Genomic DNA, 72,089 nt, shown 5'->3' with positions numbered 1-72,089 from the left:
CCTCCAGACTCTCTATTAGCCCAAAACTAAAAAAAAAAAACTAGAAGCCAACCCTTCAGACAAAGATTAGACTGGACAATGGGACATAAAATGATACTCGTGAAGAGTGTGCTTCTTAACTCAAGCAGATACATGAGACTAAATGAGCAGCTTCTGTCCGGAGGTGAGAAGAGAAGGCAGAAACGGACAGCAGCTGGTTGAACGGACACGGGAAATCCAGGGTGGAAAGGAGGAGTGTGCTGTCACAGAACAGGGAGAGCAACTACGGTCACATAGCAGTGTGTGTATAAATTTTTGTTTGAGAATCTAACTTGAACTGCGTACTTTCATTTAAAGCACAATTAAAAAAAGAACACGGGCAATGAAGTCAGAATGCCGGGATGTTCAAATTCTGGCTCTGCCTCCAAACAGTTGTGTGATTCTAGGCAGGGAGCTTATCTTCCTTCTGCTTTAGTTGTCTCACTCTTGAGGTTATAATGATGAAATGAGTTAAACTCATGAAGCACTTAAAATGTAGAAAACACTCCCGAAATGGTAGCAGTTATTATTATTATCATCATTATTGCTGCGGCTGTTGTTTTCCCAGGTCACATAGCCGGTTTCAGGGTAAGACTACAATGCATTCACTGAACAAGTATTTATTTGGTACCTTCTATGTGCCAAGCAAAGTCCCTGGGTGGTACAAGTGGTTAAGTGCTTGGTTACCAACCAAAACGTTGGCAGTTCGAACCCACCCAGAGATGACTTGGAAGAAAGACATGGCGATCTGCTTCTGAAAAGTCACAGCCATGAAAACCCTATGGAGTGCAGTTCTACTCTGCACACAGGGGATCATCATGGGTGAGAATCAACTCTATGACAACTGCTTTTTTTTGTTGTTGTTGTTCTTGTTTTTAAATGTATTAAAACACTCTTCTAGATGCTGGGGATACATCAATAAACAAAACAAAAATTTCTGACCTCATGGAGCTTACATTTTTAGTAAGGAGGTATAGGCAATAAACGGTAAACCTGATAAATAAGACAATAGAGGAGGGTAAGTGTTACAGACAAAAGAATAAAGGAGGATCCAGAATGTTGGGGAGAAGAAGAGGGATGGAGCTGGTAGTAATATTAAATCAAGTGCTTAGGGTAGAATTCACTGACAGAGTGATACTTAAGACTTGAAGAAAGTGAGGAAGGGAGGCACGAGGATATCTGAAGGAAGAGCATACCAGTGAGAGGCAAGAGTTCATGCTAGGGCCCTAGGGTGTGAGCATGCCTGATATGTTCAAGGTACAGCCAGGAAGCCAGCCTGGATAGAGCAGAGTCAGCAAATGGGACAGGAGTAAGAGCTGAGAGAAAAGAAGTAATGGAGGTGAGATCATGAAGGAGTTTGGGAAGGCATAGAAAGGACTATGGCTCTAACTCTGGATGAAATAGGGAGCCATTGCAAGGCTTTGAGCAAAGGAGTGACCTCATCAGATTTAGATTTTTAAAAGGTCACTCTGGCTGCTCCAGAGCCTGGTGGCACAGTGATTAAGAGCTTGGCTGCTAACCAAAAGGTCGGCAGTTCCTATCCACCAACCGCTCCTTGGAAAATCTAGGAGGAAGTTCTACTCTGTCCTATAGGGTCACTATGAATCGGAATTGACTTGACGGCAACAGGTTTGGTTTTTTTCTGACTGGCTGTTCTGAAGGGAGGCAAGGGTAGAAGCAGAGAAACTATTTAGGAGGCTATTGCGATACTTTAGAGAGGTGGCTTGAGCCATGGAAGTATCAGCAGAGGTGTTGAGAAGTGGCTGGATTTTAGATATATTTTGAACAGGTGACAGATTGTATGTGAGGTGTGAGAAAGAGAGGCGTTAAGAAGGATTCCAGTGTTCTTGGCCTGGGCTGCTGGAAGACTGGAGTTACCACTAATTGAGATGTGGAAGGCTGTGAATGGAGTGGATTTAGGGAGTGGCAAGATCAGGAGTTCAGTTTTGTAATTCTTATGTTTGTTCCTTTAAAAGAGTACGATGTCTTCCCACCCCGTCCACCCCTACCCCTGGCCCCTGGCTTATTTCAAGATTTTCCAGAAACATCCTGAAGAGTTGTGGCTGTGACATGCTGTAAATTTTATTAAGAGACACCCCAGAACGTGCATACCCAAAGGAATGCAGATGTTTGCAAAGTCATCTCCCTGGGACATTAGACAGATATTATAGTGATGGGGCCATGGTTCCTGTCATTTGGTCTCCTCCTCTGGAATTGCCATAAAATTCTGTGGCAATGAATCTTTTTTACTGTTCTTTGGGCTGGTAAATATTTATCTACTGAAGATTTCACTGATTTAAAAAATGAAATATGTAAACAAGCTGGGTGATATACTTGAGAGAATACAGAACTGACGTCTGTGTTCTTGCCTGGCCCTATTTTACTTGTGGCTGTACCATCGCTTCCGGGCCGTCTTCACGCATCGCGCTGCCTTATCTTAGAGTTCTCGTGACCTCCTTAGCACCTGGCGCAAGGCTAGGCGCACAGAAACCCCTCCAGAAGTATTTGCTGAATGCTGAGTACAAGAATCAGGCACAACTCCGTACATACACTAAAGTAGAAATGGATCAGATTTAAGGAACAAAGAAGGCAAAAACAACAAGAACAACAACAAAAAAAACCCCATCAATTTTCCAGGACAACTTTATTGCCGTTGTTTGGTGCCGTCAAGTCGGTTCTGACTCTTAGTGACCTTATGTACAACAGAAGGAAACACTGCCTGGTCCCGAGTCATGCTCACAATCATTGTTATGCTTGAGCCAATGGTTGCAGCCACTGTTGTCAATCCATCTCCTAGAGGGTCTTCCTCTTTTTTGCTCCCCCTCTGCTTTACCAACCATGATGTCCTTCTCCAGGGACTGATCCCTCCTAATAGCATTTCCAAGTATGTAAGACGTAGTTTCTCCATACTTGCTTCTAAGGATGGCTCTGACATCAACTTGCAGAGCCTCATAATGCTCCAACCTCCTGTTTCCAGATGCAAATATGATACAACTGTGGATGAGAAAACTTTCTTTTTGGGGGGAGGGGGAGGAGAGGGCGGGACATGACAATAAAGTGCTGGTTAGTCCTGCCTATCTAGTTTCCCTTAGTGCCCTGGTTAAGCAAAGAGTGATGTTATAAATCAAAGTTCTTCAAAGAAAACAGAACAATTTTAAACAGCCAAATTAATCAAAACTAGGCACAGTCTCCACTCCTGCTGTTAGAGGTGGATCAAGACTCTTGCGGGAGAGAGACTGGGAGAACCTGGAACAGCTTAGAGATCTCAACCAGCCAGAGATACTGAGATGAACCAAATGGCAGGGCTAATAAAGAATAATAAGGACTAAGGTGGGCCTGATCCAAGCCATGGTGTCTTTAATCGCCTCATACGCGTGGAAAAGCTGGACAATGAATAAGGAAGACTGAAGAAGAATTGAAGCCTTTAAATTATGGTGTTGGCAAAGAATATTGAATATACCATGGACTGCCAAAAGAACAAACAAATCTGTCTTAGAAGAGTATTCTATTCCTTAGAACCAAATAGTGAAGCAGAGTGACATTTAAGTGTGACTGGAATAAAAAAAAAACAAAGGTATTGTCATCAAGTTGATTCTGACTCATAGTGACCCTCTAGGACAGAGTAGAACTTCACCATAGGGTTTCCAAGGAGTGGCTGGTGGATTTGAACTGCTGACCTTTTGGTTAGCAGCCTGAATCTTAACTGCTGCACCACCAAGGCTACGTGACTAGAATATAGTTACTTAAAGTGGATCCATTTGAAACTGGAAACAAGAGTAAAATATTTGTTTGGGACTTTATCATGAGAAATGACACCAATTCAGAAAATAAGCGTATTTTATCTTATATTAGGTCAAACCCTATGTTCTTGATCTGTAAAACACTAATTTTACATGGTTTAGTTTAAAACTATTAGGCTAAGTTCTGATGAAGCTTGCAAGTGTGCACTAAATCTTAGAATGAACAAGAATAAATCGAGTGTTTTTGGATTTGAATGTTATAATTTTTGTTGAAAAAGCTGTAATAGAGCACAGTATAAAGTCCTTCATTTCACTTTTTTTGCCCGTTACCTTCAAAAACAGGATCATTCGCCCTAAATACTAGAGGACTCTCTAACTGTCCCAAGAGCCTCTTTTTATCTGTGATGTTCAAATTATTCTTTCGAGGCACATAGTCTATCATTGCTCTTCTTGATTTTCTTTTCTTCAGTTGCTTACCGGTCTAACTCTGCCAGATTCTTATTTGTCAAAACTTTGCGCGTGATTTGGGTAGTTCATCATCATTTTTAATGACTTTAAAATCCTCCATTATTTGCATTTAATTGGCATTCTATTTGCAGCATGAGACTAACAGATATATTGATAAAATGGATAAAAAACCAAACCAAACAAAACCAACCGCCATCAAGTCCATTCCAACTCATAGAGACCCTATAGGACAGAGTAGAAACCATGACGTTTCCAAGGCTGTAAATATTTATGGACCCAGACTGCTACATCTTTCTCCCTGGGAGTGACTGGTGGATTTGAACAGCTGACCTTTTAGTTAGCAGCTGAGCATTTCACAATTGCGCCACCAGGGCTCCTGGGTAGGGGATGATATCTGTGTTACATGGGAAGAAATGTTCGAATGGAGACTAGCATCACAAGTGGTCACAACAAACACTGAGCCCTTGTAAATTTTCTATATTTACTGTATTTTCTATATTTATAATAAAAATAGTGGAAAACAATGCAGATACAAATATAAAAGCTAGAGAAGGTAGAAAACGATTTCATAAAATATGTAATAATGTCCCTAGAAATGCAGAACTGACTATTCAAGACTCGGGCGTAACTTGGCATAGCTATGTCTTGAGTCACGTTGCTCCGATGGACTGGTTGTCCTATACCTGGTATTCTGGGACACCCATTCCCTTTTTGGGGATTCCTCTCATCTCTCTCCTGTGTTCTCTTTCCTGTTTTTCTGTATCTCATTTCTTCCTCTTCTTGAAGGAAGAAAAATTCTCTCACTGGTGGAGCATATTCTTCAGTATCTTCTTGGGAGGCAGAACTTCTGAGAACTTGCTCATCAGAAATATCATGCACGATGGAAATAATTTCCTTTAGAATTTAAAGGCATTGTTGGGGTTGTCCAGCTTTAGCTATTCAGAGTCTAAAGCCAATATGATACCTGATCCTTGATATACCTGACCCTTTATATGTATCCGAACGCTTGTAAAATATTCTCGTTAAGCTTAGAGTTTTAGAATTTCACTTGGTAGATCATTTCTATGTGGACACTCATGCCCTTCAATTTCATGAACTTTTCTTGAATTATAATGGTTTCTGCACTGCGTTTCTCTCTTCTCTCTAGAAATTCTTATTAATTGATGTTGAACCTCTTAGACTGACAGGCTCTCTAATTTTCTTAACTGTGTACTCCTTTTTTTCTGTCTCAGTATTTTTCCTCGAGTCTCTGGGTGGTTTCTTGACTTCATCTTCTCATCTTTTACTGAGTTTTTAGTTTATGTTATTTTACGTTAGTTTTTAAGAGTTATCTTTTTTGTTCTGTGAATATTCCTTTTTAAATAGCATTCTCATCTTATTTCAGTTCTCAAATATTACCTTCTTGAGGATATTAATGACTTTTTTTTAACATTTTCTTCTCTTCAAATTTGCTTCCTCCAAATTGATCTTTTTTCTCTATTTATTTTGGTCTCTTAGCTTCCATATAAGAGGTTTTCATCAGATACTGGGGGATTCTTGCCTATTCGCTCATGATGATATGATTATGAATAAAGAGAAGAGCTGATTGGAAACTGAGTTCATGTGTAGGCTTATTGACTCTGAACCTCAATGTTGGGTGAACTGGGTGGGCCATTTACTAAGAAATTCCCAATGTTTCCTGCTGCTGTAACAAATTATCACAAAGTTAGTGGCATAAAATAGCATGATTTTATTATCTTACAATCCTGGAGGAAAAAAGTCTAAAATCAAGGTGTCAGCAGGCCTGCATTCCTTCTGGATGCTCTTAGAATCCATTTCCTTGCTTTTTCCATCTTGTAGGGCTGCCTGCATTTCTTGGCTTGTGGCCCCTTCCTCCACATTCAAAACCAGCAACATGGCATCTTCTCTCCTCTCTGCTTCTGCTTCTATCCTTACATCTCTCTCTGACTGTGACCCCTCCGCTTCCCTATTGTAAGAGCCCTAGTGATTAAATTGGACTCACCTGGATAATCCAGGCTAATTCCCCATTTTAAGATGCTTAACTAATCACATCTGCAAAGTCCCTTTTAAAGTAACATACAGATTCCAGGGATTGGCATATGGACATTTTTTGAGGGCCATTATTCAGCCTATCCTAGTCAGATTCTTCCACATCTGGAATCTTGTCTCTAATTCTCAGCTTCATCTCTCAAAGCAGGAGGAAGAACTGGCAGGAGTCTTCCTGAATATAAGTAGGTGTGGTTTTTGTAATAGCAACCTTGAATTGCTCCTATTCCTTGTAGCTTTGGTGGGGGTGGGAGGGAGAAGGTGAAAGTGCATAGAAGCTGAGGTTTTAGAGGTTGGGGCATTATGCTCATGGTTCTCTGGGCATGTGACCGAAGGAAATACTGGCCTCCTGTGTGCTTTGTCTAACCTACCAATGCCTACCTCCTACCTTTGCCTTCATTCTCTTCTCAAACTTCTGACCCTAAGCTCTGCATCAAGGCATCTTTCTACTGATGGGCATCTTCCTTTATCCCTACCCTTCTGTGTGTGGCATTTCCATGTCTCAGTCATTCATCTCAGATCTGTTCCAAATGTACCCATATTCTTATTTAAGTCACTCTATTCTAAGTGCTTTACATGTATTAAGTCACTTAATCTTTACATTAACCCTATTATTAGTCCTATTTTACAAATTCAAGAACTGAGGCACAGAGAGATTAAATAAACTTGACCAATGTCACACAGCTAATAAGGCAGATCCCAAATTTGAGCACAAGTGATCTGACTCCAGAGTATACCTTCAAATCACTACGCTATAGGCCATTTATAAAGCAAATTCCATGTGCCAAGCACTGTTTTCTGAGATATCTCTCTCTCTAAAATATCTCAATAACAGTATATATAAGTTAGTGTGTATATAGACACACAATATATATTCTATATACACTCCCTCTCCTCACTTATAGACATGGTTAGTTTCCAAAGACCAGGTCGTTAGACGAAATCAGAGTTATGCAAAAATGGAGGAAGACCACATCAGATCACAAAATGGAGGATGGCTACCTCATTACAGCACCACCAAACCACTAAGAATCATGGCCCAGCTAAGTCGATACATAATCATCACAGCTAGCATTATTCTTGCACTTTGGCAGTTACTGCCAGATATATGTCATTAATGGGCAAAATAGTCACATAGCAGATTGTTTACTATTGTTGTAAATGTGAAATGTTGGATAAAAAGATAATAAGTGAGGAAGAGTTGTACATGTATATATATACACACACACACACACACTCATATAATCTTTATAACAATCCTAGATCAAGCAAACAGAAAGAGAAGTACTGAAGATCTGAACAATGCATTAACAACTTGACATGATGGAAACATATAGAATCCTGCACATGAATATTTGGAAAAAAATCTTTTTAAACACACAAAAAAAATTAGCCAAAAGTAGCCATAATACAAGTCTTGACAACTTTCAAAGAATGAGAATCATACAGACCACGTTCTATGACTACAATTAATTAAGTTAGAAATCAATTACTAAAACAACAACAAGAATAAAAAAAAACTCATATGTTTGGGAATTTAGAAACACATTGAAAATACTCATGGATCAAAAATAAATCATAAAGAAAATACTGTACCTGAACAACAAGGAAAACACAACGTTTCAAAACTTGTGATATGCAGCCAAAGTGATGCTTAAAGAAAAACGCATCTTAAGAAGAAATGTTGAAAATTAATGAGCTAGGCATTTAAGAAGTTAAAGAAACAATGAAATAGAAGCAAGGAAATTAGCAGTAAAATATCAAAGATGAGAGCAGAAAAGCATAAAATAGAAATCATTCTCAATTAGTATTAGCTGGCAATATCCAGTCTCTCTGAAAATTAGAAAGTGACCCTCAACGAGATGGATTGACAAGTGGCCGCAACAATGGGCTCAAACATAGCAATGATTATGAAGACGGCGCAGGACTGGGCAGTGTTTTGTTGCGTTGGACGTAGGGCTGCTATGAGTCGGAACCAACTCGATGGCACCTAACCACAAACAACAAAAATGTACATATCTCTACGTACCTCTAAGTCTAGTTCTTTCCTAGCTTAAGCTCCTTAAATGAATTTTTACAGAAAGCATTGGAGATACTGGTTTCCTTAATGACATTTATTTTTTTCTAATTATTAAGTAATATATTTTCAACGGAAACATTGAAAATATCGAGTAATGTAAAGAAAAAATACAACCTTACTCTCCTCATTTGTTATTGCTGTTAGTGACCTTCCAGTCAGCTCTGACTCATGGTGACCTTACCTATAACTGAACGAAAGGTTGCCCAGTCCTGTGCTATGTTTATGATTGTTGGTATGTTTGAGTCCATTGTTGGGTTGACTGTGTCAGTCCATCTCGTTAGGTGATAATTGTTAATTATTACCGTTTAGTATTTTTCTAGACTTTTTCGTCTATGAATCTGAAGGTTTGTATATAGATATATGGCTATTTACAAAATAAGCTCAAACTGCACTCATAGATTTACGTTCGGCTTTTTAACTTGAAAGTATATCATCTACATATAATTTTCAAAAATGGAATTTTTGGTGGCTGTATTACGTGGTGCCAGCGGTTTTCAGTTAGCTGCCAACCTACCAGTTGGCGGTTTGAACCCACCCAGCAGCGCTGGGGAAGAAAAGGCCTGGAGATCTGCTTCCACAGAGATTGCTGTCGTTGTTGATGTTGGTTGCCATCAAGTCAATCCTGACGCGCAGCAAACCCATGTGTGCAGAATACAGCCGCTCCACAGGCTTCTCAAGGCTGTGACCTGTTGGAAGCAAATCAACAGGCCTGTCTTCCGAGGCACTTCTGGGTGGATTCAAACCGCCAACCTTTCAGCCAGTAGTCAAGTGCTTAATTATTTGCACCAGTCAAGGCCCTCTGTAAAGATTAGCCAAGAAAACCGTATGGAGCAGTTCTACTCTGTAACATGAGGTCACCATGAGTCAAAATCAACTCATGGCAGTGGGTTTGGGTTTTTTTTGTGTGTGTGTATGCGTGTGTGTATGTTAATATTTAATTTTACTGACAGATGTATCACACTGCATTTGACTGTTCCCCTGTTGTTAGACAATGTTTCCAATTCTGTAGTGGAGTCATTAAGCTGACATTTATTCAGGGTCCTCTCCGTGATGTTACCATATTGAATCTAAACAAGATTTAAACATTCTCAATGTATCTGACAAGTGGTGGGGTTGACCCATGACAAATCTGTTTGCAAGAGGGCCGAGGAGTCTATTGGGAGAACTAAGAAAAGAAGGTGCTAGACATGATGAGCTTATGGGCTTGATACAGTAAGAAATCTTTGGGTTGTCAGAGGTGAGGAAACCAGCTGCCGTCCAGTAGATTCTGACTCATGGCAACCCCATGTGAACAGAGTAGAACTGCTCCATAGGGTTTTCAAGACTGTGAAATTTTGGAAACAGATTACTAGGCCTTTCTTCTGAGGTTCCTCTGGGTGGGTTCAAAATGCCAACTGATTGGGTGGTAGACCTATTGCCATCGAGTCGATTCCAACTCATAGCGACCCTATAGGATGGAGTAGAACTGCCCCATAGGGTTTCCAAGGAGCAGCTGGTGGATTTGAACTGCTGACCCTTTTGGTCAGCAGCCATAGCACGCCTAGCTCTTAACCGCTGTGCCACCAGAGCTCCAAAACCAAACTGGCTGCCTTCAAGTCGACTCACAGCAACTCGTAGCGACCCTATAACACAGAGTAGAACTGCCCCATAGGGTTTCCAAGGACTGGCTGGTGAGTTCAAACTGCTGACCTTTTCCTTGGCAGCCAAGCTCTTAACCACTATGCCACCAGGGTGTTATCTGTTAGTTGTTGAGTATTTAACCCTTTGCACGACCCAGGGACTCCTAGAGGCGAGGAGCCACTCGGAATACAGCACAGTGTTTGTAGCGCGGGTTTGTGTCCTGGCCAGGTCCTACAGAACTCATGTTTAGATTCGTTCAAAGTGGAAGGATTGTGAGCAGGAGTTTGAAAAGGAAATCGAGCATAGCTCTATAAAACTCTGGGGTTCAGTCATCTCTGCCTTGGAACCCCTCTCATACGCATGTAGAACGGGGAGATGCTGGCTGGCTTATTTTGGTTGCAGTGAACAGAGCTGCACGGATTTAGCAGTGAGGTTTACTGAAGTGATGCACGCGGTGACAAAGAAGAGAGACAATTCAAGAATCCAAGAACAGAAACCACAGCAGTCTGACACCGTTCACTGCGGACAGAGGCAGTAGCAGGGACCTCAGGGGTGGCAGTGCAGGTACCTTCCTTCCAAATCTCCCCCGTTTTTAACATGAGTCAGCTACTTTGCATATACGGGCTTTCTTTCTGGTCCTTTCATTATTTTCCCGTCAGCAACACCCAGGTTGCTTTCTTCTTTGCTTCCTAGCTGAAATTCCCCGGTGGGAAGAACCACCAATTTTGTCTGGACATCATTTTACACTAGGCCAAGTCATTAGCACTATAGGCTGCCCTTGGTTTGAGTGCTCCTCCCAGTTCAACCAGCCGGATTCAGGGTATGGTCATGGGGTACCTGGCTCACTTTCAAGATGCTCCCTTCAACAAAGGCTCTGGACAGGCCAGCTTCCCTTGAAGGAGGCTGTAGGCACAGCAGGTAACAAGGAGAGAAGCATGCTCCCCACTCTCCCCCAGATTCCTGCCCGGCTTTGGCAGAGAGCAGGTGCTGCAGTGCAGAAGTTCTGGCACGAATATTCAACACTGAGTGCCCACTGTGCCCACTGTGTGTTGGACCCTATGGTTGACAGGAAAAGCCAGAGTCACAGATCTTGTCCTCAAGGAGGACATGGAATGTGAAGATATAAAGTTTTTAAATTATACACAAACACACACACACACACACATATAAACCTGTGGCTGTCGAGTCGATTCCAACTCATAGCGACCCTGTAGGACAGAGTAGAACTGCCCCATAGGGTTTCCAAGGATTCGAACTGCCAACCTTCTGTTTTGCACCCTAGCTCTTAACCACTGCACCATCAGGGCTCCATACACACACACACACACACACACACACACACACACACACACACATACACACAGAGGTCTCTGGGTAGTGTAAATGGCTTGCACCCATCTACTAACTGAAAGGTTGGTGGTTTAAATCCATCCAGCAGCACTGCTGAAGAAAGGCCTGGCAATCTAGTTTCATAAGATCACAGCCACTGAAAACCTATAGTGCAATTCTACTCTGAAACACATGGGGTCACCAGGAGTTGGACTTGGTGGCAATGGATTATTTTGTTTGTTTGTTTACACACACACACACACACACACACACACACACACACACACACACAGTGGTCATCCCCCATGACACAGGTATAGAGAACTAACTGGTCAAGGGTCACTTCCTCTAGCCTGTTGAACATGTTCCTGGCCGTGTTCATTTATTTCAAGCTTACGTTTTCAAGTCCCACGTTCACTACCAGGAGAGAGAAAGTGAGGCCAAGAGCTCAATTAGATTATATAAATTTATGTAAAACTTCCTTGGCACTTATCCATATCACTGCTTCTCTCATTAAGAGTTATTCGAAGTGGCATTTCATGACATTTACAGATACTCAAGGGGGTGTGTGTGGGAAAAGCACATGCCATTTAAAGTTAGAAAAGTGGCGATTATTTTTAATACTAAAAACGTGAGTTTTTAAAAAATATTTTAATAGCAAGACAGATTCAATAATGAAAACTTCAAAAATATAGAAAAGGAGGAAGAAAGGTCACCTAGACCCAAATCAACCACGGTTGGCATTTTGGTGTATTTCCTTCTAGATTTACTTTTTATCCTAAATTTTGATTATTTGTTTTTTTGTTTGTTTAGATAGTTGTACTTATACTATATACCTGAATTTATAAACTGCTATTTCACGTAGCATTATTCCTACTCTGCATTTGTCATGACTGTATAATATCTCAACCAATGAACCACCTTTTACTTAATCACTCCCTTAAAGCAAGATTTTTTGGATATTTCTAACATTCTGGAATTTATTGAACAATGTGCAGTGTATGTATTTGCATGAAGTCTTATCCTATATTCATATTTATTTCCATAGTAGAGATTCTTGGAATGGATTTGTTTGATGAAGGGGTATAAATATTTCTGAAGATCCTGATAACATATTACTTGACATTCTTGTCCATATTCAAATGACTCCAGGCTATAGGAAAAGGAAAAACAAAGTGAGTAAAGCTGTAAATTTGGCTTGATTAATGATTCATAATCCAGGTAGAAAATTAAATGTGTAGTTCATACTCAAAACATGGTAAAATAGAAAATATCTATTTGAAACTACTAGGAAAGATATTGTATGTTAAATGGTGTTAAACAAGATCCATGATGTCTTGTTCATGATTCATCTGTGCTCTGGACTTTCTAAATAGGTTTAGCAGTTTCAATTGAAACTAAATTAACATTAGTATTTTAGCAAATTAGGTAGCAGCAGTTTCAGTAGGATAAAGTAAAGACATATTTCCTCTCTTTTTCAAAATCACTTGCTAATGCATTCAGTAGAAAGAAGAATCATTACTGGAACGTAGCAGCATTCAAAACAGAAACTATTTCAAGGGTATAAGATTCCAAGCCTTTGATCTTGATCATGAGTGTTAATCATCTTACAAGCAGGGCCAACAAAACAAAACAAAACAAAACAAAACAACCAAACCCATTGCCGTCGAGTTGATTCCAACTCATAGGGACCCTACAGGACAGAATAGAACTGCCCCATAAGGTTTCCAAGGAGTGGCTGGTGGATTCAAACTGCTGACCTTTTGGTTAGCAGCCAAGCTCTTAACCACTGTGCCACCAGGGCTCCATAAACGGGGCAAATCTCAATAAACGGTAAGACTTTTTTGTGATTTGAGTTATTTCTACACAGAACACTAAAATGTTGCTTATCAGAAACACTTGTGCTGTTTCACAGTTCAAGACAGAGCATAGAGTTTACAACTATTCAGTTGACTCAACTCATACAGACAAGTCAACAGACACGTTGGGATATAAGAAAAAAAAAACTGAGACGTTAGAGCTTGAGTAAGGACGAGGGCAGTAGGAATGGAAAGTGAGTGACGGAATCCTAGAGATTTTTAAAGAAGACATTCAACAAGATTCATTGAATCCTGGGAAGTGAGGGTAAAAGGGAGGAGGGACAGGGGCCAGTGAGGGTCTGTTACCTGGATGATGACTGAGTAGGTTCCACACAGCATCTTGGATAGTTGAATGACTACTCTGATGAGGCAGACCATCACTTGAAGCCCACTGAGGGTTATTAGAATGGAAAATAAAATGATGTTCCACTCCACTACACGTACAGGTTCCAGGCACTGAATCCATGTGCTAGAATCTGTAAGGAAACTGTCAGAGAGGAGGGCAATGGTGAATAAAACCCATAGCCAAGCCTATATATGTGGGCCAAGGAAGGTGGCCATGGGTATTTTTAGATTCTCATGAAATTAATATGTATGATTAAAATATATCAATAAAAAAACCAAACCCATTGCCATTGAGTTGATTCCGACTCATAGCGACCTTATAGGACAGAGTAGAATGGCCCCACAGGGTTTCCAAGGAGCAGCTGGTGGATTCGAACTGCTGACCTTTCAGTTAGCAGCCAAAAGCTTAACCACTGCACCACCAGGGCTCCATCATAATATTAAATGTTAATTATATATTTTAATAATCATTCAGGTACATATATTGAATTCATTGTATGCACAGCACTGAGCAAGCACTTAACTTATTATAAACATGGTACCTGCCCTAGAAAAAATTCCTGTTTGATTAGGAGTCAAGACTCACACTGAAGATTTTAGCAGCAGTATAAGCCCAGCACATTTCAAGACCAAGAGAGAACCCATTCTCCAGGAATCCAGAAGTTGGCCTGGGCTGTCAGGGACAGGTTTGAGCTTGTGTTAAATGTAAAATCACACGTGCAGCAAAATAATAGAGAAACGCTGCTCGGAATCCCTAGATTCTGTCCCAAATCCCTTTAGAGCAGTGGTTTTCAAACTTGAACATGCATCAGCATTACCTGGAAGGCTTGTTAAAACACAGATTGCTGGACCCCACCCCAGTTTCTGAACCCAAAGTCTGGCTGAGGCTCAAGAGTCTACATCTCTAATAAATTCCCAGGTGATGCTGATGTTGCTGACCTGGGGCCCACATTTTGAGAACCTCTGCTTTAGAAGATTACTGTTCTGTAGCTGTTAAGATTTAGATAATGAGGTGGGAACCAATCTGATCCAAAGGGTTTGATCAGTCTAGCTTGGAACAGGATTATGAGAGGTGAGGAGCCAGAATGAAACCATGTCCAGGATGGTCTTCAAGCCTTAAGCCATGCTAAACCAACCTAACTGACTTTTGCTCACTTCCAGGATGGCCATGGCCAGTAGCATCTTTCCTAAGAGCGAGGCTCTGTTGAGCTAAATGGAAATAGAAAAGTGGTCTCCTCAAATTCCCCAAACAAAAGCAACCAAACCTATTGACAGGGCAGAGTTGTATCTAAATATCTGGAGTCCGTAGCCAGGTGGGTTTTTTTCAGACCCCCGGTAGGTAACCTGAGCACTGCCAAGTGGCCCCATCAGGGGAAGGGAGTGGATTCTGCATTTTCATGACACCACCATCACTATGATCTCTTTTTTTCTCTCTCATTTTTTTTTTTCTTTCTTCCTCTTCCATTTCTCTCCTACTCCCTACCGTTAGCTCTATTTTTCCTCGTTTTTAAATTTCCTTTTCTTTATTATGCTCCAAAGGGGCCCTGGTGACACAACGATTAAGTGCTCGGCTGCTAAATGAAAGGTTGGTGGTTCAGACCCACCAGTGGCTCCACGAGAGAAAAGATCTGGAGATCTACTCCGTAAAGATTTCAGCCTGGGAAACTCTATGGGGCCGTTCTACTCTGCCCTATCGGGTGGCTATGAGTTGGAATCAACTGACGGCACACAACGACAACAGCATATGCTCCAGGACACTCAGAGGCACTCTGAGAATTTCTTAATATTACTAATGGCCCTTACGCTGAATGTGGAGTCAGAACTTCTGGATCTGTGCGATCTTGGGCAAGGGACTTGACCTCTCTGGCCTCAAGAGTTATCTGGACAATGGGGGTTAGAATACCTAACCCCAGAATTACTGTGAATATTTGGTGAGAGGTATGTAAAAATGCTTTGCAACCCAGAAAGCAGAATATGGACGTGATTTTCTGCTACAATTTCCCTAGACCTATCTCTTACTTCCTCATGCCCCTATCTCTGTCCCAGCCTCCAGGGAAGCTTAGTCCCCAAGTCCAGTATACGCTCTGCACAGATGCACAGATCATTCAATGCATGAAATCAAGATGACATGCAAGGTTTCTATTTGTTTCCCAGACTATGGTACTATTTATTCTTGTAAACCACGGAGAGTCCTAAGGGCACTCGCAAGGCCTGGTAGGAATAGGGAAGCTTGACCTGACTGCCACTCCAGCATTAACCGTATTAAGTTCTAATTCTCTGTCTCTATCTGCTTCTTTGCGGGACTGTGCCCTCTGAGAGCACTGATCACGTTTTAATCATCTCTGAATGGTCACAATTAAGACCTAAGGTGGTGTAAAGATCAACAAATATTTGTTAAATGAACAACTGAATCAGGATCCACATCAGTCACCACGCCAGTGGCTGAACCCACCAACCACCTAGCAGATGACCATGTGGCATAAAGGGGTGAGCACAGCAATGAGGTTATAATAAAATCTGGCACGTTTTGGGAATTTATTTACTCTCATTTTGTATTAATTTCATTTAATTCTCAACTCTGTGTGGTGGAAATGGTTATTATCCCCAATTTATAGAGGCTCAGAGATATTCAGATACTTGTCAACGATCATACAGCTTATAAGTAGGAGAGGGGGACTTGAACCCAGAGTCATAAGCATCTAAGACCTGTGCTCTGAGGACAACGGTCACCCTAAGGCTTCCTTCTCAACAGCATGTTCTGCCAGGTCTATGTGAGTTCCTAGAGGGCAGGAATCTGTATAACTTCTCTTTGATTCTCTAGCACCTAACCCAAGACCCAGACATGGCAGGTGCCCGATAAATATTTGTTGAAGAAACGCACAAATGAATACCTGATATGCACAATATCAACCTTAACACCTACTCCACCCTGAGTTTGCCAAGCCTCAGAAACTTCTCTAGGAGACCAGAGGTTAAGTTTCCCTGCACCAGTGACCTCCAAACAATGTTTCACCTGCAACCATTTTTAGGTAGATGGAAACAGGTGGAAACCCATATCAAGGGCAGCTTTAAAGGAGTAATGGAGAGGCATTTGGGCAGCCGGTGATTCATGGATCCAAAGGGTAGGCTTCTTTGGTTTTGGGGTGGAGAAAGTTAAGGGCTTGTTGATATAAAAGCTTCACATCTTTTGCACCTAGTGAAAATCCCTGGGTGGTCCGAAAGGTTGGTATTTTGAAGCCACCCAGCGGCACTGTGAAAGAAAGACCTGACAATCTACTCTGTAAGATTATGGCCATTGAAAACCCTGTGGAACAATTCTACTCTGAAACGCGTGGGGTCGTCGTGAGTGGGAACAGACTCGACGGCAACAGGCTTAGTTGTTTTCCAGTGGAATTTTCTACAGTAGAGTCCTCTTTCCTGAGGCCCTGCCAATCCTACAGGAGTGTGGCACCTCCTCCAAGTGCTCAGGAGGCCTGAGGTTACTGTCGAGGTTATCCTGACTTGAGGAAAGCTTTGCTCTCTGAAAGAGGTCACACCACATGGTGTCTTGTGGAACCTTCAGAATGCAGATGGCCATGTGCAAGAAGCAGTTGTGCTGTGAAGGTCTTGGTGGTATGTTAAGGCCCTAAATAAACATGGGTCTTGATCGATAGAGCCAATTCTAGGGATTTGAGAAGAAAGTGTAATGTCCCCACTGGATAGCACAAACAAACACTCCCTCGTTTTATTCCATTAGAATTCAGAGCATAGGATAAGACAGGGAGAGAGTCAATGGGCCTCTCCTGAGTCTGTCTCTGAGCCTTGCTACCTCCTGAGCTGCCTCCGGAAGGCCAGTGGCCCAATAAACCAGCACAAGGCCAGTGTGAGGCATTTTGTGATCCAGGATGGGGTCCTTCTCTTGACATCTGACTCAAGTACCAGCCTTCTGAGCAAGGCTACCTCCTTAGACAATCCTTGGGTACATGGTAGATAAGCTTTTGGCTCCTTTCACAAACTCCTGCATCTAGTCTTGTCTCTGCTCTTGCTTCCTAGTTTTATCTCTGTCTAGCCCTGCTGGTACAGCCCCGGTGTCACCAACCAGGGGCACTGTGACTCTCTCCCAGCCAAGCCCCTTAACAGCTGTAACAAACCACATATCTAACCCGGCTACGAAACAAGATTGAGTTGCTGGAACCACTCAGACCAGGCTCAGCCATTGTCAGACCACAATAATCATTGAGCCCTAGATGGAAGTATAGGAGAAATACTTCGTTCATTTAGATAATTTCCATGACAGCCTCAAAATTTTGGGTGGACATGGCATTGAAAGGTGGAGAGAAAACATCTAAACAAAGATATGTATGGGAAAAAAAGCAGTCTGGATATTAGTAAACAAATAGGAAAATTCTGCCCTAAAGTAGCTACACTGAATCCCAAGGTGACTGTGGGAAATGGGCTTTGTGAGGCCAGGTGTTTCTTACTTTCCGACCTCCTTGCTTTGGGGAATGATTCCTTACCGTCCAGCGGTGCCTTCAAAGGCGTACTCCCAGCCGTTGAGAGTGCGACAGTATGGGCCCTGGACAAGGCCCAAAGCAGATATGACCAGGCAGTATCCAGAGAAAGCAATTCCAAGGGCAGAAAAGATCATCGACAGCAATGTCTAAATTAAACATGGAAGAAGTTTAGTGTCATACAACGGGGATATTGTGGATAAATGATCAGATAGGTACATTGTTCTACTCACCCAAGACTGCTGCAGGCTACATAATACCAAACTGGGAAAATTTAATCCAAACCCATCTGACTTTTAAAAATAATTTCTTAAATGACTTCGTTTGGCATCATGGAGAGGAAACTAGGACGTTTACTAAATTTCTTCCTGCTTTCTGGAATTTTTAAGTTATTAAAATACAGTTAGTCGATAATGATCATCTCTTACGTAAGTGCAGAGAAGGAATGTGATCAGTCAACCTACAACTCTTTTTTGAAGACTTGTCTTTTTCTAGGGAGAGTGGATTATCTATGTATTATAACTTACGACCCCTGTTTTCTCTTGGGAAGATGCCTTAACATACAGTAATATAAGAAGAAATGTGAGGTATTAGCCTAGCTATTCATATTCATGTTTATGTTCATGCTGACATTCAAGTGAGGCTGGGATTAATGGCGAGGAGATGTTTTTGTTTGAGTAAAGAGAATATGTTCAGAGGCAGAAGGATGCAGAGTTGTGATACAGTAAGATGGATCTGATCTAACAAGGATGTCCATACAGACATGAGTAGAGGAAAGAAGCTTATGAAAACAGAGATGATAAGATACAATCCAGCCCTTGAGGCTCTTATAAGGGGAGTGCAGTTTAGAAGCCACATTCAGATCCCAGCGGAAATGGCCTTGAATGGCAGGTCCAGCAGGCTGACCTTCATCCTTCAGGGCAAGGGACTTTTCTCTAACCTTTTATTATAAAAATTTGCAAATTTATTGAAGAATTAAAAGTATAGTGCAATGGATCCCTACATACCCTTTACCTAGCCTCGCCCATTGTTAGTATTTGGAAACATTTGCTCCTTCTCTTTATAAACACACACAGATTTATTTGTACAGTTTTGTTTCTGAACCATTTGAAAGTAAGTTGCAAGCAGACATCAAGAAATCGCATCCCTGACTACATCAGCATTCATCTGCTAAGAATAAAGACATTCTTCTACGTAACCATGATACCATTTTCATACCAAAGAAATTTAACAGTAATTTCATTGTATGATCTGACATCTAATATGTATTCTGGAGTTCCTGGGTCATGCAAACAGTTGACACGTGCTTGGCTGCTAACCAAAAGTTGGAAGGTTCAGGTCCACCCAGAGGCACCTCGGAAGGAAGCCCTGGTGATCTACTTCTGAAAAATCAGCCATTGAAAACCCTGTGAGCATAGTCCTATTCTGACACACATGGAGTTGCCATGACCTGGAGTTGACTCAATGGCAACTGGTTGGTTTAATATGTAATCATTGTATGTTTCCCCAATTTTCCCTTAAATGTATTTTATGGCAGTTTTTCACTTTTTGATACAGGATTCAGTGAAGAGTTATGCACAAGTTTACGTCTCTGTAGTCTCTTTTAATCTAGAATAGTCTGCCTGCCTTTTTATTTTCATTATATTGACATTTTTTTTCTTGTAAGAATCCTGCCAGTTGTCTTGCAGAATGTCCCACATTCTGGCTTATCTGATTGTGTCTGCATGATTGGATTCCGGTTAACGTTTTGGCAGGAATACTACACTAGTGAGGAGGCTGGTCGTGTCAGCTTGTCCCGCTGTTGGTGGTGCTGAATTTGTTCCCTCGATTAAGGCGGTGTCCTTCAGATCTCTCCACTGTAAAAGCCCATTTTCCATTTGTGACTCGTAAATAGTCTGTGAGGTATACTTTGAATCTGTGTCATATCCTGTTCCCTAACGTTTCAACTGATGGATTTAGTATCCATTGATGACCCTCAAATCCACTGATCATCAATGATTACACTGGGGCTGCAATGTGCTGCTTTTTTAAGTCTATCGTTCCTTCTGAATTTATAAATTGTTGTTTTTTCTGCACAGAAGATCTTCCATTTCCCATTTGTCTCTCTCCCACCTGTCTCTTTCTGCATCATGTGCACTCATGGATTTTTCTAATTCAATATGCTATAATCCATAACTCTTATTATTCTTTTAGGTGCCCAGATAGCCCCAAACTTGGCCAGTGGGAACATCCTGTCAAGTCAGCTCCTTTGCGTTTTGGCATGACCCTATTATTCTTTGAACACTTCCTTGCTTTCTGTCACAAGATGTCCAGGCTCCCTTTGAACTTGCCTTGCCTAGACATGAAATAAGCTTTTTTCACTAAGAAGCCATGTAATTGGTTTTTGAGCAAGAACATGACTTGAGCAATATGTGTTTATGGAAGATTGCTCCAGCAGTGGTGTGCATACAAACTGGAAGTGAGAGAACCCAAAGGTATGGATTCCATGTGGAGACAACCTCAAGTTGAGGTGAAAAAGACATTCACTGACTGAAGGAAGAGGTGAGAGAAAAGAACGAATACCGGGAAGAGACATGAAGAAGGAAATGAGTAGCTGGAGATGAGCTTAAAAAAAAAATCCAGAATTTGGGGCCTAGGTGAAACGGAGATAGAAATAGGGATGACAGGAGGAGTAGTTTGGTTTTGGAGAAAGATATATTTAGTGTTAGAAATGTTGATGCTAAGGTGAGAGTAGGCCAAACGAACAGAAATGTGCAATAGTCAGTTGATGGTAAACTCAAGAGCCAAGGCTGGGAAAAGAGACAACAACAAATGTGTAATTACAGGATCAAAAATTAATTAAAACTATATTTCCTTTTTAAAAACTCATTTCCTGATTACAAAAATAATACATGCACTTTATGCAGAACTGGAGAACATATTTTAAAAAACATAAAGAAGAAAGAACAATTCTGCTCCCCCTCACTTGCTATTAATTATTTCATCAGCATTTTCACCTATCATTAAAAGCTCTTTGAAATTATATTTCTCAAGTTGATTTTAATAGAATTTTACCTCTTCGTGGGGTGAGATAAACAGGGCTACTTTATTATTTACTATTTTACAGTAGATCACTGTTCCAAAAAATAAAAATGCAAAAACAAACCAGTTGCTGTCAAACTGATTCTGACTCATGGTGACCCCATGTACTAATTATATTTTAAAAAGAAAATTTGCCTACTCACCAGTGCCAGCTTCCAAAAAGGAAGAAGGATGTTTTGAAAAAGACTACGTACCTTGTTTACCAAATGTATCCTGAAGCAATTCACTAGGACAATCAGTGAAGAATTTCTTCATTTGAGGAAATTGAAAACCATAGTATAATATATAAGTATGTGTACACACACACATACACATTACAATCTAACGAGCACGATCCTACTGCACAAAAGGGGCAGCTTCAAAATAAAGTTGGACTAAGAACTCTGAGTCAAAGTTTCGTTTTTGGTGAGACATAGATTGAGAATGGAACCTACCTAACAGGGCTGTTACGAAAACTAAAGGAGACAATGGATGTAAAAATTATGTGAAAAGTGTAGAGTAGAATCAAAATCTCAGCTACCGTTTCAAGTGTTCTTCTTTGGCCAATATCTGTTTTTCAATGTTAACAACCCACAAAGTTTTGGCAGAAGACCAGCCCCCATGGAGGAATAAATAGCAATGAAGAAGTAAATTTTAGGTGACTTCAACTTCCGTTCTGGGGTTTCAGAATTTGCTCACTGGGACAGACTCAGATTTAGCTTGCAAGATGTATATTATTTGGTGCACACAATTTTTAAAATTAGAATTAATTGCCAACATTTTATAACGGAGAGGTTTCATATAAAAATATGCATTTCTACTTTCTCTTGAAAACTAAGAATCATTGCCCAACTTTATCACGGTAACAATCAGCCGGACTTGACGAGTACCTCCCTCCCCTCCTTAAATGGAAAATTTGCTCTAATGTCTAACAGGCTCACTTCTTTCATTTACATAACGTATTTGGCTCCTGGGGGCATCTGAGCTGGGCTCCCTATTCTATAGCCTACCTTGGAAAAAACAAGCAGGGGATCCAGTTCATCTCTGCCCCTTGCTGCTGCTTCACCCTTCAGATGTCACTCATCTCAGCCAATGCTGATTATAAGACCCTGTTCAGGCTCTAGACTTTTTCTAGCACACATCTGAGCTGTAGATGCTAATAGTGAGTTAAAGCAAATTGAACACATTTACTTTTACTTTACACTTATAATGGCCCACACATTTGTTCTCCAGGAATTCCTCAAGTATCGTAGCTTGCCTGTGTACCTGAATCCATGACTTCACCTAGGCAATTTGGAAGGCTCTTCCATAACTATAAACAGCTATAGGGGGATGTGGGAGTCAATAGGCTAAGGAAACAAGAACACACACACACACACACACACACACACACACACGCACACACACACACACACACACACACGGTGTAGTTTAACTCTTCTGCACCAGGGGTGCAGTGCTAAGTTAACCAACTAATTTAATTTTTCCAAAGGTATCTATCAAAGAAAGCTGGCTATATCATCTTGGTTGCACATTCAAACCTCCTGGGGAGATTTAAAACTTAACTATACTCAGGTTGCACCTCAGACCAACTACATCAGGGACTCTGGAGGTAGGACCCAGGTATCATTATTTTTTCAAGCTCCCCAGGTGATTGCAGTGTGCGGCCAAGGCGTGGACCCACTGCGGTAAAGAATGCCTGCCAGACCTCCTGGGAAAGCGCCTCTTAGTTAATGAGTCACGTGTCTTCTCTGAGCCCCAGGTGCCTCTTCTGTAAAATAGGAGTCACAATGACCTAATTCACTTGGTAAATGTGAAAGAACTACAAAGTACTATGCAAGCAGGAGAAACGATGACAGTGAGGAAGAGGAGAAAAAGGATGATGGGAGAAATGTCAGAACCCACTGTCTGCCTGTTGAGCACAGGCTGAGAAGGATTGGTTGTGTTATTCTCCCTTGATTCTATTTTAACTTTTTAAAATTTCAATTTAAAAAATGCACATCTCATACACACAAAAACATGGATAAATCTAAAAATCATTATGCTGAGGGAAAGAAGCCACGTAGGAAAGACAAATACTGTATGATTCCATTTATATAAAATGCAAACTAATCTACTATGATAAAAAAATAGATCATAGGTTTATCTTTGGGGGTGATGGAATGTTCTGTATCTGGATTGTGATGGTCACATGGGTGAATGTGACTGTTAAAACTCACAGAACTACACACTTTTCATGGTTGTCATTTATTGTATGTAAGTTGCTCCTCAATGACATTGATGAGGTAAAAAAACTCTCACAGCAACCCATTTAGGAAAAACCAAAATCCAAACCCATTGCCCTCGAGCCGATTCCAACTCAGAGTTGACCCTATATGACAGAGTAGGACTGCCCTGTTGGGTTTCCAAAGCTGTAATCTTTACAGGAGCAGATTGCCACATCTTTCTCCTGCAGAGCGGCTGTGGGTTCAAACCAAAGACCTTTTGATTAGCAGCTGAGCACTGTGCCACCAGGGATCCTGGTCCAGTTGGGAAAAGGTAGTATTATTTCCTAAATTCCAGTTGTCTTTAAGTCCTGAATTTCTAAAAAACGTCAGCAGAGCAAAGGTGGAGGAGAGACTGTGAGCAAAATGGAAGACAACCTTTGGAGTCAGTTCTTGGGCTCTGAACTGATAGGTCATGGAGACAATATGCCGTGTTTCTGAGAGAGAGGAAAGAAAGCTGAAGCCCACTCTACCATCCACAAAAAAGCGTTGCTCTTACCATGTACTTTTTGCCGCAGTTTTCACTCTGACAACATTTAGGGTTGTTTTCACTCTCCAACACAAGAAGAGCTGCTGCTACTATAAGCATCTATAGGAAGAAGGGGTAAAACGTCAGAGAAAGAATGCTAGTTTCCATCCACGTTCGTAGGGAGACGGTGATTCCAGAAATAGACTCGAGGGCCAGGTAGACGTCAGTTCGAATCCCAGATCTCCCACTTTCTAGTTATGTGAGCTTGAGGATCCTTCACTTTCAAATAATGTTGAGTACTCCCTCATTGGGTTGTTACGAAGTAATGTATGTAAAATTTTGAGCACAGTACTTGGGTGATAGTAAGTGATTGATAAATGTTAGCTATTATTATCATCATGTTTACCAGTTGGAGCCCTGGTGATGCAGTGGTTAAGAGTTCGGCCGCTAACCCAAAGGTCAGCAGTTCAAATCCACCAGCTGCTCCTTAGAAACACTATGTGGCAGCTCTACTCTGTCTTATATGGTCGCTGTGAGTCGAAATCGACTTGACGTCAACTGGTTTTCGGTTTACCAATTATCAAAAGCTAAGGATTAAGGAGGAATAAATGGTACGAACATGGGGAAACCATCCTAGACAGCAAAATCTGCATTTCTCACTAACTCCATTGTGGAGGATCTGGGTAATATAAAACTAACCACCAGTAACTAGGTGCTGTTGAGTCAATTTCAACTCATGACAACCCCATGTGTGTCAGAGTAGAACTGTGCTCCATAGGGTTTTTAGTGACTGATTTTTGGGAAGTAGATTGCCAGGCTTTTCTTCTGAGGCACCTCTGGGTGGACTCAAACCTCCAACTTTTCAGCTAGCAGCTGAGCACGTTAACCATTGGCACCACCCAGGGAGTCCAAACCTGAAACTACATCTCTTAATTCGAGGTAAAGTAAGTTCAATTTCCTCATACATTGAAATCACCTCAGGTCCAGATTTTCCAATGCATTTTATCTGTATCAAGCCAGCAAATGGGAAGAATTCAATGCATGATACTTACCTTTCTTGGTAATTTAGGCAACGGGATCAAGCTCTGGAAAGAACATAGATGTCTTTACTATTGTAATTTCCAATTTGGGTGGATATGGAGTTGCTTATGGCATATTCTCCATCTACCCTTTACCCTCTGTTTTCAGTACTGAATTCCTAAGCTGAGTTCACTGTTATTTTAACGTTGGTAGCGAACCTTTCCAGTTTCCACATTCCTTCAGTCTCCATTTATTTATCTACCCATTGAATTATTTATCTATTTTCCTCTACTTTGTTGCAGTTACAATAATATTTTTTCCAAGAACTGGATAATAAAAAACAACGAACTGTTTCTTTTCTCCAGTTTTAAATTATTTCTTGGAAAATAAGCTAAAGGGTCCCATATTCCTTTCAAGGCCATTAATTATCATAGATTTTAATAAATTCTAGTTTAACCTTATTTATGACTTGCACCTCTTCCATTTATTACAATTACATATTGAGGGAAACAATGAGGAGATATATCTGAAGCACAATACAAAATTTCATTGCAATATTGGTAGAAATAGAGATTTACAGCCTTGGAAACCCTATGGGTCACTGTGAGTTGGAATCGACTCGACGGCAGTGGGTTTGGGTGAGAAGTAGGCCTATACCCTGGAGTCCTGCTGTTTGTGTATCACCTGTGTTGAAGGCGAAACTGCCTTTTGTTTTGTTTTGTTTTAAAATATAATTGCAATAAGAGGACTCAAGAATACTGGAGGAAAATTACCCGTAATTCCACCACCCTTACAAGTTTTTACGTATTTCCTTTCATAGTTTTCCCACCTAAGTATGTTTTTACATAGTTGCAATCATAATTTACCCACCATTTTGTTGTATCTTTTTTTTCACCTAACACTAAATAATATACATTTTCCGCGTTACTACAGTTTCATGATTACAGTTTTGATCACTGCATGGAGTGAATGAGCCAATTTCATCCAGCCATTTCTCTGCTAGCATGCTTCTGGTTATTCACTATTAAATAACCACTGCCGCAAATACCTGTTCATATAGCTCTTTCCTTGTTTAGGATTTATTTCCTGAGAATGAAATGTGATCTTTAGGATTACCAAGTCAAAGCACATAAGCATGTTCATGGCTCTTGACACAGCGCACCAAACTCTTCTCCAATGATTTCCATTTATTTATAGTGCCGCCAACGTTGGTTACCGACCTATTACATAGAAACTTCCATAGCATGGGGTATTAACATTCTGAAGTTTACTAAGTTCACATGCAAAAAACAATATGTAAATAAAAACTGCTTTACAACATAGCCACTGAAATATTATACCCACGAAGATGTAGCGATAGATTATAACGAATTTTCTTCTACATTATCAGTGCGACTGTAAGCTTACAGCGCACACTGTATTGTTTTTAGAAATAATACGATCAGGAAAAGTGTCTTCCCCTGAGATGCCAACATGATTTACTATCCGTTTGTTTATTTTTAAAGGGCGCAAATTCATCACAAAAACATTCATAGGTTCTTACTATGGATAATTTGATTTAGTTTTCAAAAACACCCTCGTTATTAGGGGTATAACGTAGGACCATTTACTGATGACGCGCCGCATGTTTCAATGAATATTTACAATCCCAACAGTCACTAGCTCTGCCCTAAGCGCTTTCTGTATGTGATTTTATTTAATCCCCACAATTGCCCTGCAAAGTAAATACCTCGACCCACGTTTTTCAAACAAGGAAATTAAGGCTCAAAGCTAGTGAGTAACTGGGCGAAGCTCTCAGAGCACAAATGACACGCTGAGATTTAAACGCAGGTTTACCGGAATGCTCAAGTCTGTCTGTTTTCCACACCACCCGAACCATCCCCCAAGCTAGAGAAATGATGAGTACAGATAGAAAACCTGTTCTGGAAAAAAGCAATGCCACTGGAGGTTACCTAGTTGAAATTAATAGGCAGGGCTCATGGGGACTAACATTTCTACCCTCCAGTGTCCCACGAGCTTTCATCGGACTAACTTCCTGCTCTGCTGAAACGACATAAACGTGCAATGTAGCTGAAAACAAAGCTCCTCAAGCTCCAACCAACTCCCCTCCCCTCCCGCAGCCCCCACCCTCCAAATCCTCAACCCAGGATCAGTAGAATGACTTCTCCATTATTTATCATTTTTACTAGCAACAAGAATGCCTAGTAAAAGTCCCCTCATGCGATCCCAAGTCTCCCAAGTCACACTCACCATGACACCTGAGAAACAGATTCCTTCAAAGTACCACACGTAGTTGGTGAGTTTATTGCCGGACGCGTAGGAAGCTTGCCCATTTGGGAAATACAATAATATATTAACAGTTATACTCCAAAGTGCCAGTGGAATCAGTAGACCACTTAAGCAGCCTCCGCACTTCCGAGACCCCATTTTGCCCTGCTGGGAACCTGCAGCAAGGTTCAAGAGTGCAGAATTACATAAAGCCTCTTTTTTTTCCTTTTCCCTTCCTACCTGTCTTTTTTTCCCTTTTTTTTTTTTTTTGGAGATTATCTGCCACTTTCTGGGTCACAGCCCCTTACTTCATATTCATGAGGAGCCGGAGAGTTGGATATAAGTGCAGCTGGACAATCTCGGTGTGAAATAGTGGTTTACTGTTTGGAGAACAATAGACAATGATCATCGGCTGAAGAGCTAAGCTGGTGTTCATCCTGTGCCAAAGGAATGTGGTGTTTTTCACTGCTTTTTAAAATAAGTCGTTTTCCTCTGGATTAGAGCACTGAAGACTTAACCCTGAGCGTGTTTTAAGAAGGAAGTTGGAACGGGAAGGGGTTGAATTGAGTTTGGCAAATTTTATCCAACAGGAGCGGACAGAACTCTTGAAGAGAAAGCTATCAAGGGAGTTTGTAATAGAGCATTGTGTGTTTATTAGAAGATCCTGATTTTACACCACATAGAGCTGTCTTTCATTTGGTATTGAGTATTGTGTGCTCCCTCTTCTCCAAGCATTATTCAAGCTGCAGGGGCACAAAAAGGACTAAGAAAGGGACAGGTGGGTGAGAAAAACAAGACATCACAGTCGGTGGGTTTATTGCTATAAGACCTGTCTGTAAGCGTTTTCCTTCCAAGAATTTGCATTTGGTATCTCTTTAAAACTCATTACCTCCCTGAAAAATAGTAACAGGTGTGGATTCCTATCTTTCTTACTATTAAGGAAAAGGAAGTAAGCGAAGCTGGGTAATTTGATTAAGACTTTATGAGTAATGAGTTTGAAACAAGAATTTAAGAATTCTCCTTTCCAAATGTTGCTCTAAATTTAAAGAGCCACAGATCCCCCCTAATTATGACAGGAGGCGAGGGTGATGGGAAGGAGTCTTGGGACTAATACGTGAAAGATGAAATAGAAGGTGGGAGTTAAGAGCTCCAGGGTTTGAACCCCAGTCCCACCCCTTCCTACTGGTAGCCCCTTGACTGTGTTTTGACTCTGGACCAATTACTTGACTTTCTTAAATCTCAACTTCTTCAGCTATGAAACGGGAATAAAAAATAGTTCCTTTCCCAGAGCAATAATGTGAGGCTTAAACGAGATTATGCGTGCAAAATAGGTCAGATGCATACAGAGACCAGCAATATATGAGACATCATTAGTAATAGAAAGGGTAGTTAGAAGAACAAAATAGAACAGAGATCAGAAGTAGCCAAATCTGCCTCTTTACTGCTTTCTGTATCCAAAACCCAATCCTGCATCATGAACTCTTAAATTGGTCCCAGAAGTATTTATATTTAAGATGTTATTGTCCTCTAAACCAAGCCAAACCAAACCCATTGCCATCGAGTCGATTCTGATTCATAACGACCCCATAAGACAGAGTAGAACTGCCCCGTAGAGTTTCCAAGGAGAGGCTAATGGATTGGAACTGCAAATCTTTTGATTAGTAGCTGAGTTCTTAACCACTGTGCCACTTTCTCTAGGAAGTGTTATACTATATAACATGTATACTTTTAATTCAAGAGAATACAAATTTATTTTTATACAAATAATTTATAATATTATGATTATACTGTTTTTAAAAAATAAAGTACTCGGAACCACTTTTGGATGAAAACAAAACAAACCTACAAACCAACAGTCTTATTTATCCTTAATAGGATCCAAAGAGGTTTCATGGCACCTCTTGGTGGATGTGATTTTTTTTTTTTTTCCCTGTAGTGTTTTTGATCAAAGTGCATCAACAAAACCTGGACATTAGATATTTTTTCCAGTGACACAGAAACAGCCTAAAATCATATTTACTAGAGCCCTTGGAATGATTGGAGAGAGCAATAACATGTTTAGTCAAATATTCGTTGAACCTCTCCTAAGTGTGGAGAGAGATCAGTGAACAAGACAGTCTAAAATCCCTGCGCTCATTGAGCTTGCATTCTGCTGTAGGGGAGAATAATAACAAATAAATATATAAGTAAAACAGATGGTATATCAGGTGGTGATAAAACCAACGAAACCAAACTCATTGTCAATTCTGACTCATAATGACCTATAGGACAGAGTAGAACTGCCCCATAGGCTTTCCAAGGAGTGCCTGGTGGATTCAAACTGCCGTGATGGTCAATTCTGACTCATAATGACCTATAGGACAGAGTAGAACTGCCCCATAGGCTTTCCAAGGAGCGCCTGGTGGATTCGAACTGCCGTGATGATAGTGTGGCTAAAATACCAGAGGGTGGGGGTAGGGATGTAATTTCAAACCACAAGGTCAGGGAAGACCTTACTGAGAGGTGACATGTGAGCAAAGATCTGAAGGACGTGGAGGATGTGAGTCATACAAACAACTTAGAGAAAAGCATTCCAGGGAGAAAAAACTGCAAATGTGCGAAAGTTAACCACAACAATGAGGCCACTGTGGCTGGAGCCAAGTAAGAGAGGAGAAGAGTAGTAACAGTAATGTTCAAGATTAGTTTTGAGCAGGAAAACGACTTGATATTTTAAAAGATTCAGTCTGGTTGTTGTGTTGTGAATAGGTTGAAAGGGGTGAAAAGAAGGAGATAAATTCTGAAGATATTTCAATAATCCAAGTAAAAGGTGATTATGAGTTCTGATGAGTTCTGAAGCCATTTCGATAATCCAAGTAAAAGGTGAGTATGAGTTCTGATGAGTTCTGAAGCCATTTCAATAATCCAGCTAAGAGATGATGGTGGTTTGGACCATGATAGTAGCAGCAGAGATGATGAGAAGAGGCTGGGTTCTGGATATATTTTGAAGGAAGGATTTGGCAAATGATTGGATGGAGATGTGAGAGGAAGAATCAAGGATGACTGGGCCTGGGGCCTGGGAAACTGCAAGGATGGAGCTGTCATCAACTGAAATGGGTGAGACAGCAGAACGAGCAGGTTTGGGAGGGGGAAGATTAGGTGGTCAGTTTCAGACACTGAAGTTCTGGGATACATATTAGAAAGCCGAGTGGATATGCCAGTGAGGTAGCTGGATACACAATTTGAAGTTCATGGAAGAGGTCTGGGATGGACTATAAATATGAAAGCTATCAGTGAAAAAATGTTATTTACAGCCATAAGACTACGGAAACAAATGGAGAAGAGGTCCAAGGACTAAATCCTGGATAGTCAGTGAATTGAGTTTGGGGGAAATCAGCAATGGAAACTGAGGAATGGCCACTGAGTTAGGAGAAAAATAAGAGGCTTGTCCTGGAAGTTGAGTTTCCAGGAAGAGGGAGTGTTCAACTGAGAGAACCATTGTAGATAAGGCAAACAAATTGAGACCTGAGAATTGGCTATTGAATTTAGCAATGTAGAGGCCACTGAAGACCTTGACAAGAGGAACGTTAGTGGTGGGAAAGGGATGACCGTCCAACTGGAGTAGGGTCATGAGAGAATGGGAGCAGAGGAATTGGAAACCAAAGAGATAACTCTCTTGGGGAGTTTTGCTGTGAAAAAGAGCAGAGAAATGGGGGCAGTGCTGGAGGCAAGGTGGGAGTCAAGAGAAAAAAATTCATGGGAAAACGTGTAGCATGTTTGTATACTGATGGGAATGTTCCTGAAGAAGGTGGGGGAGGTGGGGATTGACAGTGCAGGAGAGAAAGGGGAGAGTGGATGGAGCATGTCCTTGAATAAGTGAGAAGAGATGGGAGCACGTGCAGGAACTGGCCTTAGATGGAGAAACTGGTCTTAGATAGGAGCATGGACAATTCATCCTAGTAACAGAAAGGAAGACAAAGCATATGGACCTGGAGGTGGTTATCAAGAACTTCTGATTGCTTCTTTTTTCTCTGTGAAACAGGAAGTAAGTTTACCAGCTGAAAATGAGAAGGGGGGAGAGGGTGTTGGAGGTTTAGAGACAGGAGAAGGTATGAAACAATTGCCTAGGAAAGTAGCGGAGTTTACATTCCCTAGGGAAATGGGGTGGGGGCGCTGGCGGTTTAGTGGTAGAATCTAGCTTTTCATAAGGGAGATCCAGGTTTGCTTCCCAGCAAATTTGCTTCATATGCAACCACCAACCATCTTTTGGTAGGGGCTTGCATGTTGCTCTGATGCCGAACAGGTTTCAGCAGAGCTTGCATACTAAGACAGACGAGAAAGAAGGGTCTGGCAATCTACTTTTCAGCCAGTGAAAACCCTATGGATCACAGCGGTCCAACTGGCAACTACTCCTACGGGGATGGCACAGAACAGAGCGGTGTTTTGTTCTGTTGTGCGTGGGGCTGCCAAGAGTCGGGGGCTGCGTGAACAGTAGCTGACAACAACGACAACAGGAAGATGTGGCAGAATTGCTGGCAGACAGTAGGCCAGTTTGATTCTCGGATCCTGAATTTATAGTGAGACTAGACAGCATGTTGGGGGTGGCAGGTGTTCTTCCTTAGTGAAGTTCAGCTGCCTAGGTGTGGGCACAGAGTAGTAAGAAAACTGGAATCAACCAGGATTGGGACTTTGCCAGGGCATAAGAAGGCAGTTGGAACGCCTGTAAGGTTTACCCTTGCCCAGTAAATTTCTGTGCATTACCTCTGTCTTGTTCATTGCAAATAGGTTTCAAATTTAGAGATTCTGATTCTTTGACAGTGGCTGCCTGCACAGTGGTTCTTTGGAAGCCGTACTGGTTTCAGTGGGAAATAGATATAGGGTAGGTAGATTGGTGATGTCTGCCGTTGGGAGGGGGTCAGGAAAGGGCAACATGCATGGTATTCCCAAGTTTTGGTGAAGCACAGAGAGGTGTCTCTACTGATGGCTCCATATCACAGATAGTTACGGAGACTTGGGGGGGAGGGTGCAGAAACAATTGTCACTTGAGAGGCTGGTGGGTACGCATGACAGAAGCAAATGGAGAGGATATGACTGGCTAGAAAACTTGATAAAATGGTGAAAAGGGGAGTTCGGCGATTTCTTTGGTCTGTGGTTTTTCCATTAGTAAAGCCATGTAATGAAGTAAATTATGTTACTAAAAAGTGTACCTAATTCCATTCCTAAGAAAACTCTTTTTTAACCTGTCTCCTGGAGCAGCGGGGTGTGCTCATAAATAACATTCTTGAAGCCATTTGCCCGCAGTAAACTCCCAAGTTTCTTGCCAAGGAATTCTTACTAAATCAGGGTTTTCTTGCTGGTCCTCCCCTCCTCAGGAAGAGTCACTGGGCTGCTGTGATTATTGGTTGCCTGTAGCCTTGCTTCCTGTTCTCAAGAGCAGAGCTTAGGAAATCCGCAGGATGCCTGCTACCAAGGGATGTAGTGACTCAAGAGGAAACACTCCACCTAAAATAGTGCTGGCATGCAGTCTCTGAGTCACTTTGGAATCAGAGTTCTTGTAGGACCCTGGCCTTCACCCCACAGGTGATGGGAAGTAGAAAAGAAGGAAGTATCTGAAAGAAGTTTATCAAAATCAACAGTTTGAGATGAAGATAAAAATGAACAGCAGAAAAAGCTAGTATACAGAGAGAAATTTCACGCTGGAATTCAAAGTAGATGAATTGTGAGTTCTTGCATTGACCATGGGCATAAAGTGCTGGCAGTGGCCCAATTTAGGGACACACTGAGCGTGAATATTTTCTTAAAAACCTATTAGGAAAACAGTAGAACAGCTGTGTAAACAGAAGTGGACTGTTTGCACACGGTATCCTTGATTTTTGTGTTTCTAACTCTTTTTCTAGGGTTATCTAGCCCAAAATGTTAATGGTGTACTGAGGTTTAGAAACCCTGCTAGACTCTGGGTTTATCTCCACCCAGGGTAAACATCTCCCGGCATTTTGCCTACTGAGAGAAGAGAAGGAGTATATAATTCCTCTTCAAATCTCGCCAAGCAATAGTCTGCATTTGGAATGTCCTCTCAGATCCTTGTCTTACCTGCCCTTGGTCGCCTTCCACCTGGCTCCCAGCCATCCAGAGCCCGTTTATTCATTCACTCTCTTCACAGTGAGACAGCCTGAGGAACTGTGTTCAGTAGTTTATTCTATAGGCATGTACTGAGCATCTAATACTTAACAGGGAGACTGCTGAAGTGAGGAAGACCCGTTCCCTGCCCTCAAGATGCTCAAGAGTTTACTTGGAGACCTGTTGTTGTTGATAGGTGCCATCCAGTCAATTTCAACTCATAATGTCCACATGTGACAGAGCAGAACTGCTCCATAGAGTTTTCTAGGCTGTAATTTTTAGGGGCTGTGGAAAAGTTAAATAAAAAGTTTGCAATACAAACCATTCAGTCTCCAATGGATTTAATCATAGGCTTTTTGAAAGCATAGACAGGCAGCAACCTTGAATGGAGCTGGGATTTAAGGGCAATTTCTTGAAAGAGTGGGGGACAGAACTGAGTCTTCAAGGTCAAGAAGGTAGCTGGGCAAACTAGATTCAATCAGAGTTAAACATTTGTTAGTAGACAAATGCAATGTGTGAAGCTTGGTTGGATCCTTGGTTTGAAATAAAAACACTGTGAAACATCTTGGGGACATTTAGGAAAACAAAAATATTGACCGAGTATTAGATGATGTTTGGGGTTTGTGGTTAATTTATTTTGGGTATATTAGTGGTGTACCTATGAAGGAGGTTGTTCTAAATTTTTAGAATATGCAGACACCTTACTGTGAAATGGTTTAGGAAAAAAAAAAAGAAAGAAAAAGGAGAGGAAAAATGGACACATGGTAGACAGATAAATGGAGCAACTGTGATAAAATGTTGAATTTGAATCTGGACGGTCATCTTACTAGTTTTTCAATTTTCCTGAAGTTTTGAAAGTTTTCAGAAAAAATAGTTGAAAAAAAAGTACCTTGCTAGACACTCAGTTGCAGAAATGGCCATACCACCCAAAGTTCAGAGGATGCTTTCATCTAAGGAATTCAAAGTAGTAGCCCAAACAGCTGCAATAGCCCGAACAGAGCCACCAAGTCAAGAAAGAGTGTAGCTCACTCTGCAACTTGGAGCTGGTGGGGTTTGGCTCTGCGGTGAGCTACCTGTGTGGGAAGCAAAGGGGGCATTGGGAGGGAGGGTGAGAACAGAGCTCAGAGATGGAAGGGTCTTGTAGATGCCGGGCTGAGGAGTTTGGACTTAATCCTGAGGGAGGCAGCACCAATGAAGAGTAGAGGGTATCTTAAAGACACATTCTGGCTGCAATTTGAAGAATGGTTTAGACTTTTGGAAGGTCAGTAATTCCGTCAAAAATTGTTAGCTCCATGGAGTCAGCCCGCAACTCATGGTGATCCCATGCATAACAGAACCAAATACTGCCCGGTCCTGTGCCATCATCGTGATGGGTTGTAGATCGGATAATATTCCATATAAAGAGGGCCAGATGCTGGCAAGGATGAAGAGCAATGGGAATTCTCATTTGTCGCTAATAGGAATGCGAAATGGTGTACTTTGGAAGAGAGTTTGGCAGTCTCTTACAAAGTTAAACAAACACATACCATATAACTCAGCAATACCACTCCCAGGCATGCACTTAAGAAAAATGAAATCATATCCACGCAAAGATATGCATGAGAATGTTTAGAGCAGCTTTATTCATAATCACTAAAAACTGAAAGCTGTAGAGGATTAGGAAAAAAGAGGAAGACCCTTGACGAGATGGATTGACACAGTAGCTGCAACAATGAACTCAAGCATAGCAACAACTGTGAGGATGGTGCAGGACCGGGCAGTGTTTCATTCTGTAATACACAGAGTCACTCTGAGTCGGAACTGACTTGACGGCACCTTCCAACAACAACAGCAACAAAAGCTGGAAACAACTCAATTGTCCATCAACTAGTGAATGGATAAATATATTATGCATTCATAAGCAGAGTACTAATCAACAACAAATAAGAATGAACTACTCATATGCATGTGAAAGCTGGACAATGAATAGGGAAGACCAGAGAAGAATTGATGCCTTTGAATTATGGTGTTGGTGAAGAATATGGAATATACCATGGACTGCCAGAAGAACGAACAAATCTGTCTTGGAAGAAGTACAGCCAGATAGCTCCTTAAAAGCAAGGATGATGAGACTTTGTCTCACATACTTTGGACATGTTATCAGGAGGGACCAGTCCCTGGAGAAGGACATCGTGCTTGGTAAAGTAGAGGGTCAACAAAAAAGAGGAAGACCTTCAAAGAGATGGATTGACACAGTGGCTGCAGCAATGGGGTCAAGCATAACAATGATTGTGAGGATGGCGCAGGACTGAGCAGTGTTTCCTTTTGTTGTAGACAGGGTCACTATGAGTAGGAACTGACTCAATGGCACCTAATAACAACAAAAACAACAACTAATACATTAAACAACATGGACGATCTCACAAAGCTTATGTTAAGTGGAAGAAGGCAGACTAAGAACTGTATGATTCCGTTTATGTGACATTTTGAAAAAGACAAAAATACTGGGACCCACGTCAGATCGGTGGTTACGGGACTGAGATGAGGGAGGAAGCTGACTGCAAAGGGGTTCGGAAAACTTTTTGGGGTAATGGAAACACTTTCTACAATATTTTTAGTGTGGTGGCTGTTATGCAACTATATAGGTTTATCAAAAGTGTACACACGAAAAGAAAATTCTACTGCATAGAAGTTGTCTTAATATACCCGACTGTCCCAACAGGGGAAAAAAATAATAGGACTTGAGGACTGATTGGATAGAGGATTGGAAAAGGAAAAGTGAAAGATTTTTCAGTGATGAAGAGAACAGACATACTAACGAGCAGAGATGTCAGAGGGTAATACTGTTACAAATGGCAAAGTGCTGGAAGAACAAAATGCTAGATCAAGTTACTTCTCGGAGTAATTCAGAATTACAAAATATTTTCATCTATTCTTATGTTATTACTTTAGATGCTGATTTGGTACCAGTATCAGAAAAATGTTATTAAGCATATAATGGATTCCCAAGGATAAATTTATATTCGAAGAACACAGAGGAAGTTTCTATGTATGTAAGTATGCATGATAATTTTCCTTAGGATATATTTTTCACTGATTTTACATGTTCTTTAAATGATTAAAATGTATGCAAAATGCTTTCTTATCCTAATTAATAAAAAATACTAAATGTTCATTAAAAAATAAAGAATGCCTATACTATTGTGGGCAGGAGCCCTGGTGACGCAGTGGTGAAGCTCTCCGCTGCTAACCGAAAGGTGGGTGGTTTGAACCCACCACCCCGCTCTGTGGGAGAAAGATGTGGCAATCTGCTTCCGTAAAGATTACAAGCTTGGAAACGCTATGGAGCAGTTCCACTCTGTCCTATAGGGTTGCTATGAGTCGGAATCGACTTGACGGCGATAGGTTTGTTTTTTTTGTTTTTACACTGTGGTGGTAGCAGTGGACATGGAGATCGTTTGGAGAGAATTTAAGAAAGTAGAATCTTTTCCAGATATGCTTGCACGTGGACACAAGGACCTATCTATCAAATAAGGATTCTACTGGAGTATTTGTGGAGAAAAAAGACTATACATAAAAAAACAAACAAAAAAACAAAACCTTCGAGTTGCCTTCGAGTTGGTTCTGACTCATGGCAATCTCACGTGCTACAGAGTAGAACTGCTCTTCAGGGCTTTCTTGGCCGTGATCTTTATGGAAGCACATCACCAGACCTTTCTTTGTGGTTCCTCTGGGTGAGTTCAAACCATCGACCTTTAGGTTAGCAGTGGAGTGCAAACCATTTGTACCACCTAGGGACCTCTCAGAAATAATCTATCTCTCAATTAATAGGGAACTGGTTGAAACGATTAAGGCATACCTATATAATGGAATACTACGCAACTACACCTACTCCTCACTTATCAACTCTCTTGTTATCTGACATTTCACATTTACAACAATAGTAAAAAATCGACTATTCAACTATCTTGTGCATAATGACATGCATCTGGTAGTAACGAATGCCGAGGTGCGAGATGAGAGTAACGCTGGCTATGATGGTTAAGGTTATGTGTCAGCTTGGCTGGGTCATGATTCTCAGTGATTAGGCAGTTAGGTAAAGATGTAATTTGGCAGTTATGTAATGATGTAATTGGGAAGTCATGTAATGATGTAGTCCTCCTCCATTTTGTTATCTGATGTGGTCATCCTCCATTTTCGCATAACACTGATTTTCCCATAAAGACCTGGTCTTTGGAACGTAATCATGTCGGTAAGTGAGGAGCGGGTGTGTTAAAAATGAGATAAATATATATGTGCTGATATAGAATGATAGCCTAGTTAAAAAGCACGGTGTAGATTGTAACAAAAGAAGTTTCACACACACACACACACACACACACACACACATAGGCTTGCATAGGCATAGAATACCTCTGAGAAACAAGATGCATCAGTCAGGATCTACTCAGGAGACAGAAACCACACAGCGATTTGAACAGGAAAGATTTAATATAAAGAATTATCCTCACAGGGAATTAATTATTAAGAGGGAATAAGGGAACTCTAAGGAAAAATCTAGGGCTGAGAAAGACTATCCAAGGAAGGAATGAACTGGGAAGGGGAGGGCTCTTCAAGGGTAGATTCAGACCTTCTTGGAGACGGATGCAGCTGCCCAGGGTGGCAGAGAATTTTGCTGAGCTGTCCTGGGAGCCTTGGTGGCACACTGGTTAAAGCGGTCGGCTGCTAACACAAAGGTCGGTGGTTTGAACCCACCAGGCACTCCGTGGGAGAAAGATGTGGCAGTCTGCTTTTGTAAAGATTTACAGACTTGACAACCCTGTAGGGTCACTCAGTGGCAACAAGTTTGGTTTTGGTTTTGTCCCTGGTCAGAGCTGGCCCAAGTCAACAGTCTGAGAATCAGGGGCCAGGGCTGCCAAGCTGGAAATTCCCCCACTGGGGTTCTACTTGTAGGCTGAGGTTGGCCAGCAAGAAACCAGTTCTTGGCAGTGCTGATAAAATCCACCAGCAGGCTGCCTGTGGGAGTGCTATTGATGGGAAACTGGGTGGGCTACTGGCTGTACTCACCGAGAAGCCACCAGGAAGCTATTCTCAGGAGTGTTGCTGAACTGGCTGCAGGGAAGCCAGCTGGGGCCAGCGCCATGACTGGGTCTTCCAGTACCACCCAAGCAAGAACTGAAAGCCCACCAGAACCAGGTAAGTGTTCCCGTTTCTCTTCAGAGTCCCTCCAATGCCCTCTACTGACAAAGTTCAGCATCATGCCAGCTGGCAAAGGAAAGATGTTTCAGTATCATACGCAGGAAAATAAAGAGTGGATTTGGGGCTGAAAGGCAGTAAGTTCATAAATGCCAAGCTGATAGCAGTTGTATCTGGGGAGAAAAACTGGTTGGTGAGGCTCAGATGTAAGAAAGAAATTTACGTTTCACTGTAAGTCTTTTTACTGGTTTGATATGGGAAAGGCGCACTGGGAAATTTCTTCAAGGCATTCTGTTGAGTTTAATACTATAAAATAATAATGATTTTAAAATCGTTTTGAAACAATGGCAGTAATAGACCTGCCACTGTTCTAAATATTAAATATGTCAACTCATTTAATCTTTCCCAAAACAATTACTGTCATTAGACCCATTTTTTAGACAGGAAGAAACTGAGACACAAAGAGGTCAAGAAACTTGCTTTAGATTAGCTAGTAAGTGGCTCAACTGTAACCCTTATAATTTGGATCCAAAATCTGTGCTCTTAACCATGACCCTGTATTAATTTACAGCGTGTCTAAATGGTGACTCTGACATAAAAAGTAACGAGCAATGTGATAGTAATGAATACTGTTTGCCAGATATTCCCAGATCTTTGTCTCCTTTTGAGAGTGAGTTGGGTCTTGTGATTAATGAGTTGTGTGGGTCATTTCCAGTCAAGCTGTTAATTGTTTGTGAGACACCCTCCATAGCTCTTTCCTCTCTGGCACCAAGCAGAGTATGATGAACAGCGTCTGTATGATGACTCTAACGGATATATAGCATGAGCGAGAAATAAACCTTTGTTTTCGTAAGCCCTTGATATTTTGATGTTGCTTCTTACTGAAGCATGATGTAGTTTATCACAGTTTATGGTGTAAATTATGTGTTTCTGATGGGAGTCAAATAGTCAAAGATGTGTTTTCAAAAATTCCAAACAAGATATATTTCTCATTCTAGAATGTTCTATCTTGAAGATGTTGAACTTCAGAGACATTGGAAGAATAAATACGACGATCACTGTTTGTCCTTCAGCTGGATTCATTGGTTGTTCATATTTGGCCCCTTTGCTTTCTCTCTCTTACGTACTTTTTTTTTAAATGTGTGTGCTGAACCATTTGAAAGAAAGTTGGAGACATGACACTTCACCAGAAAAGCTCAGTAGACATCTTCTAAGAGCAAGGACATTTCCCTACATGACCACATTACTGTTATCACAATAATAATAATTAATAACAATAGTTTCATGAGATTATAAAAAATACAGTCCATTTTCAAATTTCTCCAATTGTTTCAAAAGGAAACTTCACACTTTTTCTTTCTCTATTAAATAAATTGTAAGGTCTCTTTTTTGATTGAGATTCAGTCAGAGTCACACATTGCACTTGGTTCTTGTATTTCTTTAGTCTCTTTTGATATACACCTGTCCTTTGGACCTTTTTTCCCCCCTATAAAATCAATCCATTTTGAAGAGTTCTAGTTGTCTTTGAGAATTTCGCACATTCTGGATCTGTTTGATTGCTTCCTACGGGTGTCATTTAGCTTGTTCTGATAGTTCCTGTATTTCTGATAACCTGGGAGATAGGTCTAAAGACTTGAATAGATTCAGTTTCAATGTTTTTGGCAGGAATGCATCATATGTAATGTGTACTTCATTTGCATCTCCTCAAAAGACACTTAACGTCTGATTGTCCAACCATTGATGATGCTAAGCTTGATCACTTGGTTAAGGTAGTAGCTTCCAGATTTCTCAGTTGTAAAGATCTATTTTTTTCCCCTTTGAACTCATAAGTAATCCATGAGTTCCTGTGGTGGCCCAACGCTTTGAGTTCGACTACTAACCTAAAGGTGGTGGTTCAAACCTCCTCAACTTTACTATGGAAAGAAGTCCTGTTAAGATTACAGCCATATATATGTATTTTTTTTCTTATGTCTCCTTATATTTTATACAAAGGTAGTGTACCAGATGTAGTTCATTTTTTTTCCACTTAATAATATATCCTGGAAATCACTCCCTATCAGTTTATAGCGATCTTTCATGCACTCCATCGTGTGTCTATACCACAGTTTGATTTATTACAGTGGCTTTTTCGGTTGTTTTCAATCCTCTACTATTACAAATAATATTTCATTGAAAAACAATGTGCACGAACTGTTTAATATTTGTGGAGATTTCCCTGGAAGGTAACTTCCTAGAAGTAGTTTTCTTGGGTCCAAAGTAAACGCATAATTAATTTTATTAGACATTGCCAAACTCCCTTCATCAGGGACCTTGGCGTTTTGCATTCCCACCAGTATTGTGTGACAGTGCTTTGTTTCTCCACAGGCTTGCCAGCAGAGTGTGTTGTTCAGCTTTCGAATTTTTGCCCATACAAATAGGTGAGAAGCGATATTCCTGTGTGGTTTTGATTTGCACTTATTGCATTAGGAGTAAAGTTGAACATCTTTCTACATATTTAACAGTCATTTGCATATCTCTTTCTGTGAACCATCCGTTCATGATTTTGTCCATTTTTCCTATCAGATTTTGAATTTTACTCTTTTTTATTTTTAGGCACTCTTTAAAAATTAAAGGGCTTAGTCCTTTGTCTGCAGTTTAAGTTGCAAATATTTTCCACTAGTTTATTGTTTGTCTTTTGACTTTGCTTGTGATGTTTTATGCTGTGCAAAAAAACCTTTATTTTTATGTAGTCAAATTTATCAGAATTTTTCTATTATTGCTTTAGGGGCTTGAGTTACAGTGCTGAAAGATTCTCTCCAAACCTGGTTATAAAGGATTCAGCCATATTTTCTTCTAGTACTTGTATGCCTTACCTTTTTATGTTTAGATTGCTGATTCATGTGGAATTTATTCTGTATATGGTATGAGGTAGGGATCTAATTTGATCTTTTTGGAGATGGCTATCAAGTTGTCCCTACACCATCTTTAAAAACTTAATATTTTCCCTCATGACCATCTGCATCATTTACATATACTTGAGTCTGTTTTTGAATGCCTAGTTTTTCTATACATATTCTTAATTATGTGTGAGTATTACTCCCCCCCCCCTCAAAACATAATTGGAAAAAAAAGAATGCAGTGTTTGTGAGACGTGGTGACTCATTGAATGTGGAGGTTGGAACAGAGGAAAGTGTGTAGGCTGAGTCCCAGATTTCTTCTCCTGGATGCCTTTGGTGGGTAGTAAGGCTATTTGCAAGGAGCCCAGGTGATGCTGTGATTAAACTTTAGGCTGCTAACCGAAAGGATGGCTGTTAGAACCTACCAGCTGCTCCACTTTCCATAAAGATTACACGTTGCCATCCAGTCTATTCTGACTCATAGTGACCCCTATTGGACAGAGTAGAACTTCCCCATAGGGTTTCCAAGGCTGTAATCTTTTCTTTATGGAAGCAGACTGCCACATCTTTCTCTCACATCTTTCTCCCACAGAGTGGCTGGTGGGTTCCAACTGCGGACCTTTCAGTTAGCAGCCGAGCTCTTAACCATGGCATCACCTGGGCTCCACCATAAAGATTACAGCTTTGGAAACCCTATGAGGCAGTTCTGTGGTGTCCTATAGGGTTGCTATGAGTAGGAATTGACTCAAAGACAACAGGTTTGGTTTTTGGTTTACAGTTGTTTGCCAGTAAACCAAAACCCAAGCCTGTTGTCTCCGAGTTGATTCCGACTCATACTGACCTTATAGGACAGAGGAGAACTGCCCCATAGGGTTTCCAAGGAGTGGCTGGTGGATACGAACTGCTGATCTTTTTGGTTAGCAGCGAAACTCTTAACCACTGTACCACCAGGGCTCCGTTTGCCAGTAGATGAAGAGAAATAAGGGGCAAGAAGTAAATCTAGGGGAAGTTAGTGACTTGGATTTCGATATGTTGACTTAGATCTCTGTAGGACGATAAGGTGTCTATTACCAAGAAGCATTTGAAAATGAGTTTGGAGATTGTAGAAATGATTGTTTCAGAGCCCTTAGTAAATAGAGAGCAGCTGAATCAATGGGTGTGGGCAAGTCTGGCCAGGGGAGGGCAGAAGAAGAAAATATTAGTGCAGGATGGAAACCTGGGTAACACCAAGGAGTATGCAGAGGAGGAGGGAACCGGGAAAAGGACTGAGAACAAATAGTCAAAGAGATGGGGGGAAGCCAAAAGGTAGAAGCAGCATGGAAATCAAGGGGAGAAAATTTCAAGGTTAGCAGAGTCCAGGACCTCGAGGAGGGCAGGTGGACCATGGAAGCCTGTCCCGCGGGCGGCGGCTTGGAGGCTCCTGTGAACTTTCACCAGAACAGCGGTTTCAATGGACAGGTGAGGACAAGAGCCAGAGAGAATGTCATCCAAATGCCCCACACCCCAGGGATGGGGACAAGGACAGATTACCCAATAAGCAAAGTACACATGGGCTTACTTGTGCTTGTTAACTAATTGTGTAGTGCACAATTTCACCTGTTTTTCACCACGTCTTAGAAACCCATGTGAAATTGTGCACTACAGATTAGTTAGTAAACACAATTTAGCCCATGCATACCTTGCTTACTGTAAGCCTGTGTGTACCTTGTTTACTGGTTAATCCACCCCTGAATGGGGAAACTCATCCGTGAGTCCATTTCTCGGTGAATTTGGCTTATAGTGAAGTCAAATCTTACTTAGGGGATTCCTGAAAAAATGGGGTGAGGGGCACGGGTGCAGGTGTAGCACAGGGATGGGTGGGGGCAGGCAGAGGGTGGGGAGAGCTGGTGCCTCAGAGTTGCGCCTTACACCCCATGATGTTCTCGCCCCTGCCCGGGTATTGCCCCCTAGGCAACCAAGTGGACAAAAACCCATTGCCATCAAGTCAATTCCGACATAGTAGAACTGCCCTGTAGGGTTTCCAAGGCGGGGTGGGTGGATTGTAACTGCTGACCTTTTGGTTAGCAGCCTGAGCTCTTAACCACTGTGCCACCAGGGCTCCATGAATGTGGACAAAAGGCCATGATTAAAAATATGCAGACACGTCAGAGGAGATGCAACAGGAGCTGGTGGAGTGAGCTATTCAGTTGTTGGAGAAAGGACATAGACCAGGACATTGCAGGCCATATCAAGAAGGAGTTTGACAAAAAAATACAACCCCATCTGGCACTGTATCATGGGGAAAAACTTCTGTAGGTACGTGACACACAAACCAAGCACGATTTCTGTTCAAATCTGGTTAAAGCACGGACTGTGTCACCCACCCAGCGAGCCCTCCAAAAACAAGGGCTGCAGCCTAAATGCCAAATCCCAGAGACTGAAATCTGCAGCCTTGCTAAGGGAAAACCTCGATCTTTGAACATTTATTGTGTTGTTTCGTACAGGACTTTCTCTGTGCTAGCTTGCTGTGTATGAAACAATTAGCAAAAGAGCTTACATTTGGATTTATTTTCTATTCCATATTCACCCCTGCCTTATGTTTTCCTTTCCTCAAAACCGATTCCTTTCCAAAAAATAAATCCATTGGAGATGGAAAAAAAAAGTCTTACTTAGGGACTAGGCTTTGAAGTCAAGGTGTAAAGAGAGATTTGTGGGTAATTAGGATTACTCTTGAACATCTCCTACCTCACTCATGAAGAACTGTTGGCAGATGGATCCTCCATCAGCAAGTCCAATGCAATAGGACTCTAGACAGATCCATGTATTTTTGTCTCTGGAATCTTACTTAGGGAGGCAAGACACTCACGCCAGGAGGAGCCTGTGATGATTGAGGTGACCCAGGAAGTAGTAGATTCACATCTATCTCATACTAAGTACACACTAGAAGGGACTGTAAGTTTTCATTGCTCCTCTCTCTCTGCCAGACGCATGGAGTAGGGTTGTGTAAGTTAAATGCTCAGAGGATGTGATTCCATCACGTTCTCAAAAATTCCATTTCTACAACTCTCAGAAGATAAAATAGCCAGGGACCTGAGAATTTCTTCCACACATGTGTTTGGAATTTTCTTTTCTGCTCCTGGTCACATTGACTGAAAGCAGTAGCCGAGTTCACAAAACAATAGCCTCCAGGGCTATAAATAGCTTAAGGATTTTTTTAAAGCACAAAGGCAGTGCGTGAGCTTTAGAAGATTTACACAATGCAGAAGTTGATAATGCAGAAAAGAACAAAGATCCCTGTGGCCCTCCCTAATGCTGTCCTGCACCTCCTGACACCTTCCCCTGCCCTGCCGCCTGCTCCCACTTCTCACCCACCACTAGCCAGCCACCCACGCTGCCTCTCAGTCCCCCAAACCTGCCAAGAGCTTCCTGCCATCAGGCCCTGGGCATCTCAGGCTGCTGGGCTCATGGTGTCCCGTGGCCCCTTTGTGCAAGGGTGCTATGCAAGCTTTCTGTTGTTGTTACATGCCGGTGAGTCAATTCCCACTCATGGCGACTGCAGGGAGTAGAGTAGAACCGCGCGGTAGGGTTTTCAAGGCTGTGACCTTTCAGAAGCACATTGCCAGGCCTGTCTTTTGAGGCACTTCTGGGTGGGTTCCAACCCCCAACCTTTCAACTAGTAGTCGAGCACTTGACCATTTGTGCTACTCCAGGACTCCAACGCAATCTTTCTAACCAGCCATAGATCAAATTATCACCCATTAAATATTATCTCTAACATCTAAGTATTATTTCTAATGTAGCCATATTGAGGCTCTGCTCTAACCATCCTTGGAGTGTAGCCTCTCAGAGTGGGTATTTCAGTGTTAAATTAGCACCACTAAGATGTAGATCAAGTTCATTACACCCTGTAGTCTATCTGTAGTGATGTATCTTTAAGTATATTGCCGATGATATAAACCTGAGTTAGAAAGTGTATTCTATTTATTTATTTATTTTTATTGTGCTTTAGATGAAGGTTTACAGAGCAAATTAGTTTCTCATTAAACAATTAATGCACATATTGTTTTGTGACATTGGTTGCCAACCCCGTGATGTGTCAACACTCTCCTCTTCTTGAACTTCGGTTCCCCATTTCCATTCGTCCAGCTTTCCTGTCCCCTTCTGCCTTCTTGTCCTTGCCCCTGGGCTGGTGTGCCCATTTAGTCTCATATACATGGTTGAGCTGCGTGTATTATTGTTTGCTCTATGGGCCTGTCTAATCTTTGGCTGAACGGTGAACCTCAGGAGTGACTTCAGTATTGAGTTAAAAGGGTGTCCGGAGGCCATACTCTTGGGATTTCTCTAGTCTCTGTCAGAGCAGTAAGTCTGATCTCCTTTTGTGAGTTCGAATTTTGTTCTACATTTTTCTCCAGCTCTCTCAGGGACCCTCTATTGTGATTCCTGTCAGAGTAGTCAGTGGTGATAGCCAGACACCATCTAGCTGTACTGGACTCAATCTGGTGGAGGCTGTGGTAGTTGTGGTCTATTAGTCCTTTGGACTAATCTTTCCCTTCTGTCTTTGGTTTTCTTCATTCTCCCTTGCTAAAAGTATATTTTATTTAACACTTATATAGTATTCCTTCCATATATGTTATATGTTACAGATACTGTTTTAAGCATTTTACAAACATTAACTCATTTAATCCTTATAACAACCAGTGAAGTAAGTACTATTATTACCTCAATTTGATGGAAATTGAGGCATAGAGAGGTTAAATTACTTGTTCAACGTTATACATCTTGTAAGAGTTAGGAGCCACGGTTCACAGTGGGCAGATGACTCTAGATGGAGTCTGTATTCTAGGCAGGGCTTCAAACCACTTCAATTTGGTTCAAACCCCACTGAGAATTTGCATTTCTAACAAGTTCGCTGCTGAGAATTTGTATTTCCATCCCAGATATACAGAATCAGAGTCTACATTTTATGTATAACTTCCTGGGAACTTGTCAGAAATGCCAGTCCTCAGCAGGGAACTTGTTAGAAATGCCAGTTCTCAGCAGGGGTTCCAACCAGAATGAACCAGTTCAAAGCCCTGATTCAATTCCATTCGTATTTAATGGTTTACAAAGTACTTTACTGACTTTCTTATCTCCACAAACACACACGTAACAAAACCAAAACCAGAGGAGATAAGGGTCTTGCCCACGGTCTCCTGGCCATCTATGGTGGAGCTGCTACTAAAATCCCCCTTTCTAACTCCAGCTCAAGCTGCTAGCTGAGGAATACACCCTGGGACTGTAAGGAATCACATAAATGCCTCACCGGGGTAGAATTACGGGAGCCTCGGTCAATTTTTAGCACAAGTTGGTGGAAGTGATTCCCTCTTCCTCTGGCTGTTGCCAAGACAACCTGTAGCTCAGAATACCGGTGTGGAAGGGAGAAAGTCCTCATCAGTAACCACCCTGGTTGTGACTCAAGGGCCGACCTGCTCATGCTCTTATTCAGTTCGACCAGTGGGTTCCAACACTGGATGCGCATACAATTCACAACTAAAAATCCTGAAGTCCAGGCAGTACTCTGCACCAATTGCAGCAAACTTTTTTGGGGTTGGGTTTGGGCATCTGTTTTTTAAAATTCCCCAGGTAAATTCTAGTGTGAAGCTGAAGTTGAGAACCAAAGCATTAGAGAAATAGGGTAAATCTCATCTGATTAAACCTGCAACTTACATTAAATGGATCGGTTCTTATCTGAGCATGGAGCCCTGGTGGTGCAGTGGTTGAGAGCTATAGATGCTAATCAAAAGGTTGGTAGTTTGAATTCACCAGTAGCTGCTTGGAAACGCTATGGAGCAGTTCAACTCTGTTCTAAAAGGTCTCTATGGGTTGGAATTGATAGACAGCAATGGGTTTGGCTTGGGGTTGTTTGAACATAATGCATAAACATAAAATGCACTGATGATCTACTTGGTCTACAGACTGACTCATTATCATTACTACAGTAAAACTCAGCTTACAGTCATCCTGTTCAGCATTGCACTTTGCCAATATTACCTAATTTAAACCTCCCTGTAGGTAGGGATTCTTGCCAGTTCACAGGTGAGGGGCTAAGGCATACAGGGTGTAGTGAATTGGCTCACATTACACAGCTGCTGCATGGTGGAACTGGGATTCAAGCCCAGTAGTCTTGACTCCAGGAGTCCTTGGGTGGCACAAACAGTTAAGCACTTGACTACTAACCACAGTTTGAATCCACCCAGAAGTGCTTTGGAAGAAAGGCCTGGAGATCTGTTTCCAAAAGGTCACAGTCTTGAAAATTCTATGGAGCAGTTCTACTCTGCATACCTGGGGTCACCATGAGTTGGAGTCGACTTGACAGCAGGTGGTAAAACTAGTCTTGACTCAACAAATGAACTTCTGAGTAGCCCTGCCTCCTGTGTGAATTATTGATTCCACAGGCCAGTTCTTCGCTTGGTTGTTGACATTTCTTCTTCATCTCCATTATTCAGCTTGGCATGGAGTCCAAAAACCCAAACCCACTGCCATCCAGTCGATTCCAATTCATAGTGACCCTATAGGGTAGAACTGCCCCATAGGGTTTCCAAGGCAGTAAATCTTTACAGAAGCAGACTGCTACATCTTTCTCCCACGTGGCATGGCGTAGCAACTCCATACGTGTCTGTTGAGAAGTTCTGTTTTGAATGTTGTTGTTGTTAGGAGCTGTTGAATTGATTCCAACTCATAGCAACCCTACACACAGAGTAGAACTGCCCCATAGGGTTTCCTAAGCTGTGATCTTTATGGAGAGAAACCCTGGTGGTGTAGTGGTTAAGTGCTATGGCTGCTAATGAAAGGGTCGGCAGCTTGAATCCACCAGGCACTCCTTGGAAACTCTATGGGGCAGTTCTACCCTGTCCTATAGGGTCACTATGAATCGGAATTGACTCGACGGCAACTTTTCTTTTTTAATCTTTACGGAAGCAGATCGCCAGGTCTTTTCTCCGACAGAGCCTCTGGATGGGTTCGGACCACCAACCTTTCGGTTAGCAGCCAAGTTCTTAACCATTGTGTTACCAGGGCTCCTTAGGGAAGTTTAACGTCCAGGTTGATATAACATGACTTCAAGGGCAAACCTGCACTCAGTACAAATCTTGTTAATTATAAATCGATATGGGAAATTGTTTAAAGGTGTAAGTTCTCCTAATTCTCACATTAGTCGAAGGAAAGTCCCTTTGTGGATTCTAAATCAGCAGTAGCCTCTACACCTCCTCTTTCCTAAGTGCAAATGTAATGCATACGTGGTCCTATGAAAACCAGCCCTAGGCAGCTCCCAGCTCTTGCAAAGAGCTGATGGTGAGTGTCTGCTCTATACCAGCACCCTCTCATGCTTTATCTCAGTGAGGCATTATCATTCCCACTGGACAAACAGAAGCTGAAAGACATTAAGAAATTTGCTTAAAAATAACAAAACTAGAAAGCAACAAAGGCTGGGGATCCACCAGGCTGTTCTTGCCACCCGCTTTCCCACATTCCGGCATCTTCACTGAAGGACAGTGCTGTGGCCTGTCTCCTGAACCTAAACAATAGTCACAGGAAATAGGTAAAAGGCAAAAAGCAGCCAACTCCTGTGAGTTTTCAGTGCCCCTGAGTAGGCCATTTACATGAATAACACACTGCCTTTCATGTTGGGAACGCAGAGGGTTTCAAAAACACTATCGCATTAGTCCCCATAGCACCAGACATTCTCAAACAAATGAGTTAATGTTTGCAGAAAGTCCTTTAGATCTGAAGATTGTAGGCATGGTATGAACATGCAGCATTGTCCTCACCCTGAACAGCTGTCACAGCGTCACAGCCTTGGACAGCGTTCCTGAGAAAATGTCGGGCCTTCCAAGTCATGGAGATGGAGACAGGGGTAGGAGGTGGCAGGTCCAAGAAGGCAGACTCTGGCTTTGAGATGGAGTAAGTCTGTAAAGCAAAGATGGCAAATGGGATTCCACTGGCATCTCTGATCAGTTATTGGTACCTGCCTGGAAGGTTGAGTAGAGAAGGATTCTGAGGTCATGTCTGGGCTCATTGGGAAAGAGTTCTGGGAATGATTAGTGATGTCTGCCATGAGTGCAGGAGTGATCGGTTTGAACATATATTCCAGGAATTTACCATTCTTGCTTTGGGAGCAGTGAATCTCAACCCTGGATGCATATTAGAATCATCAAGAGTCTTTAAAAGATACTAGTGCCCAGGCTCCACCCTAGAGCAACTGAATCAGAATTTCAGGGGGTGGGACCTGGCCATCTGTAATTTTTTAAAGTACCCCAGGTGATTCTAATTGGCACTGAGATCTGAAATCCATTGTTAGAAAGGGATCACCTTCTAGGGCTGTAGTTATCAGCCTTAGCTCCTCAACAATATTGTATGGGGTATTTTAAAAATGTCCTGATGTCTGAGACTGATTTAATTGATCTGGGGTGTGACCTGAGCATTGGGAATTTTGAAAGCTACCAGGTGATTTTAATGTACAGCCAGAGTTGAGTTCCTCTAAGAGATGAAAGGAATAAGAAAGTGTGTGAGAAGTTCTTCACATGGCTGATTGGGTGGCTATTTAATCCAAAAGTTCATGACTTGGGTGAGGAAAGGAAAGATGGCGCAATGACTAAGGAGTGTGACAGTATAATCCTGTTCTAATCTTTTCATTTGTGGCCAAAATAATAATAATAATAATAATATTGGATGCAAAACTTTACAGTTTACAGGATCTAATTTATCTAATGTAACCATCACAATCGTGGTTAAAAACCAAAACAAAACAGCTGCTATTAAGTCTATTCTGACTCATGGCGACCCCATGTGTGTCAGAGTAGAACTGTGCTCTATAGTGTTTTCAATAGTTGATTTTTTGGAAATCGATTATCAGGCCTTCCTTCCGAGGAAACTCTAGGTGGACTTGAATCGAATCATCAACCTTTCGGTTAGCACACAAGCATGTTAACCAACCATGGTACCAAAACCAGATCCGTTGCCGTCAAGTGAACTCTGACTCACAGCAACCCTATAGGAGAGTAGCACTGCCTCGTAGGGTTTCCAAGGCTGTAATCTTTATGGAAGCAGACTGCCACATCTTTCTCCCTCAGAGCGGCTGATGAGTTTGAATTGCTGACCATTCGGTTGGCAGCCAGGTGCTTTAACCACTGTGCCACCAATGCTCCCCTCCAACCATGGTACCAAAACCAAAATCCATTGCTATCAAGTTGATGCTGACTCATAGCGACCATATAGGACGGAGTAGAACTTCCCCATAGGGCTTCTAAGGAGTGGCGGTTAACTGTTCGAACTGCTGATCTTTTGGTTAAGTAGCCGAAGCTCTTAACCACTGTGCCACCAGGGCTCCCCAAGATTATCGTCTCTACTTTACAGGCTTGGAAACTGAGGCTCTGAGAAAAAAGTGACCCAAACCCAGGGCTTCTGAGTGAAGCCAAGTGCTCTTTCTGTGGTTCTCAGCTACTCAAATGTGCTTACCAAATAAGAGTACAGCTGTCACTTAATTCCCTGTGGCATTAAGGGGAGAATGATTCCAAAGAAAAAAGAAGAAATCTCCAAAAAGGCCAATGGAGAGTGCCACCTACTTCTGGTCTATGGGGACTGTTTAGTTTTCTTTACTTTTAGAAGCAGAGCTGATGGGGATTGGAAGGTGTGGAGCCATGAAAAGCGGAGGTGCTCAGGGAGGGTCAGGAGAGCTTCTGCAGGCCTCCTCATTCTTTCTCTTTGTACCTGAGCCCCATTCCCCCATTTGGCAAGTCTCCACAAACCAGCAAACCCTGATGTCCTCACCTGCACAGGGTGCCCTGACAATGTGGACACGCATACTTCTCCAATTACACACAATGAGCTGCACGGTCATCTCCAGTGTGACGCTTCCCTGGGCCGAAGAAATGCCCAACTGCTCACAGGTTATCTGACTCATAGCGGACACTGACCCTTTGGTCAGGGACACTGAAGACTGAATCACTTGGCTTACCTTTCCAGAAACTGGTGATTTACTAATAAGTCATTTCATTTCTGTCTCTTTCCAAATCACTAACCCTACGTCTACAGGCTCAAGTTTTGCCCACTCCACCTCCATAACACGTCCTCACCTCCAACACTTCTATGCCCACAAATGGGAGAAGAAAGTGAATGTACAGGCAAATGCATGTGGAAATTGCTCTTCAATTTTTATAGAGGTTTGTAGATTACATGTACTCTTGCCTACAATCACATAAAATTACACCCCATGATAAACACATTGGAACTCAGAAATGAAGTTGGGCGGGGTTGCTAAATTATGGGCATTTCTACTTACCACAAAGATCGATGCACACAACCAGATGTAGTGGATGAAGACCATTTCCCTTGACCCATCCTACCCCCACACTTTCCCTTATCCCTAGCATAATTGGAAAATTCTAGCCATTATACCATTTGCCACTATGAATTGTTACTTGATTGTGGTAGTGGAGCATGTATGGCTGACCTGTGGAGCCCCAGTGTTTGAGGTACACCCAGGGCCAAAGAGGAAGTGAGGGGAGAAATAACAGATAACTTCAATTCACTATGGAAATAAAATTTCCATTTAGGTGGCTTTCCTGAGGACAAGAGAAGAAGCATGGCAGATCTGGAGCTTACTCAACTCCCCAGTGTCTATGTGTACTGGTTGTGTACAGATCAGATTAGTATGCCACTCCCCCAGTGGCATCTCCTCACCCTAAGAACGTATCCTCACCCTGGCCGATAAGGATCTAAGTGATCTGGTTGCTGTCTGCCTCTCTGAGCACAGCTTTTACAGCTCTCTCCACCCCTCTTCTTCTCTACACTCCATACACAAGGAGATGCTGTTCTGATTGTCCAGCACACCCAGCCCTTCTGACTTTGAGCTTTTGTTCTTGCTGTTTCTCTGCCTGGAATGCTTTCCCCCCTAGATCGTCACATGACTGGCTCTTTCTCATGCTCTCTTGAGCATTTCCTCAACTAGAATAAATACAATAAATAGTCATTGAGCACCTACTATGTGCCAGGCACTGTTCTAGGAGCTGGGAATACAACTATGAGCAAATAGCCCAGGTTTTTGCTCTCAAGGAGTTTAGCAGGGCATGGTACACAATGAGCAATCAATAAATACTGAATCAAGGAGTGATTGACAGTCCCTTGGGTGGAAAGAGATGAGCCAAGCCTTAGGGGTGCTGGACCAGGTAGAGGCTCTGAGACCCCTGGGGTGCTAACTAAAGTGTGACTAAAGAAGCTCCATTGGCAATTTCATTCCTTAACAAGGCAAAAACAAATACCAGTGAGTTTTGAAATGCACCAAAACATATTTACAGAAATTATCATAGAAATCTTTTTCCTTAAACTGGAAACAACCAAAATATTCATCATTAGAATAATGGATAAATAAATCAGTATATTCAAACAGTGGAATACTATACAGCAATGAAAAAGAACCAACTGCTGCTACATGAGACAACATGGGTGAATCTCACAACTCCTGAGAACCAAAACCATCACTCTCCTCTCCCTCACAGCTTGGGCACTGAGGAACAAAACCATAAACCTCCACATAGCTTACCGTCTACATTAACATGACTTTCAGCAAAGAAGAGGGAAATCCTCCATGAGATGGATTGACACAGTGGCTACAATCAAACATACGAATGATTGTAAGGATGGCGCAGGACTGGGCAACTTTCATTCTGTTAAACGTAAGGTTGCCATGAGTTGAAGCCAACTTGGTGTCAACTAACAATTAACAGCATGATTCCATAATTTTCGTTAGCATAGCTTTGCTATTCCGGGACACTCTTGCCCAGGCAAATAACTTTATTATTTATTATAGGAACTTCCTTAAAGATCTGTAATCTTTCCAACAGAAAACGTCAACAGTTTATATCACAAATCTTTGAATCCCTCAGCTCAGAAGCCTCACCTTGCTGTTTCACCAGTCCTATAAACTCTGATACCGCAATCCTTACCAACCCTAACCAAGCCCACACATTAAAAGGATACCTTAAGCCAGAATCAAAATCTCAAATCCAACCTTTCTTTCACCCTCCAAGACACTAGCAAATCTCCTTCCAGGTGGTGTTCATCTTTACTTCAGTGAGCAGTACACTCAGCTTTGTCTTATCAACTGACTGCTTTGAATGATATTTGGGGAGGCAGCATTCAACAACGTAATGTTCAGTAAGGAAAACCAGACATCAAAGAGAACATACTTTATGAATCAACTTATATATAGTTCAAGAGCAGAGGCAAAGCTAATCTGTGGTGATAGAAATGAGGACTGTGCTTACCTTGGGTGTGGAGGGGGACGAGGGTATTGCCTGGGAAAGAACATGGGCGAGGACAGGAGTGAGACTTCCAGGTGCTGAAAATGCCCTATATCTTGATCTGGATGATGGTTACGTAGGTGTAAACCTATGTAAAAACTTTTGAAGCTGTGTATTTTTGTGTGCATTTTACTGCATGTAAACAAGTAATAAAAATGGTTTAAAAATAAAAGGTGTCAGCGATTATTGAAAGGGCTGACTATAGTTTTAGAACCACTGCTTCAGTCAAAGCATCTCCTTCAACAGTGAAGAGTTTGGTAGTATCGGTATTATGAAAGATCCCAACCTGGCTCCTGCCTGGGTTTTACTTTCCAGCTCCTCTAGGCGCTGTTCACCTGCGACGTGAATAGCCCCGAGCCCTTCGCCATGAATCAGGGATTTTTTGTACACATATAATAATAGAGAGAGTGTGATGAGAATTAGTAGTAACAAGTGGGACATTTTGTACAGAGTCTTCTACTTGCAGGATGCAGCTACATCTGGAAACAGTCCCTCTTGGGGAACTGTTGCTCTTATAAAAATCTAGTGTGTGAAACGTTGCATAAGGGAACACTCTACCTCTTCCTCTGTTTTAAGGGTTTAACTACATTACTTGAGACCACATCCAGAATTGTGTCATCCATAATGCATATTAGGATAAAGTGTGTGTGTGTGCATGTGTGTGTGTGTGTGTGCGCGCGCTCATGAGGAGGAGGAGAGAGAGCGAGAGAAAGAGAGAGGGAGAGAGAGACACACAGAGAGAAATTAATTGATTGCAGGAAGTAACGTGCAATCGAGCGCCAGAAAGACTTAGCAGTTTTCTTCAACTGCAGTAACTAAAACAAGTGTCAAAATTAAAAAAAGACTTGCACATACAAAATATTTAACGTTAAAAGGAAAGGAGGACCAATGTGTACCAGCCTAGGGTGGATGACTCAACTTCTGAGTTTGTTAAGACGTGTTGGATCATTTCCCAGAGTCCTGTACATCCGGCCATTGTAAATCCTCCTCTCACCTTGGAAAAGTAAAATCAGGAAAACCCAGGCTGTGCTACAAAGCCCTGCGCTGCAAAGAGTTGTGATAAAAGGCCAGTGCTCAGAGTACAGTTGTGTTATTACTTTTGCTTCTAAAATGGAAAAGCTGATGCAAAGTTGACATTCGTAAAAATCTTACTCAGTAGTTCGACCAAGTAGATATCCTGTGATTATGATTCTAAATACGGAGAGGGAATTATGGCATCCTCGTAATATTTTTAGCCCGTGGTTACTGCCTGCCTCACCTTGCCCAACCTCCACCTGATTGCACGCACAATTACTCTCCTGTAATCAGGTCGATGGCTCCTCTGACACATGGAAGAACAGTGGTTTCCATACACTTGGGGAGTTTCCTTCAGGGACTGTGGGCCACTCCCTGAGTGAAGTTACGACTGAATCTTCCTTTGCTCATTTTTGTTTTCTTTCCAAAAGCAATATGTGCTTGTTGTAGAAACTTCCGAAAGTATAGATTAGCAAAATGAATCAGGACAAAATTACCTAGAATAGCATCACAATTACATTTTAGTGTATATATTAAAAATTAGCCACTGAAACTTTATGGAGCACAGTTCTACTCTGACATATGAGGCCATCATAAGTTGGAGTAGACTGGATGACAATTGGTTTAAAAAAAAATGTATCCTAGCTTTTCTCTATTTCAAAAACTTTCTTTTTCATGTAATGTGTGGTCAATATCATTTATATTCATTTAATAGCTCTTTATGATTTTATTGTACTGGCTGCATTTTATTAAACCAATTTCTTACTGTTGGACATACTTAGTTTTTTGTCATTTTCCTGGTATTATAACTAATACTCCCATAATTACCCCTAGAAGCTGAACTATTGTGTATATTCTTGTTGAATCTCTTAAGACATATTTCTAGAAGTAAAACCAATGGGATAAAAAAGATGTGCAGACTTACAGATTGTCGATAGACATGGACAAATTGCTTTTCTGAAAAACTGCACCAAATCCCATCCCTGCCCCACCGTGGATAAGGGTCAGGGAAAACCTAATCAAAGAGATCTAACACATGTAGAAGAAACTCCAATTGTAGTGAAGGTAACATTCCATCAGTTTCCTTAAATTTCAATTCAAGAGATTTCTTTCATGCAGGTGGTTTTTTGAAAGTTGGTAACTATGGTAAGTTGACACGCAGAGGAAAATCTCTAACCCTGAGGCTGTGTGTGCTAGTCAAGTGATTCTGACTCCAAAGTTATTTTTATTGTTTTTATGTTGCCAGCTAATAATGAACTGTTTTGGTTCATAATCCCACCGGGAGTTTCCAGCCAAATTGAGAGGTTTCTAGAATGTTATAGACCCAGAGAGTACACGATAAACAAATTAAAAAAGATGGAAGGTACTCTTTCCTCTGGGCAATAGTAATGTTTACTGTTGAGGAATTTACAAACTAGGGGATATTTTGAGTCACTCAAATTTGGACTCTGGAATGGAGATAACCGAGGGTCACAGGGGCTGACCAAAGCTCCCGTTAGCTGGCTGAATTTCAGTGTTGGTCAGTGAGAAGACTCCAGCACCTCTGCAGGGGCCACAGAGGAGGCAAGGAGGTGGGGAGAGGGGCTAACAAAGCATGAGTCTTCATGTTAGACTGGCCTGTATTCAAATCACTGTTATCTCATTTGCTAAAGATGTGGCCTTGGGCAGATTATTAACCTCTTGAGCTTTGATTCTATAAAATGGAGAAAAGCACCACTGCCTGGGATCATTAAGAGAATTCAGTGACATAATATGTTTACAAGCTAATTACAGTAACTGGCGCATGCTAAGAACTCAATTAAAAAAAAAAACAAAATAAAAACCCATTGTGTTGAGTCGATTCCGACTCATAGCAACCCTATAAGCCAGAGTAGAACTGTCCCATAGGGTTTCTAAGGAGTGGAGGGTGGATTAGAACTGCCGACCTCCAGGAGAGATGGTTGCTATTCTTACTGTCCACCACCCATCTGTTGGTTTGTCATACCTTGGTGGCTTGTGTGTTGCTATGATGCTGGAAGATTTGCCACAGGTATTTTAAATACCAACAGGGGTACCCACAGCAGACAGTTTTCAGCAGAGCTTCCAGACTAAGACAGACTAGGAAGAAAGGCCTGGTGATCTACTTCTGAAAATTAAAAAAAACTTTATTGATCACAACAAAACATTGTCCAAGTTGATAGCTGTCTTAGTTGTCTAGTGCTGCTGTAATAGAAACACCGCGAGTGAATGGCTTTAACAATGAAAAATGTATTCTCTCCGTCTAGGAGGCTAGAAGTCCAAATTCAGAGTAATATTTCCTTTAAATACAATTGTACACAACAAAACACAGTGGTATCAACAATAACTGTGACCTTGATCAATAATTTAAAAAAACAGCATATATTTTCTTTTTTCATATTTTTTTAAATTTAATTTTTGGTGAAAATAGACACAGCAAAACCTGCTCCCATTCCACAGTTTCTAGACATAATGATCAGTGACACGGGTTGCATTCTTCACGGTCCGCATTCTTTTATTTCATTTTCTTTTTTTAATTGTGTTTTGGATGAAGGTTTACAGAGCAAATTAGTTTATCATTAAACAATACACATATTGTTTTGTGACATTGGTTGCCAACCCTGTGACATGTCAACACTCTCTCCCTCTGGACCTTTGGTTCCCTGTTGCCAGCTTTCCTGTCCCCTCTTGCCTTCTCATCCCTGTCCCTGAGCTGCTGTGCCCATTTAGTCTTGTTTTGTTTTATGGGCCTGTCTAGTCTTCGGATGAAGGGTGAACCTCAGGAGTGACTTCAGTACTGAGTTAAAAGGGTGCCCAGGGGTCATATTCTAGGGGTTTTTCCAGTCTCTGTCAGACCAGTTAGTCTGGTTTTTTTTAGAGTTAGAATTTTGTTCTACATTTTCCTCCAGCTCTGTCTGGGACCCTCTGTTGTGTTCCCTGTCAGAGCAAGTCAGTGGTGGTAGCCGGGCACCATCTAGTTGTGCTGGACTCAGTCTGGTGGAGGCTGTGGTAGTTGTAGTCCATTAGTCCTTTGGACTAATCTTCCCTTGTGTTTTTGGTTTTCTTCATTCTCCCTTGCTCCAGATGGGGTGGGACCACTGGAGTATCTTTGATAGTAGCTCACAAGCTTTTAAGACCCCAGATGTTACTCACAAAGTAGGATGTAGAACTTTTTCTTTATAAACTATGTTATGCCAGTTGAGCTGGATGTCCCCGAGACCATGGTCCCCAGCCCTCAGCCCAGTAATTCGGTCCCTCAGGGAGTTTGGATGTGTTTATGAAGTTTCCATGGCCTTGCTTTGGTCAAGTTGTGTTGACTTCCCCAGAATTGTGTACTGTCTTACCCTTCACCAAAGTTACCGCTTACAAAAACAGTGTATATTTTCAGGTCATATTAAAGTTCTTGCATGTATCTTAAAATATTTCAATTGAAATAGTATTTCAAAAGCACACTGGTTCTTAGACCCACTGCTAGATCTCACAGGGTCGCTGTCTTCCTCTCTACGCATGTCAGTGTGATGGGACTGTCAAGACAAATATGCTATAATTTAAAAATATATTTTGACAAAGTATTTCCATATATTGGTTAATATTGTAAACCTATGTACTTTATTTTATGCATTTGTAAGCATTATTCTGAGAAGGTGCCATCATAGGCTTCAGTGGTCTGCCAATGCAACCATTGAACTAAAAAGGTTAGAACTCTTTAGTCAGGAAACCATGCTAAGCACCTTGCACATGGTAGCAGCCCAGTTGTTGCCTGTGGAATTGACTCCAACTCATGGCGACCTCAGGGGCATCAGAGTAAAACTGTGCTCCACAGGGTTTTCAATGGCTGATTTTTTGGAAGTAGATCACCAGGCTTTTCTTCCTAGGCGCTCCTTGGTAGACTTGAACCACCTGTCAGTTAGCAGTTGAGCAGGGTAATCGTTTGCAAGGGCCTCTTTATTAATTTGCTTGCGTCTTGCCTGGGCCAATGAATACCAAAAGCAGACACTTTTTGTAGATAATTCCCAACAGCTCAGGGAATCCTGTCACTTGAAACAGCCTATTTGTACCACAGATGTAACTTTCTCGAGAGAAAGTGTATTACCTTCCCCAGGAGCCCGGTGTCTGGAGTTCTTGGGGGTAAGGAAAGATATCCACCAGGGTGACAAATCCAAGGGCTGGGACCACAGTGACAATTCATGGGCAGCAGAAGGAAGGAGAAGACGGGGGAGAGGATGAGGGAGGGCAAGTTATGGGATAAAGAAATCAGAAGACATGGGTGGAATCTTAATCCTAATTCTAGCAATAGGGGCAGGACAACCTGAAGAATAAAAAAAAATAAAATAGAAAAAGGAGGAATTTTAAAGACAATGTAACTAAAGAAAAAATTACAGTGAATGCTTTAATTATTTTATTTTATTTTGTATTTAAACAAACAAGATGTTCAGGATATTTCTTCCATGATTTGTCCCCCGCCTCCCATCGCTACCCCTTTCCCCACCCATATTTCCCATGATGCTAATCAACTGTTTTATTCCGTTTCCCATCTTCCTTCTCACTGTGCAATTATCCAAGCCTTTCTCTTTTTATATATGTGATCCTCAGCACTCGTCTTTAAAGAACAAAAAGCTTTCCATGTGTTAGGAAAAAATTTAGGATCTGGTGGTACTTACAACACCTAGCAGCACTGCGTGTTCTGACTCGTTCATTTGGCCTGGAGCTTTTTCAGTGACCAGTCCCTCCACTCTGCAAGAATTTTCTCTCACAGAACACACAGTAGTTCAAAAGGCCTCTTCATAACAGATTTGCAGACATACAAACGGGATGCACCATATAAACAGTGAAAGAACATCTTTTCCAAAAAAAAAATTCTTGGTCTTAAAAAAAAGCAACTAGAAAGCTTTCATTTCAAAAACACACGCACATATATACACTGGTAATCGGAATGTGATCTTTATCCTTGGAAATTTTCTCAAAAACATGACTTCAGGCCAGAGCTTATCTCAGAGTTGCTAAGAACCCTCACTCAGACTGGTATCGACTACCTCCAGAGTATAGTTAGCCTTTTTCACTCCTTAAAAAAAATAAATGTTTGTTTGCTAAGTTCAAACGCTGACGTAGCGTGAAGGTGCCAGTCTTCATACGCGTTTACAAAAGTAGAATATGCAGAGTATGATACACTAATACACAGTTTTACAAATCAATACAAGTAAAATACATAAATTACAAAGAAATAAAGAAGGTTGTGGCTCTGTCTTGAGGTGGTTCTTTTAGCAGTCATATTGCTGTAAAAAGAATGGAAATAAATACTCATTAAGTTACCATCAGGATAAACAACAAAGAGGACATTTCAGGCCTTTAAATTCCTGCGTTAAGCAAACACAAAGCGCCTTCAGCAGAATTTTGATCAATAAAACGTGGGGCTTAGGCAAGGCTTACGAAATGTTTCCTAAACAAACCAGACCTGCTGTCCTGCCGGAATAAAAGCTACAGAAAAGGGCCCATGGAAACTGCCGCTACCCATGCTGGGCAGGCTTTGAAGTGTGTTTGCGATGGGTTTGTAATCCTAGGCATTTAAAAGATAATGCTATGGGAGTTTTGCGAGAGTGGGTTCAGGTGGGTAACTTTTCAAATTTAATGCTACCAAGTTATGAACTCGGCTCTTCTACACTAAAGTCTCTGCCCTTTGAAGGTGTCTTTTGTCTTATAAACAAAGGTAACTGATCTGCACCGCAGTGTCTGGGAAGAAGCCAACCCTACAGTCTCAGATGGAAACCAGAGGGACCATTTGCTCCCCACTCAGAGGCGAGCGTCACTCCCTGCCAAATCACTTCAGCAATTTTGGTCATTGACATTTTATGTCTGTCCCCAAAATGCACTAGTGCTGAAGTCCAGTGTGGCCTCACCTAGTTAAAATTCTGCCTTGTATGAAATTCAAAGCTAGATAAATAGGTTACATTAGAGTAATTATGAAAGGATTCTTCTCTGCTCCTCCCCGAAACCCCAAAAAAACAAACCAGATGCCATGGAGTCAGTTCTGACTATGTGTGTCAGAGTAGAGCTGGGCTCCACTGGGCTTTCAATGGCTGATTTTTTTAGAACCAGATTACCAGACCTTTCTTCCTACACTCCTGTGGATGGACTCCAACCTCTAATCTTTTGGTTAGCAGCCGAGCAAGTTAACCATTTGCACCATCCAGGGACCCCCTTCCAAACACAGTCCCTGGAAAAACTCCATAGTGAAGGTTTCCCACTGTGTTGTTTTCCTGGAAATTTGGCAGAGTTCCAAAGAAATTATTAATCTTGCTGTACTTGCCTCATAAGGAAAACTGAATTTTTCTTTTCCCTTCCCCTCCAAAATCATAGAAAGCTTCCATTTATTTACAGTAAAATTTTTCATGGTGGCAAAAGGCGTTTAGTTTTCATTCCGTTTCGTCTTCTTTTAAAAGAAACAGACGAGACCTTAAGCCAAGGGAATAAATGCTCGGAAAAATGTGAATTAAATAAGCTTCTGTCTACCTAATCTTATTGCACAGAATCAGACAGAGAACCACCAAAAATTTAGACCAAAGCTGGACTTCCATCAATTCGATAATATCTGTTTTTTAGGAGGATATAGAAATGAGAACATTCCCTTCCACTAACAAATGCATTCCTTGCTCCTCAATCCTAACCCCAGGAAACAAGTGCTTCCTGGTTTTCTTTCACAGTGAAAGGCTTTTCATGAGCTGTTATTCAAAGGCTACTAGTGATTCTCCTTGCTTAGCTGTTTAAGCATTTCTGTGGTTCCTTATTAGGAAGGAACTGTAGAAAGTCCAATGAAACCAAGTGTCACATACAGTTTAAGAGCAGGGTTGGCATCAAATGGCCCAGGGGTTGAAGCCTTCCCAACTAGGTGATCTTAGATGTATTGCTTAATCTCTTTGAGCCATAATAAAATCTGGAAAACAGGTTCAATGAGAATAATATTTGCTTTTTAGAGTTGTGGTGAAACTTAAAGGGCTAACTCGCTGAAAGGTTTTAGAGCGTTGCCTGGTGTAATGAATGTTGGCTATTATTTGTATATTCTACAGGTATGCACCACATAACAGCCATTCGGGCAACGTCCGACCGCATATACGTCCGTGGTCCCATAAAGTTATAACTGAGTTCAGAAATTCCAATTGGAGAATGGGATGTAGTGGAGGTACTTTGCTAAGTACTGTAGATCCTATCTGTCTCTCACTAGCTCTCTGGTCCCACATCAGCCTGGCCCTGTGGCAGCAGGGGGAGGAGGACCCTGCACCCTTCCACAGCTGCCTGTCCTACTGTGCTCGCCTCAGGCAGGGACCATGCAGGAGCCACTGGAGCTGCTGAGAGGGATGCCCCTCGAGGGCATGGGGCTGCCAAGTGGTCTGGGCTGTGGCAATGGTGGGAGGAGGAGCAGGAAGGGCAGCCAGGGGAGGAGGCAGAGGCAGAGGAGGAGGCGGAGGAGGTGCAGGTGGGGCTGAAAGAGTTTAAAGCCCATTGCAGGGCACGGGGAGGGCAGGCAGGGAGGAAGGAAGGGAAGGGAGCCAGTGGTGTGCCTGGAGGCAGCCGGCTGGACAGTGAGTTCGCACCATGGCGGGGGGCTGGACATGGCTACCAGAGACTGGTGGCAACCATGCAGGACTGGCAACAGTGGAGCCAAAGTTTTCCGAAGGCCCTTGGTGCAGTGGCGGTAGTGTGGGTTCCAGGCCTGCCCGGTGACCAATTTACATGTCTCTCTCCTGTATAGAATATGGTGTTCACACAACGTGCAAATCACATAACGTCCTATTTCACAGAATGTATCATGGACGTTAAGAGAGGCATACCTGTAGTTAGAAGCATGACAGCAAGCAAAGAAAGGATACTTTTGTGTCTCCACAGCCAGAGCAGGCATAATGAAATGGGTAGTGGATTAGATCCTAAAGAGGGCACTGTGTCTATGAGTGACAAGTTCCTGTGACAGAGAGGCAACCATGAAGAACTAAGATAACTCAGTGCCTGTGAGACTCAAGGAAACTTATTATTGAGAGTAAAATGGAATGTTATAGATGCTTTTCCAAGAAGATTATGTAAGAATAAATGCTAGTAGGTTAACTAGTGTTATGGATTGAATTGTGTCCCCCAAAAATTTGTGTTGTAAATCTTAACCTCTATGCCTGGTGGAGAATGGGTTTTCTTTGTTACGTTAATGAGGCAGGATTAGAGTAGGGTGTATCTTGAATCAATCTCTTTTGAGTTATAAAAGCAGAGATAGGGGAAGACAGATGCCACACCATATAAAGATCACCCAGGAACAGAATCTCAAAGAGACAAGGACTTTCCTCCAGAGCTGACAGAGAGACAAAACCTTCCCCTAGAGCCAGCACCCCGAATTTGGACTTATAGCCTCCTAAACTGTGAGAAAACAAATGAGTTTGTTAAAACCATCCACTTGCGGTATTTCTGTTATAGCAGCACTACATAACTAAGACAGAACTTGGTACTGGGTGTGGGGTTGATGCTCTAACAGTTATCTAAAATGTGGAAGTGATTTTGGAATTGGGTAATCGGTAGAGGCTGGAAGAGTTTTAAGATGCCTAATAGTAAAAACCTAGATGGCCTTGAAGAGACCATTGGTAGAATTACGGATGTCAAAGGCAATTCTGGTGGGAGCTTAGAAGGAAGTGAGGAGAGCCATACAGAGATTCTCTATTGTCTTAGACAACACGTATGGTGCCAGCAATAGAATGTTGATAGAAATGTGGATGTTAAATGTTCTTCTGGTGAGGCTTTAAAAGAAAATGAGGAACATGTGATTGGCAATGGAAGAAGGGCGATGCTTTTTATTCAGTGGCAAAGAACTCATCTGAGTTCTGTTTATACATTTGGTGGAAGACAGAACCTGTAAGTGATGAACTTGGATATTTAGCTGAGATTTCTAAGCAAGGTATTAAAGGGGCTGCATGGTTTCTCCTTGCCACTTACGGTAAAATGTGAGAGAAAAGAGATGGACTTAAAAATGAACTGTGCAAAATGAAAACAAAACTTAAAGATCTGGAAAATTCTATTGTACAAATTAAGGACAAATGTCCTAGAATGTTCACCAAAGATGTGGCTACACAACCTTTTGTTAAAGAGATTAAGCCTGTGACTGATGGATCTAACCAACTACCACAGCAGAAAAACCATCAGCTTAGATGAAGGGGACAGAGAAAGAACGGAAGGAGAGAATGCTGTTTGCCTCTTGGAATTCTACAGGGAGGAAACAGGCCAAAGTAGCTATATCTGTTCTCCTTCAAGAAAAGAAAAGGACCATCCCTGTAGCAGCTCAGAGATCAGCAGAACTGTTGGAAGGAGCACAGGAAGCACAGCTGCCTTGGTCTCAAAGGGTGAGACCACCACATCTGAAGTGTCAAAGGGTACAGCCAAAGCCTCCCAGGTTTCAAAGAGTCAGATCTTCACCAACTCAGTTCCAGAGTATGCCGCTGTCATTCAGTTCGGCGAAGAGGATGGGGATGCTGCCCAAAGCTGAAAGAGCAGAGCTGCCATACCCAAGGCACAGAAGACAGGGGCCTGCTAGGGCAAAGGGGGTGGGACTCTCACTCAGATGGACTAGGAGAACGCCGCCCAAGGCCAAGGGAGCAGAGCTGCCATCCCAGTGCTGTGGGACTTTCACCCAGAATCCAGAGATTGTGGCCAACACCCAGAGTCTGGAGGGCAGGGCCATTGCCTAGATGGTCTCAGAGAACTGAGGATTATTTTCAAGCCTTGAGAGCTAATGTAAATTGTTCTGCTAGGTTTTGGACTTGCTTAGTGTCTGTTATCCATTCTTTCCCTCCAATTTCTCCCATCTGTAATGGAAGTGTCTACCTTGTGCCTATTTACCATTATACTTTGGAAACAGATAACTTGTAGTCTAGATTTCACAGGTTCACAGATGAAGAGAAGTTTTGTCCCAGGATGAAAGATGCCTAAAACCATTGCCCCATTTCCATCAAGTCAATTGCAACTCATAGCAACCCTATGGGACAGAGTAGAACTGACCCATAGGGTTTCCAAGTAGCGGCTGATGGATTCGAACTGCCGACCTTTTGGTTAGTAGCCAAGTTCTTAACCACTACACCACCAGGGCTCCAAAGTCTCACCCATATTTCATTTAGACAATTCCGAAGGTGAGATTTTGGACTTGGAGTTGATTTAAGACTTCGGATGATGTGATGGGGTGAATGTGTTTCGCATGGGGCAAGAACATGAATTTTGTGGGGCCAAAGAGTAGAATGTTATGGATTGAATTGTGCCCACCAAAAAAATTTGTGTTGTAAATCCTAATCTCTATGCCTGTGGTTATAATCCCATTTGGGAATGGGTTGTCCTTGTTATGTTAATGAGGCAGGATTAGCATAGGGTGTATCTTGAGCCAATCTCTTTCGAGATATAAAAGAAGTTAAACAAGCAAGCCAAGCAGAGATGGGGGAAGACACATGCCATACCACATGAAGATCGTCCAGGAGCAGAAGCTCAAAGAATCAAGGACCTTCCTCCAGAGCCGACAAAGAGACAAAACCTTCCCCTAGAGCCAGCACCCTGAATTTGGACTTTTAGCCTCTTAAACTGTGAGAAAATAAATTTGTTTTTTAAAACCAGCCATTTATGGTATTTCTGTTATAGCAGCACTAGATAACTAAGACAAGCAGTGTTCGGTTCTGCCTTTTTTTCTTCTCTCATGAAAGCAATGGTACATTATGGTAACTGGGTATACCAGAGTTCTTACCTGCTGGCGAGAGCCGCAATAGCCACATATGCCTCCAAGCACTCCATTTATTATTTGAATGAGACACAGGATGAACTCAATACCACCAAGAGCCAAGAGGATAGAAAACAGAGTTACGTTCCATTTCACAATGTGCTTGGGTTCAACGCACTGGGACCATGTGGAGCTATCGAGAAGGTACCTGTGGATAAAAGGAGAACTTCTGACACGTGACCACAGCCAGTGGGATGTCTCAGAAGCTACTTTTTGTGCAGTATTTATTTGTACAGAAAAACAGAAATGAATTATTTCAATAGCCTCTATCAGATTTTTCCAATGTGAATCTTTCTACAAGATGGGGAATTTTAACCCAGATCTTGTCACAGTGAGACACATAAAATTAAAATGTAACTTTTGACTCTTAGTCAAGGCTTCTGTGGTTAGAAATCCTCTTCTTATAATGGCATTCATATTCCCTAAGAGATACATATGAGTTACTGTTAAACAAAAAATGCAAAATTGTATTTATGCTACGTTTCAAGCAAAGTAAAATTCATGTATGTATGTAGATGTGAACTAAGAACAGATCTGGAAAAATGAAAATAATCGGTGTGTTAAGGTAGTGGAACTGTCGGTAATTTTTTTTTTTTACCCCTCTCCAACCAAAAGGTCGGCAGTTTGAATCCACCAGCCACTCCCTGGAAACTCTATGGGGCAGTTCTACTCTGTCCTATAGGGTCATTATGAGTCAGAATTGACTCAACGGCAACAGGTTGGTTTTGGCCCCAATTTTATTGTTGCTTAAATGTTTGTTATCTGTGTGACAGATAGAACTTTGTAACCAAAGTTCAGTGAGTATTTATTTAGAAAACATAACCCCATTGTATTAATTTTTATGACCTTGAAAATACGAATTCAGATCATTTTATTAAACCTCAATTAATTCCATTTGAAAATTATCCAAATTCTGGCAGGCTTAGAGATTTAATGTGCAAGAGCTTTTCCATTGAGACCTTTTTTTCTTTTAAGGAATGAATTAATCTGCAAAAGGAAACACAGAGACGAAGTCCAACTGTCTAATTTGATACCTCTTCTTCCTTTATTTTCACAATACTGTGCCCACGCATCCATAGTAGAGTGTTGTGTTCACTCATTCAGTAAAGGCTATTGAGTACTCACTGTGACTTGGACATTGACATTGAACTAGGGCTGGGGATAGAATGGTGAACAGTGCACAAGTTCTATTCCGGAAGAGCTTAGCATCTACCGGAAGAGACAAGTAATAGGCTATCTCAGTGGTACAGGTACTCTGGTAGGGTAAGCATAGTGTGAAAGGGGACCGCAGAAGAAGGGCACCTCACCTAAGCCAGGGAAAGTATCTGCTTATGTATCTCTTGATTCCTTAAGTTTAAACTCCATGAAGGTAGGAACCAGGTCTATTCATCATTGTTTATCCAGCAGCTAGAAAGCATCTGAGTATCTGGCACACAGTAGGTACTCAAAAGTGATTAAATGATAAACAACAATCTGAAATCACTTGGCTAAATCTTAGAAAAATCTTATATACCTATATAACTTAGAAGACTGTCTAGATAGCCAGATACTCTTCTGAAAAGTCTGAAAAATCCTCTCTCTGATGACTCTCCTAGAATTTCAGCCTTTGCTACATCATAGAATATTTGGATTCTTACCAAAATAGGGTTCAATCATGTGGGAAAATCAAGGGTTGACTTAATTCCACAAAGAGTACTGATATACTTCTTTCCTTATCGCTTCTTCCTACCACAGCAGAACAAAGGGGTTTGGAATTTGAGAACTAACTTTGGAACGGCTCATTGAGCCAATCAGAAATTCGATTTGTGGATTGAAAAAAAAAATCTGTCTTTTGGCTCTGTCTTTCTGCATGTTGGTGAAACAAAAGAACTGTATTTTCAGGTTACAATGTCAAAAAAAAAAGTCTTTGACTGCATTTGGCTATTGAGTAGCTTATCAGTGGCTTATGACTGTTTTGTCATTCCTTATAATGAAATCCCTGGACAGGTTAAAATGAGGAATGACACAGAAGGCGAAGTTTTCTTGCAGAAGCTGGAATGGCTCACGGGAGGGGCATACAATCAAACAATGATAAAAGAAACCTCTCCCCGGATTCCAGATGCATTAATCAGACTTTTTTTAGATGTGGGTTTGCACGGTAATTTTGTATGCTTTTGCAAACATGAATAACCATTTTCTACTAGTACATTTAGTATGTTCTAAACAAGGATGAATCCGGATGGGTAACAATTTTGAACACCAAACTTTCAGACTCCTCTAAGTGCCTATTTTCCCTTCAGGGACTACCGTCGGCTTGTATTTGTTGTAAGTTAGTAGATCCTATTCACAGCTTGAACCATGTGTCAGCCTCTGTAGTGAGCATTTTACATACATTTTCTCATTAATCCTCATGGCACCTGCCATTCGTCTTATTTGACAAATGAAGTAACTGAGATGCAGAGAGGTCAGTTCATTTTCTCCTGGTTATCCAGAGAGTAAGGGCAGAACTGGGACTTGAACCCAGGTCTCTCTACTTTCAAAGTTCATGATCTTAAGACCCCACTCCATGCTCTACAATTCATGGGTGACCAAACCTCTTGAGAACATAAGGGCTATTTACATTCATATGATCGATCTTCATCTATGAATCTCAAAACTAAAACTTTCGACATCTGATTTAAAAAAGCCAAATAAGGAAAAGGTAAACCCCAAATCAATTCCTGTCCAATGAAGGATGTTATTCATGTATCACCGCATACACCAGTTTCTATCAGCCTTCCTAGTTCTGTTCTTTTCTCAGTAACTGATGAGAAATAAAAACAGTGGAATCTCTTTAAGATTACCCTGATTTCGGAGTCATGAATAAATAAGACCTCTCTTACATAGCCTGATCATTTCAAATCAGGGCTGTGTTGTGCATAGTATGTTGAATGTGAGTGTGTGTAGGAGTCTGATTTTCCCTGGAGGTTTAGTTAACTTCATATAGTTACCATCCGTATTATGTCAGCCTTTCCAAGTATTTTCTTATGAAATAGTAAAATATCTGAGTTTTAATGAGCCAATTGTTCAGGCACAGTGTAGGGGTTATGAGCCCACACTCAACAGCCCGATTGCCTGCGTTCAAATCCTGACTGCCGCTTCTAGCAACGTGACCTTGGATAAATTACTTCCTCTCTCTGTGCCTCCATTTCCTCATCTGTAAGACAGGAATCATAGTGGAAGTCACCTGGTAGGTTACTATGTGGGTTGATCAGTGACTCCATTAAACTACTTAGAGCTGCCCTTGGCCTGAGCTGCTCCAGGCTGGGGTCCATCTACAGTTACTCACTACCTACACCGTGCCTGGCATGAGTCAGTCCTGGTAAACACTGGTTGAGCCATGGCTGGATGCCTTTTTTTGGTCCCATGGGGTTACCGCTGTACACATGTGGTAGGGAATAATTACGTACTCTCCCTCTGTGCTGGCAAAGGTGTAGTTCCACTCGCCAAAGAGATTTTTGCACACTGGTCCTTCCGCTAAGCCCAGGGCTGCCACAATGACGCAGTAGCCAGATCCTGCAATTCCGATGAGGGCAGCCAGTACAGAGGAAAGCATCTAGGGAAGGCAGAAACACAGGCAATGATCCCACACCGTCACGGCCGCGTCAGGGGAGCCACGTTCACCGTCGGGGCCAGGGGACCTACCACGCATCTCTTGCCGCAATTGTGGTGGCCGCAGCAACCACAGCAGTCTTCCTCCTCCAGGCTGATGAAGACAGATGCTGGCAGGAACATCTGGCCAGGAAACAAGCAGATTGAAGTCATCCCCCAAGTCCATACGGGCCAGGTTAAGCGTCTTTTGATAAATGTATTTCTTTCTACAGTGTTGACGAGCACTGGGTTACATTAACGAAGTATCTCAAAGGATGTAAAACCCTGAGAGGAAAAAAAACTCTCAAGGCAATATCCGCTTGTTTTCAAAGCATTCTTTAGGGTGAGGGTGGCGAATGGGAGGGGTCAAATAATAATCTGAATTTGTTTACTCTGTAAGAGTCCATAACATATTCCCAGTTGCAAATTCTGTTCTGGAAATATTAAACCCTGTCTCTTCAAACCTGATTTTTTGGTAAAACATAGAAGATACCAACACATCCCTATTACAATAACTGAAACTTTTTTTGTAAACAGGCGAGAGATGAACGCTTTGCACAATAAATGCGAACGGCTTCTTTTAAGATACAGTTGCCCGGTATTAGCTTCACAATACAGCCCTTTAAAGTAACGTAAGTATGAAATACTTTGAGATTGAGCTCAAAAGACACTGAAACAAGTGTGACGTTATTTCAGGACAGATGATTAGATTAATGTGATGACAATGCTTCAATTCAAAGCAGGTTTGCCACGTCATAAGTTGTGTATTAGGCTTAAATGTTGTAAAATTCTTTACTAGACTAAGGAAAAAAAAAATCCTGCATGGTATTGGCAATTCCATAAAAATTCCCTTTAAAATGTCTCAATCCAGGCATTTTAAAATAGCCAACTCCAGTCCAGCCACATTCTTTCCATGCTGTGGTTGAAGCTAATACTTTTAGCTCACAGGTTGGCTGACAAAATGCTCTCAATTCAATTAAAAACCAACCTTGGAAAACACAGCACATTCCACCATTAGCTTCAGACACTGGTCTGCTGCTAACCGTAGGGTTTTTCCTAGACACCACAGCCCAGGATTATATAAAGGGAAAAATCGCACCGTTCTTTCTAAATAGCAGTGCACTCGCTGTTTGTTTGTTTTTTCTATCACAAATGCCTAAGAATAAACAGCAGACAATTTGGACTGAAAATTCTGTTGAGCTAGACAGAGAACCAGCCGACTTCTCCCTGCTCCCCAGAGCAAAACAAAACAAAAAACCCAAAAAAAGCATACCCAGTCCAGTACTAGAAACTCTATAATCTCTCAAATCTGATTTAAAAGCTAATATCTGTTTCCTAGCTGTAAACTAAGAGAGTGTAGCAAAAAAGTAGCTGACTTTTAGTTGAAAGAAGACTTTGTAAAACAACATGCAGTACAATTCATACAATATATCTGTCTCAACTTTTGTATAATCTGCTTTCAAAAGAAGGACGAAACCAAAATCACTGGATTTGGAACTCTGAATTACAGAAGACTTTCCATGCAAACGCATAGTGAAAACATCTAGCTAAGAGGAGAGAACTTTTTAAAGTTATAGTAATTCTTAGTGACTTACCAGCAACCCTCCTCCTCCGATCCCGGAAAAGAACCACACGAAGCGGCTGAGGTGGTCTTCAGAAGCATACTTTGTTTCCCCGTTAGGAAAGTAAAGCAAAATATTCGCTACAATGCAGAGGACAGCGAGCGCCAGCAGAAACTGTCCGATGCAGCGTGCGCATCTGCTGTAGCACATGATGGTAGAGGAGACGGGAGGGTTTTTCCCCTTCGCTCCGTCTTCAGCACAGGGATGTCCCAAGTCAGATGAGAGTGCACCCGTCTGAGAGCAAAGCAAAAGCAATTATCAGCCTATTCCTGCAACTTCTTAAATACTCTGAGTTCTTAGTCAGTGGGTGGATGAGGTACTTTGCTTTCATTGGTCCCTGTTGCAGGCTCTGGTTGGGGGTGGGAGGCAGTGAGGGAAATGTCCCGCCCTTCAAATGAAATCCTTGGGACAAGCGAAACCGGAGACAGGACGTGAGAAACAGCCTCAGTCACGGGCAACAGAGAAAATGACTAATCCTAACAAGGAATTCACCGTGTAGCTCCTTCACAGGATAAAGAAATAACAGGGAAGTCTCCTACTACTTTCCAGTAGCAGCCAAGGGTCCACTGACTGGGTGGCCTCTCTGGTTGAGGCTGCTTTTCCGTGGTCCTGCTCCCTATCTGGACAACTTCCCGTCTGAGGGCTCTGTGTTCATCTCCACCTGCGCGCTGATTTAATTCACCACCTGGGGCAAGTCTCCTAAGCTTTCTGCGCGTCTTTCCTTTTCTGTTAAAGGCAAGGTATCCAGGCCGTCACCCACGGATTTGAGAGGGTGTTGGAAAAATGACAGAGCCAGCTTCTTTCCTCTGCCTCCAGTGAGCTCTGCAGGATGGATCCTATTGTCCACTCTCTCTGGAATGATGAGGCAGACAGCCCACCTGTCTCCAAAACAAACCTGGATCCAAAACAAACATGCCATTAGTCAACACAAACAGCTCAGGCGCTTTTTTATTCCTGAGTATTGCTGTCAGGCAAAGCAATGCCAGGAAGGGCCACGAGAGGCCCAAAGCTCGGGGGGAGGATGAAAAAAGAGAAAAAGAGAAGAGAAAGAAAAGAAGAGAAAGGGACTTGGAAAGCAGAGAGGGAAACAAGGAGGAGAGAACCAGTGATGATTGGGGAGTTGTGATCCATGGAGGAGAATAACCTAAATTTGTTTATCCTGTAAGAGTCCACAGGGGTTGCACAGCTGTTCTACCCAACCAGACCCAAAGAAGAGCTGCCACAGGGTCGCCAAGTAAAGGCAGAAAAGGGTAGGTGTTAGACAAGCTTTCTCATGTGGGTACCTTGCAGAAGGAGGAGTTGGACACAGAAGAAGATTGGCCTTCAAATAGCAGGTTGTACCAGTATGACAGGGTGGCCAGGTGGGACCAGGACTCAAGGGGCCATGTCACCAGGACAGGATAGAAAGTACAGAAGGGAGGCAAAAAGCCAAGATGGAGGAGTCGTTAGTTCTGAAGAGGGAGATGAGCAAGGCTGGTGAAGCTAAAGGCTGAGACCAGAGTCTGAAGGAATTGGGCCAAAACTAGATGACCC

At 41.8% G+C, this 72,089-nt stretch overlaps 2 protein-coding genes across 2 annotated transcripts; both read right to left on the bottom strand.

Moving 5' to 3' along the window:
* Positions 1–12,244: 12,244 nt before the first annotated feature.
* Positions 12,245–27,563, bottom strand: TM4SF18 (transmembrane 4 L six family member 18). Its single transcript, XM_004379199.2, has 6 exons — positions 27,360–27,563; positions 27,059–27,252; positions 23,819–23,908; positions 18,002–18,144; positions 13,467–13,647; positions 12,245–12,454 (listed from the first exon to the last, which is right to left on the bottom strand). The coding sequence occupies exons 2-6, from the start codon at positions 27,233–27,235 to the stop codon at positions 12,440–12,442; spliced, it is 606 nt and encodes a 201-aa protein (XP_004379256.1). The 5' UTR covers positions 27,236–27,252; positions 27,360–27,563; the 3' UTR covers positions 12,245–12,439.
* Positions 27,564–59,733: 32,170 nt separating this feature from the next.
* TM4SF1 (transmembrane 4 L six family member 1) lies at positions 59,734–70,708 on the bottom strand. The gene is made up of 5 exons (XM_004391362.3): positions 70,530–70,708; positions 68,989–69,078; positions 68,754–68,899; positions 65,293–65,473; positions 59,734–59,817 (listed from the first exon to the last, which is right to left on the bottom strand). Exons 1-5 carry the CDS (start codon positions 70,704–70,706, stop codon positions 59,734–59,736), a joined length of 678 nt encoding a protein of 225 aa, XP_004391419.2. The 5' UTR covers positions 70,707–70,708.
* Positions 70,709–72,089: the final 1,381 nt, after the last annotated feature.

Source organism: Trichechus manatus, unplaced genomic scaffold, assembly GCF_000243295.1.
Source record: "Trichechus manatus latirostris isolate Lorelei unplaced genomic scaffold, TriManLat1.0 scaffold00062, whole genome shotgun sequence".
NCBI classification, from domain to species: Eukaryota; Metazoa; Chordata; class Mammalia; order Sirenia; family Trichechidae; genus Trichechus; species Trichechus manatus.
Note: the sequence above shows the minus strand (reverse complement) of the source record. Positions and strands in the feature narration are given on the sequence as shown.

Coding starts and splice junctions, on each gene's coding strand:
- TM4SF1 (XM_004391362.3), bottom strand. CDS start 70,706: ATGTGCTACAGCAGATGCGCACGCTGCATCGGACAGTTTCTGCTGGCG. Junction 69,079..70,529: donor TCGGAGGAGGAGGGTTGCTG/GTAAGTCACTAA, acceptor TTTCCTGGCCAG/ATGTTCCTGCCAGCATCTGT. Junction 68,900..68,988: donor ATTGCGGCAAGAGATGCGTG/GTAGGTCCCCTG, acceptor TGCCTTCCCTAG/ATGCTTTCCTCTGTACTGGC.
- TM4SF18 (XM_004379199.2), bottom strand. CDS start 27,235: ATGGGGTCTCGGAAGTGCGGAGGCTGCTTAAGTGGTCTACTGATTCCA. Junction 23,909..27,058: donor TCTGTTTCTCAGGTGTCATG/GTGAGTGTGACT, acceptor TTCTTCCTATAG/ATGCTTATAGTAGCAGCAGC. Junction 13,648..18,001: donor TTTGAAGGCACCGCTGGACG/GTAAGGAATCAT, acceptor CCTCTCTGACAG/TTTCCTTACAGATTCTAGCA.